The sequence below is a fragment of the Malaclemys terrapin genome, chromosome 4 (genome assembly GCF_027887155.1).
Source record: "Malaclemys terrapin pileata isolate rMalTer1 chromosome 4, rMalTer1.hap1, whole genome shotgun sequence".
NCBI lineage: Eukaryota > Metazoa > Chordata > Testudines > Emydidae > Malaclemys > Malaclemys terrapin.
In genome coordinates, this window is record NC_071508.1 from 28676379 (window position 1) to 28748058 (window position 71680).

Genomic DNA, 71680 nt, shown 5'->3' on the forward strand with positions numbered 1-71680 from the left:
TCACCACCAAATCTTGGGCTTTGGATGATTTTTGTTAGTTGCTTGAAAAAAGCCTCATCCACCTCTTCCACCTGGTTAGGTGGCCTGTAGTAGACTCCTAGCATGACATCTCCCTTGTTTTTTGCCCCTTTTAGCCTAACCCAGAGACTCTCAACACTTCCGTCTCCTATGTCCATCTCTACCTCAGTCCAAGTGTGTACATTTTTAATATATAAGGCAACACCTCCTCCCTTTTTCCCCTGTCTATCCTTCCTGAGCAAGCTGTACCCATCCACACCAACATTCCAATCAAGTGTATATCCCACCAAGTTTCAGTGATGCCAACAATGTCATAGTTGTATTTATTTATTAGCACTTCCAGTTCTTCCTGCTTATTCCCCATACTTCTCGCATTTGTATATAGGCATCTAAGATACTGGTTTGATCTTTCCTCCCAGTTTTGTCCTGACCCTCCTTTCTCTCTGCCAATATAGCCCACACTCCCTCTCGTTTCCGACCCATCTCCCCGGTCTCCATGTTCCCCACTTACCTGTGGGCTTTGCTCACCTGTCCCCGTCGAACCTAGTTTAAAGCCCTCCTCACTAGGTTAGCCAGTCTGTGTCCGAATAGGGTCTTTCCTCTCCTCGAAAGGTGAACGCCATCTCTGCCTAGCAGTCCTTCCTCGAATAGCATCCCGTGGTCTAGGAAGCCAAAGCCCTCCTGGCGACACCATCTTCGCAGCCAGGCATTCACCTCCATGATGCATCTGTCTCTGCCCGGGCCCCTACCTTTGACAGGAAGAATCGAAGAGAATACCACCTGCGCTCCAAACTCCTTCACCCGTACTCCCAGAGCCCTGTAGTCACTCTTGATCCGCTCAGTGTCACACCGCGCAGTATCATTTGTGCCCACATGGATGAGTAGCATGGGGTAGTAGTCAGAGGGCTGGATAATCCTCGACAATGCCTCCGTAACGTCTCGGATACGGGCCCCCGGCAGGCAGCATACCTCCCGAGATGAAATGTCAGGGCGACAGATGGGCGCCTCCGTCCCCCTCAGCAGAGAGTCTCCGACCACCACTACCCTACGTTTCCTATTCGCAGTGGTGGCAGCAGACTCTCCAGCCTTAGGGGTACGAGGCTTCTCCTCCTTTACTGTAGGGAGTGATTCCTTCTTTCCTGTATCAAGAAGAGCATAACGGTTACCTATAACCACGGCAGGAGGGTTCGGAGCAAGGGTGGAGCACTGCCTGCTGCCAGAAGTAACCAGCTGCCAGTGTCCACCCTGAGCCATCTCCTCCTCCACTAGTGGTGTATCAGCAGTCCTGTGTACTGGGACAGCTACCTCAGCTGTCTCCACATGGACACTGTCGAGGAATTGCTCGTGGATTCGGATGCTCCTCAACCTAGCCACCTCCTCCTGTAGCTCTCCCACCTGCTGCCTGAGAGATTCCACCAGCAGGCACCTCTGACATTGGATGGTCCCCGCAGCCTGGATATCAGTAAGTGGAAATTGCAAGTTACAGTCTTTGCAAAACCACACCAGGATCTGGGTAGAGGCATCCATGCTCAGGCGCTCTGTCTGGCTACAGGCACAGGTGGAGGAGACAGTAGCAGTGCTGGCACAGGTGTTGCGGGTCTTCCTAACCATCGTAAGCCTCCCTCTGGCAAACTCCCGTCTGCAGCCCCCTGTCAGCTGAAAGGGTTGTTTAAGCAAAAAGTTATGAATGTAGTTGCTTTATAGGTATTAAGGGGACTCAATGCGAGTCAACATCGTTGGACTCCTCACTGTCAGTTTGTTGCTTAAGGAGTAACTCGACTGCAATTCGTGACATGCCTGCGAGACCCATCAGCATATTCCTCACAAGTTCAGGATCCATTCCCACAGACCGAAAGGGAAGACAGAGTGCGCAGTACAAAAAAACGTTGAAAGATGGCGCCAAATGTGGATGGAAACGCAGGGATTGCTGGGATGCGAAGCAATGCATCATGGGGCATTGGGACAGGACCCAGAATGCCCTGCACCTCCCTGCCCCCTTCCCACAAGCCACAGCGCCAGAATGGGAAGAGGTGCTCTGTGAGATAGCTGCCCATAATGCACCTCTCCCAATGCTGCTGCAAGTGCCGCAAATGTGGCCACGCCACTGCGCTTGAAGTCGACAGTTTGAACACATGGCTGTGCTTTCCCTGCTGTGCTCTACGAAGGCTGGTTTAACTCAAAGCGCTCTACATCTGCAAGTGTAGCCACGCCCTTACAAAAAGCAATGGAGAGGCAGTGAGACACACACCTAAACCCCTGGGATAAGGATGACAGGATTAAGGAAACATTTGCATCGAAGATGGGACAAGGAAGCATCTCTATTAGCATACAGAATGGAGAACAGAGATTCCAAGGCAAGAACCACATGGAACTCTGGGACCAGAAAAGCAGGGAAGCACTGCATCATGGGGGATCTCTGCTCCAGATGTTAATAAATCCATGCCTGCACACACCCAGCTCAGTAGTTATCAGACCAATTCTAGCAATAAATTCTTTATTGGTATCCAAAACAGTGAAGCTCCCTCATTGCATTGTGAGCTCCCTCCAAGGAACACCACCCATAGCCAGGAATGATCAGCTCCCATTGTCTAGCCTGAACAAAACAACTTTGGTATACTCCCTTGAGCCATCAGTTTACCCATAAACAAATCTACAAAAACAACAAGGAGTCTGGTGGCACCTTAAAGACTAACAGATTTATTTGGGCATGAGCTTTCGTGAGTAAAAACCTCGCCAAATAAATCTGTTAGTCTTTAAGGTGCCACCAGACTCCTTGTTGTTTTTGTAGATACAGACTAACACGGCTACCCCCTGATAATAAACAAATCTAGTGTTCTCCCTTGAACCATTGTTCTTTCTCTACAAAAACCCCTACCCATGCTCAAGTAAGTGCTCTGATACCTGGATCTAAAAATCTGCGTCAGTTCCACTGGGACTTCATCTTCTCCTAACTGATCGTGCTGGGGGCTCTGCCTGTCTCCAGCACTCCGGACCCTCAGGTACCACCACCCTCTGGGACCCCCGCTCGATTCAAGCTTCATGGAGTGGTGAGAACCCAGCTCTCTGTCTTCCCTCCCCCCCGTGGGTGTTTTGGCTTCCCCATTCGCTCTGCAGCAACGCTCCTTGTACCTAAGCTAAAAGATCTCTGCAGCACCCAAAAATCCTGTGGGGTTTGCTCATCAAGTGGGTTACTCCCAGAACAATTGTAATGTGAAAGTGGGGATAAAGACGTGCTGAACCTGGGACATATGAGGGTAGCAGTTTGGAAGTGCTTCTCAACCCAGTCTGCTGAGTCCAGGGGCATGTGAGGGTGTCAGATTGAAAGTGCTGCTCGACCCAGCCTGCTCAGGCGTGCTTTATTCTGGTGCGGTATCCAGGGCCTATGAGGGTGACAGCTTGGAGGTGCTGTTCGACCCAGCCTGCTGCATCCAGGGACATATAAGGGGTCAGCTTGCGAGTGCTGATTGACCCGGTCCTCTCAGGCGTGTGTTTTGTGTGTGTCTGATTCTGGGGCTGGAGTAACCAAGCCCTGGGGAACTGAGGTCCTGCAGGATAGCTCCACTGGGAGGGAACTTACAGTAGGGAGAAGCAGAGCTCTGTATGAGAACACAAGTAACACATGCAGCACATTGATAGAATTACAGAACACACCCCCTCCCAGAAGAGTAACCCTAATAAATTAGCGTACCCCAAAGTAACAGGCAAAGCTGGTAACAAAACCACAAACTGGATTACAAGCCAACCTAAATTCCACATCTAACCCTAAGTCAAGCTTTGAATCAGTTTCCAAACCAATCCCTACTGCACACTCGAACCATGAGACAAACCTCTCATGAAATCCCAAACTAACTCCTACTCCACACCCAAACCATCACCAAACCTTGAACCAGATCTGAACCCAACCCCTACTCCACACAGGAATCAGCTGAACCTCAAATTAGATTCCAACCCAAATAAAACTCCACACCAGAACTATCAGCCAAACTTCAATCCAAACTGCAACCCAACCTATACTCCCCACCTGAACAGTCACCCAATCCTCAACCCAACCCTTACTCCCAGCCCAAACTCGAACTGAATCCCACCCCAACTCCTACTCCACATCTGAACCAGTAGCCAAACCTCAAACCTGACAAAACGCAACCCTACTCCACACCCAAATCATGAGCCAAATCTTGAACCAGATCCCAACCCAACACCTACTCAGCACACAAATCATCAGCTAAACCTTGAACCAGATCCAAACTGAACTCTTACTCCACGCCCACGCCATCAGCCAGACCTCAAACTGAGTCCCAACACAACCACTGCTTCTCACCCAAAACAGTAGCCAAACCTCGAAGCTGATCCCAACCAAACTTCTCCTGTACAACCAAACTGTCAGCCAAACCTCCAACTAGATTGTAACCCAATCCCTACTTGTAGTGAGCCGGTGTGGCACCCCTCCGTCTCTGACAGGGCCGAGCTCCCGCCAACCCCAGCATGGGCGGAGCCACCGGGTCCGGGGCCCACCCCTCTGAGGTCACGGCCCCAACCCGGAAGTAAAAGCCCGCCAGCAGAGCTCAGTGGGAGCCAGACCGCCAGAGAGAGCAGACGTCCCAGGCCGAGTTCCCGCTGGGGAGACAGCCGCAGGCCGCCTGCAACCCCCCGTGCCGGTCAAGCCTACCTCTCGCCAGGTATCCCAAGGAGGACTGGCCCAGCCTGCCCCGGACCCGTTACCCCGAGGAGGACTGGCCAAGCCTGCCCCGGACCCGTTACCCCAAGGAGGACTGGCCCAGCCTGCCCCGGACCCGTTACCCCAAGGAGGACTGGCCCAGCCTGCCCCGGACCCGTTACTCCAAGGAGGACTGGCCCAGCCTGCCCCGGACCCGTTACCCCGAGCAGGACTGGCCAAGCCTGCCCCGGACCCGTTACCCCGAGGAGGACTGGCCAAGCCTGCCCCGTGCCAGCTACCCTGAGGAGGACTGGCCAAGCCTGCCCCGGACCCGTTACCCCGAGGAGGACTGGCCCAGCCTGCCCCGGACCCGTTACCCCGAGGAGGAGGCAAGCCTGCCCCGTGCCAGTTACCCTGGGGGAGAGCTGCCGGACCGGCCCCCAAGCCCCGCACCCGAGGAACCGATGCTCCTGGACTGGCCCGAACCCGGCATCACCAATGAGGTAGGCCCCGAGGGGGAACATGGAAGTAGCCCAGGGGTAGCCGACCCCGGTCAGGCGGCAGAGGCCTGTGAGCCTATGTCAGTGTGTTTCGGTCAGGATACCCCACTGACCGGCAGCGGCAGTAACCGCTCCTAGGGCCCCGGGCTGGAACGCAGTGGAGTGGGTGTGTTGGGGTTACTATGCCTGCCTGAGCCAGAGTTCTTCCATGTTTAAACTCTGTCCTTCCATGTTTAACTCTAATCGACCTTAACAACCAAGGACGGGAATTGGAATGTGTAAATAGCCAGTTAGCAATTACGACCTTGCTCATGCCAGGTACCAAACAATAATGATGAGGTTTGCATGTTTCTAGCTGGGGAAGGGGTAATAAACTAAGGGTAAACAGGACCAAATAACTGTTTAGGGAGAAGTTACTAACAAGCTAGATTTATAGCCCTAGAATAATTTAGTTGCTTAAATGTATAAACCTGCCTTCGGTAGAGAGGGAAGGGGGAGTGGGAGGGGATGGTAGAGGGGGGGGAGAGAAGGGGGCTTAGTTGTAAAGTGTATAAAGAAGAGAGAAACTGTTTTTGCTGGTGTGCTCGATTTGAGACTTGCCTGTCTCCTTGCACCACTTTGAGATCTCAAATAAACTTTGATTGTTTCTCCACCCCGGTATGTTTATTGGCGTGAAGCACTCCGGGCAACGAACCTCACTGTTGCTGTCCTCGGGCCCCTGTGCCGGCAACAGTCTTGGCGTCCCTGGGTGGGCTCGAGGCTGAAATTTAGCCTTGCCCGGATCCCTCCTGGCGGCCGACGGATTACGACAACGACCGACGCCCAGCGCGCACCGGTGACTTCATCGGGGGCCTCGGCGGAGACGTGATTTGGTCGACCCCGGAGGGCACAACGGTGCAACGCACTTGATTAGTGGAGAAACAGCTGTGGGCGACGGTGCAGAACCGGACCCTTGGATAAGGTAGGAACAGTCCAGTGGGGACTTTACCTGTTTTGACCTGGGGATGCCCAGTGTCTCCCTAGAGTATGCGGCAGGGACAAAGTACTGCAGGCAGGACAAGGTGTATGCCCTTAGAATGCATTCTGGTGAACTGGAAAGTGTTTGGATCGGATCCGTTGACTAAAAGTAAATTAAAAAGATTCTGTACAGTAGACTGGCCTCAATATCAGCTAGAGGACCAGGAAAGGTGGCCACCGGAGGGATCACTTAATTATAATACGATCCTTCAATTGCTTTTGTTTTGTCAGCGTACGGGTAAATGGAATGAACATATGTATGTACAGTTGTTTATGTTGTTAAGAGATAGATCAGATCTTTTGCAAAAGTGTAATTTGACTCCGACAGGTTCAGTAGTAACTACTGTTAGTCCTCAGAACCCTCCCCCGGTTGTAATGGCAGAGTCGGTGTCCCCTTCGGCTCCAATACCCCCACCAAAGATAGGTGCCTCAGGATAGGGTGCCTCAGGTCCCAGAGATTGCCCCCTTGGTGGGATTCTATCCATTGATTACTGAGACTTGGATAGCCCGTCCTGGAACAGACAATCGCCCAGCCACTACAATTCAGGTTTATACCCGGGTGCCTTTTAACCCAGTGGACCTAGCAGCTTTTAAGGCACAGGCAGGGGAATTCTCTACGAAATCCAAGCAAGTTTCTCGGTCTTTGAAGGGTGTCTGGCTAGCCATAAGCCTGACTGGGATGACTGTAATGTCCTTATGCGGACCCTGCTGTCTGAGGTGGAGCGTAATCAGGTTGTGTCTAAGGCACAAGAGGAGGCACAGCTTAGACATGAGGCAAACGCAGCAAACGTTCCTGTTGCTGCAGTTCAGGTCCCTACAGCAGACCCCCGGTGGAATCCCAACCTGCCGGCAGATCTCACCTGTCTCACTGTATACAAGGAGCTCCTATTACATGGTCTCTGACACTCAGCTGTCCGACATAACAATTGGGCTAAGCCATATGAGCTAGTACAGGAGCCAAAAGAGAGTCCGGTTGCTTTTCTGCAGCGTATTCGGGATACCATCAGGCAAACTACTAATGCAAACCCCGATGATCAGGCTACTGAGGCAATTATAAAGGGTATCTTTACCAGCCGTGCCGCCCCTGATATTAAAAGGAAACTGCAGAAAAAGGAGGATTTGATGGGCATGACAATGGCACAGATTTTGGAAACTGCAAACAGGGCTTACAGCCTTAGGGAAGGAGAAAAGGAAAAGAGGCAAGTGAAAATGATGGTTGCCGCAGTACAGGCTGGTGGCAGGGGAAGATTTCAGGAAGGTGGAAGGGGCCGGGGAATGAGAGGACGTGGGCGTGGGCGCCCTGGCTCACAGGAAAGGCGTCTGGGTCACAACCAGTGTGCCATATGCCGAAAGGAGGGACATTGGAAAAATGAGTGCCCCGAAAGGGAAGGTACCCCTATGATGGCAGTGGAGGATCAAGAATAGGGGTGTCAGAGGAGACGGACTATCCTGCCCCCGGAACCCCGAGTAAAAATGCGGGTGGGAGATTCAGACATAGACTTTTTAATAGACTCTGAAGCTGCACGAACTGCTGTAAACCAACCCCTTCAGCTGCCTGTGGCAGATTCCCTCACTGTGGTGGGAGCCACAGGGAAAGGAACTAAGTGCCCAGTATATGCCCCAGCGGAATGTGCTTTGGGAAACAGAACTCTATCTCACAGACTGGTTTACCTCCCCGATTGTCCAACGCCACTATTAGGACGGGATCTGCTTTGTCGCTTAGGTGCCACCCTGCATTTCACTCAAGATGAAATAAGCCTCACCTTACCTCCAGAGAATGCCTGGATAATGACACTTGCAATTGAGCCCTCAGCCATGCAAGCCCCAGAGTGGAGTCAGTGGGAGAAGCGGGTTTTTCCTCTGGTATGGGCATCAGGGATCCCAGGAAAGGCAGCCCATCATACTCCTATTACTGTTCAGCTCTTGCCAGGAAAAGGTCCAGTGCGAATTAAGCAGTATCCGATCAAAAGGGAAGCCAGAGAGGGATTGCAGGAAACTATAGACCAGTTCCTAAAGTGCGGGGTACTTCGAGAATGCCGGTCAGCTTGGAACACTCCTATCTTGCCTGTACAAAAGCCCAATGGCACATACCGGCTGGTCCAGGACCTGAGAGCAGTTAATGAGCGGGTTAAGACTCTACACCCCCTTGTTCCAAATCCGTATACATTGTTGGCCTCTATAGGGGGGCAGTACACCCATTTTTCAGTCCTGGATTTAAAGGATGCTTTCTTCACGATTCCAGTTGACCTCCAGTCTCAGGAGATTTTCTCCTTCGAGTGGGAGGACAAAAGGAGGGTTAGAAAGCAGCTTTGCTGGACAGTGCTGGCACAGGGATTTAAAAATTCCCCCACCCTTTTCAGCCAGGCCCTGGCTAGAGACTTGGAGGAGTGGGACAACGAGAACAGAGCCCTCCTCCTGCAATATGTGGATGACTTGTTAATTGCTGCAGTGGGTCTAACCTCTTGCCTTAAAGCCACTGTGAGCCTCCTGAACTTTGTTGGACTCCGAGGATATTGAGTAGCACAGAGTAAGACTCAGATTGCCCTTCCAGAAGTTCACTACTTAGGGTTTTATATAAGGCAGGGGGAACGTCAGCTTTCAAACGAAAGAAAGGAAGCTATCTGCCAAATTCCTGTCCCAAGCAATCGTAAACGGCTCAGGGCATTTCTGGGTATGGCAGGCTTCTGTAGGATATGGATCCCAGAGTTTGGACTGTGGGCTAAACCCTTGTATGAATGTGTTAAGGGAGCAGATCATGACCCCTTTTACTGGTCCTCAGAAGCCGACAAGGCATTTAAGGTTTTAAAAAGGAAACTGATGGAAGCTCCAGCCCTCGGTCTGCCAGACCTCTCTAAGCCATTCCAATTGTATGTCCATGAAAGGAAAGGAGTGGCCCTAGGAGTGCTTACTCAGTTATTAGGCACCTGGAAACGTCCCGTGGCATATTTCTCTAAACAACTGGATCAAGTTGCTAAGGGATGGCCAGCATGTTTGCGAGCGGTCGCAGCAACTGCCCTAATGCTTGGGGAAGCTGAGAAATTGACACTGGGAGGAGCTGTGCAAGTGTATACTCCCCACATGGTTCAAGCCCTGCTGGATACTAAAGGTGGTCTCTGGCTTACACAGGCTCGAGTTGCTCAGTATCAGGCAAAGCTTGTAGAAAATCCTGAAGTTACCTTACAGACCTGTCCCTCCCTTAATCCGGCTACCCTGTTACCGGAGACAGAGGAGCAGGAACATGACTGTTTGGAGGTCATAGATGCCCAATTTTCTAGCTGCCCAGACTTGAAAGATCAACCTCTCCTGAATGCTGATTATGAGTGGTATACGGATGGCAGTAGTACAGTTGTAAATGGGCAAAGGAGGGCTGGCTATGCTATTGTATCTCTCCATGAAACTGTGGAAGCAGAGGGTTTACCTGCTGGGACATCAGCCCAGCTGGCTGAATTGGTAGCCTTAACTCGTGCACTTGAACTGTCAAAAGGGAAAAGAGTTAACATTTTTACTGATTCCAGATATGCCTTTGGAGAACTACATGCCCATGCTGGTCTATGGAAGCAACGAGGAATGTTGACAGCGCAAAGCTCTCCTGTCAAACATGGACCCCAGGTTCTCCGGCTTTTAGATGCGGTACAGCTCCCCACAGTGGTAGCAGTGGTACACTGCAAGGCTCATCAAAAGGGAGATCAAGATGTGGCCAGAGGTAATGCTAGGCGAGCTGCTACCCTGGAACCACTGGATAGGGTTACCATTCGTCCGGATTCCCCCGGACATGTCCAGCTTTTTTCAGTTAAAAATAGCGTCCGGGGGGAATTTGTCAATGTCCGGATTTCCCCCCATGCAGAGCACGCACGGCTTACAGGGCAGCCAGCCGGATCGTGCCACTCGCACGGGGCTCCAGCAGCCAGAGCCCCTCCTCCACTACCCCCTCCTCTCTCCTGGAACTTGACACCACTCCCCTCCTCTCTCTCCCCCTCCGTCCCTGCATTGGCAGATCACGGCCTCCGGCAGTCTGGAGCTCTGACCCTGCTCCCCTCCCCCGCTGTCGAGCGCCCCGCTCTGCAGCACAGTAAAGGGGCCAGGGGGTCAGAGAAGCGGCAGGGTTGTTCTGGGGGGGGTAGTCAAGAGACAGGGAGCAGGGGGAGGGTTGGATGGGTCAGGAGTTCGGGGGGTGCTGTCTGGGTTTTGGGGGGTGTAAGGTTTTGGGCAGAGTACAGGTGGGAGGGTCTCAGGAGGGGGCAGTCAGGGGACAAGGAGCAGGGAGGCTTAGGTAGGGGGTGGAGTCCTGGGGGGCAGTTAGGGGCAGGGGTCCCAGGAGGGGGCAGTCAGGGGATAAGGTGTGGGGGGGAGGGTTGGGGGTTCTGAGGGGGCAGGAAGTGGGAGGGAGTGGAAGGGGCAGGGGCGGGGCTAGGGCAGGACAGGGGCGGGGCTAGGGCGGGGCTCCTCCCGTCCTCTTTTTTGATTGTTGAAATATGGTAACCCTACCACTGGAAGCTGAAGATGCCCATATGCATGCCCTCATCCCATCAGTGGGGGAGCTCCCGACTCCTCAGTACTCTGGCGAAGAAAGGGATCTGGCCGACAGATTCGGTCTCCAGGAAAAAGGGGGGTGGTTTCACTCCCTGGAAGGAAAGATCCTACTACCAAAGAGCCTAATTCGGTCAGTGCTGCAGAAACTACATCAAACCACTCATGCAGGGAGAGAGGCTCTCTCTCAGCTAATGGGTAAATATTTCTTAACCTCTGGACTTAGGCCTCTGGTCTCCCAGGTGCAGGCTGAATGTTTAGTCTGCCAAAAGAACAACCCTCGACCGGGAGTGTCAGTACTGCCAGCCACTCTGGAGCCTACCCCAGGCCCGGGACTGGTGTGGCAAATAGATTTTACTGAGTTTCCCCGGACCCAAGGATTCAGATACCTCCTCATCTTGGTAGATCGATTCAGCGGATGGCCTGAAGCCTTCCCATGCCGTAATAACACTGCCAAAACAGTGGCTCTTAAATTTGTTAAAGAGATCATTCCTCGCTTCGGACTCACCCAGTGGATGGAATCGGACAATGGAACACACTTCACATCCCAAGTCGTTCAAAAGATATCGGATGCCCTACAGATCCCCTGGAAGCTTCACACGCCATGGTGACCGCAGGCCAGTGGGGTAGTGGAGCGTACAAATCAGACACTTAAGCGGCACCTCTCAAAGGTTTGCCAAGAGGCTTCCCTTAAGTGGCCTGATGCTTTGCCCCTTGTTCTGCTCCGCATTCGCGCTCTCCCTAAGGACAGGTTAGGGCTCAGTCCCTTTGAGATTATGTTTGGAAGGGCATGGCCTATGAATGGTACACCGGTTCTGGCAGGGGAGTGGGAAATGGGGTGTGGCTTCTTATCTCAGTACATGTGCTCTCTGTCTGCTGTTCTCTGTTCTCTCCACAGGTATACCAAAGATTTGCAACCTCTCCCGCTGGATGCCCCGATCCACTCCTTGCAGCCAGGCGATTCCGTACTCGTCCGGACCTGGAAGGACGAGCCTCTCCAAGAGAAGTGGAAGGGACCCTACACTGTCCTGCTGGTCTCCCATACAGCAGCAAAGGTTGAGGGACACAAAAACTGGATTAATCACTCTCGTCTGAAAGCAGTGCCTGCTCCTGAACGGTGGACCGTCCAGCCTGCAGAGAAGACTGCCAGCGACGATTTGGGACTTAAGCTGTTATTCAGACGACGAGTGTCTGCTGGGAATGCCCTGTGATCTCTTTGGACAGTCACAGCACACTCCCTGCGAGACCTCTCAGCATTGGTTGTGTTTGTTTTCACAGGACCAGCCTAACCTGGTGGCCTGGTCCCTTTTGTTTTTAATCTGCTTACTTTTGGTAATTGTTATTTTGTGGGTATTTGGGGAATTGTGATTGTTAGGCCCTAGGATCACCTGCCTAATATGAGTTCAGATCCAGGGTCTGCCACAGTGGTGCTCTTTGCCATAGGGACACTCCTCTTGTTAACTCCCGTTTCCCCCCAGGCACATGCGGGATGAAAAGGAATCCCTACTAACTTTGGCCTGGTCCCCACTAAGTCCCCAAATCGGACTAAGGTACGCAAATTCAGCTACGTTAATAACGTAGCTGAATTCGAAGTACCTTAGTCCGAACTTACCGCGGTCCAGACGCGGCAGGAAGTCTCCCCCCGTCGATGCCGCGTACTCCTCTCGGCGAGCTGGAGTACCGGCGCCGACTGTGAGCACTTCCGGGATCGATCCGGGATCGATTTATCGCGTCTTAACCAGACGCGATAAATCGATCCCAGAACATCGATGGCGTGCCGCCGGACCAGCCGGTAAGTGAAGACTAGGCCTTAGAGACAAACACATATGAGTCCCTGAAGGTTTGCTTTGCCCAAGAGTTTAACCTCTCCAACTGCTGGGTATGCTCCCAAATCCCACACCATGCTGCAGGGTTACCCTGGAGGGTGGTTCCCCAGAAATCCCAGCATACTCTCTCATTGAGAACCCCAGCTCCATGGCACTCAATCGTATCTTGTCTACAGAATATGAGAAAACTCCCAAAAGCTTGTTGAGTATTCTCAAAGGAGGGAACTGTTGGGATTACTAGGACTGCCTGAGCCAAAGTTCTTCCATGTTTAAACTCTGTCCTTCCATGTTTAACTTTAATCGACCTTAACAACCAAGGACAGGAATTGGAATGTGTAAATAGCCAGTTAGCAATTACGACCTTGTTCATTTCAGGTACCAAACAATAATGATGAGGTTTGCATGTTTCTAGCTGGGGAAGGGGTAATAAACTAAGCGTAAACAGGACCAAATAACTGTTTAGGGAGAAGTTACTAACAAGCTAGATTTATAGCCCTAGAATGATTTAGTTGCTTAAATGTATAAACCTGCCTTCGGTAGAGAGGGGAGGGGGAGTAGGGGGGGCGGTAGAGAGGGGGAGAGAGGGGGGCTTAGTTGTAAAGTGTATAAAGAAGAGAGAAACTGTTTTTGCTGTTGTGCTCGATTTGAGACTTGCCTGTCTCCTTGCACCACTTTGAGATCTCAAATAAACTTTGATTGTTTCTCCACCCCGGTATGTTTATTGGCGTGAAGCACTCCGGGCAACGAACCTCACTGTTGCTGTCCTCGGGCCCCTGTGCCGGCAACAGGTGGGCCTGCGTTCCCCCCTGCCACCCCGCACAGGTGGCAGGCTTCCCCCTCACCCAACGCTCAGGTGGGAGCCTGGGCTTACTTTAACTGCTTGTTTGCTCAGCCCCTGCATCCAAGGGCCTGAGCTGTGACTGTTTGTGCCCCGCCCTGACCCAGGGCCTGGGCTCCTGAACTGCTTGTCTGCTCAGCCCCTGCACCAGAGGGCCTGAGCCCCTTAACTGCTTGTTTGCTCAAACCCTGCCCCAAAGGGCTTGAGCTGGGACTGTGTGTGCCCGCCCTGATCCAGGGCCTGGGCCTGCTTAAACTGTTAATTAGCGCTCAGCCCCTGCCTAAGGGCCTGAGCTCCTGAACTGTGGGCCACTCAGCCCCTGCGTAAAGGGAACTGAGCTTGGACTGCCTGCACTTTAGTGAGCCGGTGTGGCACCCCTCAGTCTCGGAGGGTAGAGCCCCGGCGCAACCCTACTACACTACTCCATACCCGAACTGTCCGCCAAATGTCAAACATGTTCCCAATCCCATCACTGCTCCACACCAGAATCATCAGCCAAACCTCAAACCAGATTCCTACCCAATCACTACTCCACACCTGAACTGCCAGCCAAATCCTGAATAGAATCTAAAACTAACCCCTAGTCCACACCCGACCATGAGCCAACACTTAAACTCGATCCAAACCCAACCCCTACTCCAAACAGCCAGAAAAACCTTGAACTGCATCACAACCCCAAACCCGAATCAGTGGCCAAACCTTGAACCTGATTCCCATCCAACACCTATCATACACCCAAGTCATCAGGTAAACCTTGAAAGTCATCCCAACCCAATCCCTATTCCACACCCAAACCGTCCACCAAACCTCAAACTAAATACCAAAACAATCCCTATTCTACAACTGGAACATCAGACAAACCCCAAACCACATCCCAATCCAATCCCTAAGCCACACCCAAACCATCTGCCAAAACTTAAACTGGATCTGCAACCAAACCCCTAATTCTCAACCAAAACATCAGAAAAAAATCCAATTATATCCGAATCCATGTCCTCAGTGGTGAGCTGGAACCGGTTGTTAAATTTAGAAGCCGGTGTAGAACTGGTTCCTAAAGGGGCAGGCGGGTGAGCAAACTCCGCTCCGCAGGCCACATCCAGCCCGCGGGACCGTCCTGCCCGGCCCGCCCGACCTCCCGGCTGGGGGGCCCTCCCCCGCTTCCTCCCCCTTGTGGAGACCCAGCACGCTGTGCTGCCGGCACCAGCGCTCTGAGCGGCATGGTAAGGGGGCTGGCTCTGTGAGCTCCAGCAGGCCCGTGACATCCTTACACAGCAGCACGGTAAGGGGGCCTGGGCTGGGAAGAGGGGTTGGATAAGGGGCAGGGAGCGGTTGGAGGGGGCAGAGGCTCTGGGGGGGGGTGGTCAGGGGACAGGGCACGGGGGGGGGGGGTTGGGTAGGTGTGGGAGTTCCGGGGGGGTCTGTTGGAGTGGTGGTAGATGGGGTCAGGGCAGTCAGGGGACAGGGAGCGGGGTGAGTTGGGTAGGGGATGGGGTCCTGAAGGCAGATAGGGTGGGGGGCTTCGGGAGGGGGTGGTCAGGGAACAAAGAGCGGGGGGGGGTTGATGGGTTGCGGGTTCTGAGGGGGGCAGTTGGGGGAAGGACATGGGTTGGGGTTGGATGGGGAGGGGGGAGACAGGCATGTGGGGCTTGTACTCACTGTGCGGTTCCCTACTGGGTCTTCGGCGGCACTTCAGCGGCGGGGGGGGGGGGGGGGGAAGCTTCACTCGCTCCGGGTGAAGTACCTGCTGCCGAAAACCTAGAGCGAGTGAAGACACACACACACCCCGCCGCTGCTGAAGTGCCGCCGAGGACACAGTAGGGAACCAGTTCTTAGGATTTTGGGAGCTCATCACTGCACGTCCTACTCCTCCCCAGGACCAGCAAAACTACAAGCCTGATCTCATTCCAACCCCTACTCCACAACCAAACCATCAGGCTAACCACGAATTGATCCCAACCTAAAAATTCTACTCCATAACCGAAATATCAGACAACCCTCATACCAGATCCAAACCCTACCTCTACTCCACACCCAAACCATCAGTCAAACCTCGAACCAGATCCTAACAGAAGCCCCACTCGACATATGAACCGTCAACTAAACCTTGAACTGGATTCAAACGCAACCCCTACTCCACACACAAGCTCTCAGCCAAACCTCAAACTGGATCCCACCACAGCCAATACTTCTCAACTGCACTGGTATTCAAACCTTGACACTGCCCAGCCCCTAATCCACATGAAGCCATCAGGTAAAACCTAGAACCTGATCCCAATCTACCTCCTACTGCACAAACTGACATCCCAACCTCAAATTGGATCCCAACTCAACCACAAATCCACACTTGAACAGTTAGACAAACCTTGGATCCCAATCTAGCCCCTACTTAACACCCAAATCCTCAGTCAAGACTTCAACTATATCCAAACTCAAACCCTATTCCTCACCAAAACATCAGCCAAATCTCAAACTGAATCCGAACACAACCCTACTCCAAAGCAGAAGCATCAGTCAAACCTCAAACTTCAACCCCTACTCCAACATCTGAACTGTCAGTCATACCTCCAACCAGATCCCAATCCAACAACTATTTCACACTCAAACCATTAGCCAAACATCAAATCAGATTCCAGCCCAGATCGTATTCCACAGCAGATCAGCCAAATCTCAAACTGGATCCCCAACTCAAACCCTAATCCTCAACCAAAACATCAGAATAAACTCCAATTGTATCCCAACCCAACCCCTCCTTCTCCCTAGAACTGTCAGCAAAATCACAAACCTGATCCTATTCCAAGTCCTACCCCACAACTGAACCATCAGTCAAACGACAAACTGAATCCCAACCCAACCCTTACTCCACATCTGAACTGGCACAAAAACCTAAAACTGGATCCCAAACCAAATCCTACTACACACCCAAACCATCAGACAACCCTCAAACCACATCCCAACCAAATGTCTACTTCACATCCAAACTGTCAGTGAAATCTCAAACTGGATCTCAGCCCAAACTCTACTCCACAGCTGAACTGTCAACCAAACCTCATAACAGATGTGAGCACAACTCTTACTCCACACCCAAACTATCAGCCAAACTGAGAACCAGATCCCAAGCTAATCACTACTGCACACCGAAACCATGAGCCAAACCTCAAACCTGATCCCAATTTAGCACCTACTCCACACTCGAACTTTCAGCCAAACCTCGGCCCACATCCAACCCAATCTCTATTCCACACCCAATTTGTCCACCAAACATCAAACTTCATCCCAACCCAATCACTTTTCCACACCGGAACCATCACCAAATCTTAAACCAGATTCCTACCAAAATCGCTACTCCACATCTGAACTGTCAGCGAAATCTCAAACTGGATCCCAACTGAAACCAATCTTGACACCCAAATCATTGTCCAAACCTCGAATCTTATCCACATCCAGCCCCATCATACTCCCGATGTTATCAGTCAAACCTCGAACCAGACCCCAACCCAAATCACTACTCCACACACGAACTGTCCAAATCTCAAACTAGATTCCTATCCAATTGCTACTGAACATGTGAACTGCCAGCCAAACCTCAAACTTAATCCACACCCAGATGTCAGGTAAACCTTGAACCTGATCCCAACTCTATCCATTTTCCACACCTGAACTGTCCAAACAACCTCAAACTGGATAGCAACACAAATCCTAGTCCACATCCCGTCAGCCAAGCCTCAAACTACATCCCAACCCAACCCCATTCCATTCCCAGACTGGCAGCCAAATCTCAAACTGGATTCCCAGTGCAACACAACCAAAATCTCAGAAAAAAATACAATTGTATCCCAATCCAATCCTACTACTCACCAGAACCATCTGCAAAATCTCATATCTGATCCAATTCCAACTCCTACCCCACAGCCAAACTGTCAGCCTAACCACAAACTGGATCCCAACCCAAATCCTACTCCATATCTGAACCGCCAGTCAAACTAAAACTGGATCCTAACCCAACCCCAATACCATATCCAAAAGGTCAGAATAACCTCAAAGGGAATCCCCAACCAACCTCTACTCCACACCCAACCATCAGATAACCCACAAACCAGATTCCAACCCAATATGGACTCCACACCCAAACCATCAGCGAAATTTAAAACAGTATCCCAACACAACCCCTAATCCACATCCTAACCATTAGCCAAACGTCAAACCAGAACCCAAACAAATTGCTATTCTATACCCAAACTAGCAGCCAAAGCTAAAACCAGATCCCAACCTAATCCCTAATCCACTCAAAACTGTCAGACAAACCATGAACCACATCCCCACCAAAACCCTACTCCACAACCGAACCAGTGATGGAAAGTGTTTTGTAATTACTGTAGTAAATCCACTGCCTCCAGAGAAATCTTCTGTTGACCTAGCTGCATCTACAGGTGGGGTCAGGTTGACCTAACTACATTACACGTGGTACAGAATTTTTCACAGCCCTGAGGGATTTAGCTAGGTCAACCTACATTGTAGGTTTAGAGTGTGCGAGACAGAACTTTCACAGGGGCTGGACTTGGACTGTCAGCCAAGCAGCACTACTAAAGATTCTGCTGCTTGGACTGACTGCCCCTAGAGATAAGATGATCACAGGCATCACCATGCTCATGAGCTTCGCAGCTGACTCTCATTTTGACTTAGCTTTCCCCCTTCATGAGTTGTATTCTCCCACTCACACGCACTTCAGCGCCCACTCACGCACCACAGAGCACAGGATGACCCTATAAACTAACGAGGTTGCAGGAGGGGAGACGAGAAAGGGGAAGATTGTTGCTGTTTCTTGCTGGGTGTGAGAGAAGGGCTCTGATCCTGTGGCCACGGGTGCTGGATTAGTGATTGACTGGCTGGCACAGACCTGCTCCAGCATCCGGTGTCGTTTCCTCAGCTCCTCTTCCAGATCCGTCAGAGGCCTCTGTGACTCCTGCTGCTGCTTCAGCTGCTTGAATCTCCTGGTCTCCAGAACCTTCTGGAGCTCTGGTTTGTGTTCTGGCAACAGCCCCCTGTGGAGAGGGATCAAACAGGCTTTACTGAAGTGGGGGGGCTTCCCTGTTTCTTCTGCACCTGCCCTCTCTCACTGCCTCCTTTCTCCCTCTCTCATTCAGTTGCCCACCCTGTTTCCTCCGCTCCCAGGCCCAGTCAGAGCCTGCGGGATGCCATGACAGTCCCCCCGGCAGCAGAGCTGGCCTGGTTTTCTTCAGGGCCTTGCATTTGCTCTCCTGGGGATAATTTATTCATTTTCCAAGCTCCCTGCCCCCAGGCCTGGCACCATTCTGCTCACGTCCCTGCCCCCGGAGCAACCAGTACAGGACACACGTCCCTCTCAGTGTCCCCTTCCAGCGGACTCTCGGAAGCTGCCCAGGTCTGTGAGGCATCCGTGCTGTCATGGGAGAGACTGACCTCAGGAGCATTCTCAGGGACTCCTGCTCCCGGCCCGCTGATCCAGGCCTGCCGAGGGAACCACAGCCCATAACTGGGGACACCAGCACTGTTTGGCAAATTCAGGCAGACTGCGGGAGGTGCCTGAGGATCAGGAGTGCCAAGGAGCTCCCACATAAAGTAGGAAAGGCCAAGGACCTGGCACTGCCTCATTGCTCCAGCTGGAGTAACTCTTCCCTTGGCCCCATTCCCTCTGGGCACCCAGCAGCATCACTCACCTCCTGTGGCTGAACAGCAGCTCCCGATGGAGCTCCTGGTGGGTTTTGGACTCTCTGACTGGGTTCGGCAGCTTCTTTGGCTCAATGAGGCCATTGTTGCTACCTGCTGCGAGGTAAGTGCCAGAGTCACAGCCCCTGCTGCCTGCCTCTGCAATGCAAAGATGGAGTGAGTGAGGCCAGCCATAGAGGGCAGGGACTGGGGTCCCACCATTCCTCACCGTGCTCCACTTCCACGTGGGCACCGCAAAGTGTCAGGCCCCTCCCCCTTGGAGGGGAGCACCACAGCCCCCCCCTATTGCTCTCAGATGGCTTACATGTCCAAGTGGAGGGGGATTTCCTCCAAGATCCCTGTGGAAACCAAGCAGCTCCCTGCTGAGCATGGCACCCCCTCCATGGTGGGCTTCTCTCTCGCGGGTCCATGACTGTTCCACTGCAGATAAATATTTCAGCAGTCAGTGGGCCGAGAGAGAGAGAGAATGATTCTGTAGCCCAGTGCTTGGGCACCACCAGGAGGGAGCCCCGAGGTCCAGCCCCCTGCTCCAGTCACCCTTTCATTATTTACCCACCATGGAACAGCTTCCACAGGAGAGCCTGCAGGAGCCCCTCATCTGACTGTCCCCTCACCCAGTGGTTAGAGCATGCTCCTGGTGCGGGGGAGACCACTGCACAAAGCCTCTCTCCCCTTGGGCAGAGCTGGGGGGTTGATCCTGGTCCCCATCCCCGAGACGTGTTCTATCTCCTGGGCTGCCAGTCAGCAGGCGGGCTGCACAACCCCCTCCTCCACTAGCCATTCGGTGTGGAGTGAGAAGGCCCCTAACTCAGTCCCGCCAGGGACACCTTAGCTACTTACGCCACCTGGCTCCAGTAGCAGCTTCCCATTGGCCGATTACTAGGAGAGCGAGGCACCTCCCTGCAGCCCCGACTCGGGTGCCTATCTCGGGGGGGAGGGGCTTGGCACACTCCTGGCGTTGGCATCTCCCATTGGCTAGTTCAGGGGCTCCCCATTCAGCACACTGCCTTCTGACCAGACTAGGCCAGAGACAGGGACCCAGATGACACCAGCACCTCTATTTGTTCTGACTAAATCCCAAATACCATCTGGGATGTCAATCTGCCATTGCCTGCCCCGCCCCCACCTCCCCGTGTGTGATCTTTGCCTTCCCCACCTTATTTCTTCTCTTTCCCCTAGCTAGAGACATGAAGGGTAACAAGAAAACATTCTACAAATACACTAGAAGCAAGAGGAAGACCAAGGACAGGGTGGGCCTGTTACTCAATGGGGGAGGGATAATAACAGAAAATGTGGAAATGGCAGAGCTGCTTCATGACTTTGTTTTGGTTTTCACCAAGAAGCTTGATGATGATTGGACGTTTATGTGAATGTTTACAGTGAATGCCAGTGAAAATGAGGTAGGATCAGAGGCTAAAAGAGAGAAAGAACATGTTAAAAATTACTTAGACAAGTTAGATGTCTTCAAGTCACCAGGGTCTGATGAAATGCATTCTAGAATACTCAAGGAGCCAGGGCCGGCTCCACGTTTTCTGCCGCCCCAAGCGGCGGCAAAAAAAAAAAAAAGGTGCCACAGCAGCATGATCGCACCGCTCCACTCTTCGGCGGCAGGTCCTTCACTCCGAGAGGGACTGAGGGACCCACCGCCAAATTGCCACCGAAGACCCGAACGTGCCGCCCCAATAGCGGCCGGAGTGCCGCCCATTGGTATTGGCTGCCCCAAGCACCTGCTTCTTTAGCTGGTGCCTGGAGCCGGTGCTGCAAGGAGCTGACTAGCCAATGAGGGTCTGGCTGGAGAATCTTGCCTACGTGCTCGGGGTTTTACTGATCGCCATATTTGGGGTCGGGAAGGAATTTTCCTCCAGGGTAGATTGGCAAAGGCCCTGGAGGTTTTTCGCCTTCCTCCGCAGCATGGGGCAGGGATCGCTAGCTGGAGGACTCTCTGCTAATTGAAGTCTCTAAACCACAGGATTTGGGGACTTCAACAGCAGAGTCAAGGGAAAGGGTTGGGACGGCTTTGTGGCCTGCATCATGCGGGAGGTCAGACTAGATGATCATAATGGTCCCTTCTGACCTTAAAGTCTATGAGTCTATGAGACTGAGGAGATAGCTGAGCCATTAGTGATTATCTTTGAAAAGTCATGGAAGACAGGAGAGATCCCAGAGGACTGGAAAAGGGTAAATCTAGTGCCCATCTATAAAAAGGGAAATAAGGACAACCTGGGGAATTACAGATCACTCAGCTTAACTTCTGTACCTGGATAGATAATGGAGCAAATTAAACAATCAATTTGCAAACATCTAGAAGATAATAAGGTGATAAGTAACAGTCAGCATGGATTGGTCAAGAACAAATCATGTCAAACCAACCTGACAGCTTTCTTTGACAGGGTAACAAGCCTTGTGGATAGGGGAGAATCGGTAGACATGGTATATCTTGACTTTAGTAAAGCTTTTGATACTGTCTCACATGACCTTCTCATAAACAAACTAGGGAAATGCAACCTAGATGGCGCTACTATAAGGTGGGTGCACAACTGGTTAGAAAACCATTCCCAGAGAGAACAGGAATACTTGTGGCACCTTAGAAACTAACAAATTTATTAGAGCATAAGCTCTTGAGGTCACTTCCAGTCCTATGATTCTTTCCTCTCTCTCTCCTTTTACCTTTCTATAATGAGAGTCTGGCATATGCATCCGAAGAAGTGGGCTGTAGTCCACGAAAGCTTATGCTCTAATAAATTTGTTAGTCTCTAAGGTGCCACAAGTACTCCTGTTCTTTTTGCAGATACAGACTAACACGGCTTCTACTCTGAAACATTCCCAGAGAGTAGTTATCAGTGGTTCACAGTCATGCTGGAAGGGCACATTGAGTGGGTCTGCAGGAATTGGTACTGGGTCTGGTTCTGTTCAGTATCTTTATCAGTGATTCAGATAATGGCATAGAGAGTACACTTATAAAGTTTGCAGACAATATCAAGCTGGGAGGGGTTGCAAGTGCTTTGGAGGATAGGATTCAAATTCAAAATGATCTGGACAAACTGGAGAAATGGTCTGAAGTAAATAGGATGAAATTCAATAAGGACAAATGCAAAGTACTCCATTTAGGAAGGAACAATCAGTTGCACAAAATGGGCAATGACTGCCTAGGAAGAAGTACTGCGGAAAGGGATCTGGGGGTCATAGTGGACCATAAGCTAAATATGAGTCAACAGTGTAATGCTGTTGCAAAAAAAGCGAACATCATTCTGGGATGTATAAGCAGGAGTATTGTAAGCAAGACATGAGAAATAATTCTTCTGCTCTACTCTGCTCTGACTAGGCCTCAACTGGAGTATTGTGTCCAGCTCTGGGCACTACATTTCAGAAAAGATGTGGACAAATTGGAGAAAGTCCAGAGAAGAGCAACAAAAATGATTAAAGGTCTAAAAAACATGACCTATAAGGGAAGATTGAAAAAAAATGGGTTTGTTTAGTCTGGAAAAGAGAAGACTGAGAGGGGACATGATAACAGTTTTCAAGTACATAAAAGGTTGTTACAAGGAGGTGGGAGAAGAATTGTTCTTAACCTCTGAGGATAGGACAAGAAGCAATGGGCTTAAATTGCAGCAAGGGTAGTTTAGGTTGGACATTAGGAAAAACTTCCTAACTGTCAGAATGGTTAAGCACTGGAATAAGTTGCCTAGGGAGGTGGTGGAATCTCCATCATTGGAGATTTTTAAGAGCAAAGTTAGACAAACACCTGTCAGGGATGGTCTAGATAATACTTAGTCCGGCCATGAGTGCAGGGGCCTGGACTAGATGACCTCTCGAGGTCACTTCCAGTCCTATGATTCTTTCCTCTCTCTCTCCTTTTACCTTTCTATAATGAGAGTCTGGCTCAACTGGCCAAGACGTATATTTTACACCACTGCTGTGAGCCTGTGAGCAGAAAGAGGCAATGCCCTAAACAGCCCGATGCTGGCACAAGCTGCCAGGTCTCAGTGGGTATGTCTACACTGCAATTAGACACCAGCGGCTGGCCTGTGCCAGCTGACTTGGGCTCAGGCTGAGGGCTGTTTAAGTGGAGCATAGATATTCACGCTCAGGCTGGAACCCAGGCTCTAGGACCCTGCGAGGTGGGAGGGTCCCAGAGTTCAGACTGCAGCCTAAGCCTGAATGTCTCTGGCCTTGGCTACACTGGCGCTGTACAGCGCTGCAACTTGCTGCGCGCAGGGGTGTGAAAACGCCCCCCTCCCCCGAGCGCAGTGAGTGCAGTGCTGTAAAGCGCCAGTGTAATCAGCGCCTGCAGTGCTGCACGCTCCCTCGCAGCACTGCACGCTACTCCCCTCGGAGAGGTGGAGTACATACAGCACTGCGAGAGCTCTCTCGCAGCGCTGGTGGTGCGACTACACTCGTGCTTGAAGTCCCGAGTGTAGCCAAGGCCTATGCTGCAAATAAACAGCCCCTTAACCCCAGCCCGAGTCAGCTGGCACAGGCCAGCCGCAGGTGTGTAATTGCAGTGTTCGTGTAGACGTAGCCAGAGTGGCTGATCAGAGCGTGTGCTGGGCCTGGGTTTTCCCAACACTGTTGTAGCAAGTAAGGCCTTGGCTACACTTGGGAAGCATGAGTGTAGTCGCGCCGCTGTATGTACTCCACCTCTCCAAGGGGAGTAGCGTGCAGTGCTGCGAGGGAGCGTGCAGCGCTGCAGGCACTGATTACACTGGCGCTTTACAGCGCTGCACTCACTGCGCTCGGGGGGGGGGGCGTTTTCACACCCCCGAGCGCAGCAAGTTGCAGCGCTGTACAGCGCCAGTGTCGCCAAGGCCTGAGAGTCAACCCCAGAGACAGAAGCTGCGTTTCCTCTCCTGGCGGTTCTGTTCTCCCCTCTTGTGGGTGTGTGTGGGGCTGGGTTTGTCTGCTAGGGAACAGGATCAGACTTTAACAACCACAGCAAAGACAGCTCCAGCCCAGCCCAGCTAACTTCTGCTCTTTGCCCCAAATGGATAATTAATACCAGCTCTGATACCATCTACAATTGTCAAAGGGTGGCTTCTGTCTAAGGACTCTCCAGCTAAAGGCAGTGAGGGTGGTGTTACAATACTTTACATTGCAAATGATTTATCTGTCTTCCCTGTAGCTTTATTAAAGAGTTAAAAGATGTTTAATGGTTGAATGCCACAGGTGCTGAGCAGGCTGAGGTCTCTGTATACTAAACCCCAAACCCGGCTTACCAGCCCTGTCACTGTGCAACATGTTAACACCTTCGGCTCTTTGAACTCACTGATTCCATCTAAATTAATGAAATAGCTTCCCCCCCTAAAATAGCCAATAGTCTGTTATTAGGGCACTCACCCAGGAGGGAGAAGACCAGGATGTGAGGCTCGACTCTGAATCAGGCAGAGTGGGGATTCAAACCTGGGTCTCCCACAGCCCAGGGCGTGCTCTGAGCCTGGGGTAGATGGAGACCATGTCTGCAGTGAGATTTTTTGCAAGAAAGGGCTGACCTGGGGTAGGCACTAGACAAAGGGGAGGGCTACTAAGCAAGAGACTTAGACCGAGCTGGATGAGCGACCGGCTGAAAGGGGCGATTAGGAAAAAACAGAAAGCGTACAAAGAGTGGAAGAGGGGAGGGATCAGTAAGGAAACTTACCTTAGCGAAGTCAGAGAATGTAGAGATAGAGTGAGAAAGGCCAAAGGCCGGGAAGAGTTGGACTTAGCGAGGGGAATTAAAAGTAATAGTAAGAGGTTTTACAGCCATATAAATAGGAAGAAAGCAAAGAAAGAAGAAGTGGGACCGCTGAAGACTATAGCCGGAGAGGAGATTAAAGATAATCTAGGCATGGCGCAATATCTCAATGAATATTTTGCATCGGTGTTTAATGAGGCCAATGAAGGTATTAGGGATACTAGCACCGTTACAGAGGGGCATACGGGATGGGGGATTACCGCATCCGAGGTAGAAACAAAACTAGAACGCCTTAATGGGACTAAGTCGGGTGGACCGGACGATCTTCATCCGAGAATATTGAAGGAATTGGCGCGGGAAATAGCAGGCCCATTAGCGACTATATTTAATGAATCTGTAAACTCGGGGGTAGTCCCGTTAGACTGGAGAATAGCCAATGTGGTTCCTATTTTCAAGAAAGGGAAAAAAAGTGACCCGGGTAACTATAGGCCTGTTAGTTTAACATCAGTAGTGTGCAAGGTGCTGGAGAAGATTCTGAAAGAGAAACTAGTTGAGGACCTTGAAGTTAATGGCAAATGCGATAAATTACAGCATGGTTTTACGAAGGGCAGATCGTGCCAAACGAATCTGATCTCCTTCTTTGAGAAAGTAACGGACTTATTAGATAAGGGAAATGCGGTGGAACTAATATACCTGGATTTCAGTAAAGCGTTTGATACAGTACCCCATGAGGAACTATTGGTTAAAATGAAAAACATGGGGATCGATATGAAAATCCAGAGGTGGATAGGGAATTGGTTAATGGGGAGAATGCAGCGGGTCGTATTAAAGGGTGAATTGTCGGGTTGGAGGGAGGTTACTAGTGGAGTGCCTCAAGGTTCGGTTTTGGGACCCATCTTATTTAATCTATTTATAACTGACCTCGGGACCGATTGCAAGAGTGGGCTGATAAAGTTTGCGGATGATACGAAGGTGGGAGGAGTTGCAAACTCGGAGGAGGATAGGGATACTCTGCAGGGAGACTTGAATGAGCTTGTGAATTGGAGTATCAGAAATAGGATGAAATTTAATAGTAAAAAGTGTAAGGTGATGCACTTGGGGACGAATAATAACAATTTTAGTTACAAGATGGGGACGCATTGGTTAGAAGTAACAGAAGAGGAGAAGGACCTAGGGGTCCTTGTGGACCGCAGGATGACTATGAGTCGGCAATGTGACGTGGCGGTGAAAAAAGCCAATGCGGTCTTGGGATGTATTAGGCGAGGTATATCTAGTAGAGATAGGGAGGTCCTGCTTCCGTTGTATAAGGCGCTGGTGAGACCTCATTTGGAGTACTGTGTGCAGTTCTGGTCTCCCATGTTTAAAAAAGATGAACTCAAACTGGAACGGGTGCAGAGAAGGGCGACTAAGATGATCAGAGGAATGGAAAACCTGTCGTATGAAAAGAGATTAGAGGAGCTTGGGTTGTTTAGTCTGACAAAGCGAAGGCTGAGGGGGGATATGATTGCTATGTTTAAATATATCAGAGGGGTTAATACAAGGGAGGGAGAGGAATTATTCCAGTTTAGTACTAATGTGGACACGAGAACGAATGGATACAAACTGGCCGGGGGGAAGTTTAGGCTTGAAATTAGACGAAGGTTTCTGACCATCAGAGGGGTGAAATATTGGAACGGCCTTCCGAGGGAAACGGTGGGGGCGACGGACCTGTCTGGTTTTAAGATTAAGTTGGATGAGTTTATGGAGGGAATGGTTTAATGATAAAACATAGTAGCCAAGGAAAACCAAGCAATGGTACATGAACAGCATAATGGCCAACAAGGGTCAGGCTAGAGACTCTTGCCTATATGCTCGGGGTATTACTGATCGCCATATTTGGGGTCGGGAAGGAATTTTCCTCCAGGGTAGATTGGCTGAGCCTCTGGAGGTTTTTCGCCTTCCTCCGCAGCATGGGGCAGGGATCACTAGCAGGAGGGTCTCAGCCGATTGAAGTCACTAAAACACAGGATTGGGGACTTCAACGGTAGAGTCCAGGGAAGTGTCTTGCGGCCTGCAGCATGCAGGGGGTCAGACCAGATGATCATAATGGTCCCTTCTGACCTTAATGTCTATGAGTCTATGAGTCTATGAGGTCAGTGGTTTGAGCATTGGCCTGCTAAACTCAGAGTTGTGAGTTCAATCCTTGAGGGGGGCCATTTAGGGATCTGGGGCAAAATCAGTACTTGGTCCTGCTAGTGAAGGCAGGGGACTGGACTCAATGACCTTTCAAGGTCCCTTCCAGTTCTATAAGATAGGTATATCTCCATATATTATAAGGGTCCATGTAGGGTGACCAGCTAGCAAGTGTAAAAAAATCAGGACACGGGGTGGGGAGTAATAGGAGCCTATATAAGAAAAAGCCCCCAAAAGCGGGACTGTCCCTATAAAAGCGGGACATTTGGTCACCCTAGGTTTGTGGCTGTGACTCCCAAGTGGAGCAAAGCACTTCCCTCCAGCCTGAAGTCCCTTTGAGGGGCAGGGCTTGGGTCACACCCCTGTCTTCTGCCTCTCACCATGGCTGGCTCAGGCAGCTCTCTGCTCAACACTCTGGTTTCCATGAATCCCACTCTCAGGGAATGTCCACACTAGAAACTTAAGTCAACTTATGTTAGGTCATCTTACAACCACCGTAGTAATTACTGCAGTGATGCATGTCCACTCTACCCTCCTTCTGTCGGTGGTGCACATGCTCACCAGACGCGCTTCCACTGACTGAAGAGGGGCAGTGTCAGGGGCTGAGAGCCTGGGCTCTCAGCTCTGAACACAGCCCCACCCTCTCGGCTCCCTGCGGCGATCGGGGAGCCTCCGGGCAGCAGCTGGGCTGGGAGCAGGGAGCCCAGGGGGTCTAGCTGGAGCCCCCCACCTGCCCAGGGGTGACAGCTGGAGTTGTGAGCCAGGCTTTGGGAGCCATGGGAACTGACAAGAATGACAGCCAACAGCTGATGTCAGTAACCCGCAGGATCTACACAGACCCTGTGTCACCCTAACTACATCGACATAAGCTCTACGCCCCTCATGGAGGTGGAGTTATTATGTCAGTGTAGTAGGGCATTTACTACAACCTTGCTCCTGCTATTGCATGTTTACTGCCATCACTAGTTTCTGATCCATGACAGAAGTTTACCCCTCTCTCTCTCTCTCTCTCTCTCTCTCTCTCACACACACACACACACACACACACACCCCTTCCCTCACAAGAAGCTGTGAACTGTTTTGTTGAACACTTTTTGAAAGTTCAAATGAATTACATCACCTGGCTGTCCTTTATCTCCTATTTTGTTGACATATGGTATTTTAATGGGTCAGCAAAGCATGACTTTCCTTTGTAGAAGCCGGTTGGTATCATGACCAGCTAGGTGTTTTAACATTCTATTCTTAACTTAATGTTTCGACCAGTACATGACACTGAACTAAACATTAACTGGTCTGTAATTCCCTCTGTCACCTGTAGCACCTGTTTTAAATATTAACAGCTCATAACTATTTGTGATCTCAGGGTGTTTCAGATAACTGAGGCTTGGCTAACAAGGCTGTGTAGTGTTTGGTATTCACAGGATACGTGGGACTGTACCTATGACCTATGTGCAGATATATACATTGGAAAATGTGTCCTTAAATGGTCTCTCTATTCTCCTACATCTGGCCAATATGGAGAAACCAGGACCCAGATTTCTCAGAGCGCCTTGTGATTTGGGATGCCTCGTTTTTGGTGTGCCTAGCTTGAGTCACTGATTGCCCACCCTCTGACAATCAGGCCTCTGTAGAGTGTCTCATGGGGGGAGCCCCAAATCTCTAGTCATGTTCTACAATCTCAGTCCAGAGCAGACAATAAGGCTGAGGGCAGGAGGGAAAGTAACTTAAAGGACTTACCGGTAGGCAGGGCGGCTGGGCTCCTGAGCAAGGTGCGGGGGGGCCTCTGGGCCCCTGGAAGGGGCGGGGCCTCGGGTGGAAGGGGTGGGGCTGGGGCCTGACTCCCTCAGCCAACCCTTCAGCACTGCCCAGCCCATGCCGCCTGGGACTACGGCAGCGATTTAAAGGGCCCGGGGCTCCGGCCACTGCCAGGAGCCCCGGGCCCTTTTAAATTACCGGGCCACAGGGAAGCTGCCCCTTTCCCCCCCACCCCATCAGTGGCCCTACCGGCATGGTGCTTAAAGTGCTGCCATGGCAGCGCTTTAACATCAGCTGTGTACCGGCCCGTACCAGCGGCCACTTTCTTACCGGTACGCTTTATTTTCACCTCTGGCTGGGGGGACTGCAGGGACAGGTTAGCAAGGTTGGCAGCCCTTTGAAAAGGGGAGCCCGAGGGACCGCTCTCAGCTGGGGGCCACACAGCTTCTCCATGCAGTGGGAATGAGCCCCTCATCAGTGGCCCATGAGAAAACTTGCTGGCATGGAAAGAGGCAAAACTCAATCCCATGCCCAGTCCCATCCCCAAAACAATTGGCTCTCCTGGGTTCTCATTCCCTGGGCAGCAGGGCCTCCTTGCTCTCTACTCCAGGAGAAGGGACTCATACCTGGGCTCACGCTGCTCTGCTGGGCTTTGAAGTCACCCTGGAAAATGAAAAGTTTGTGTTCAGAGACAGGACAAAAAAAAGCACATGAAATAAAAATGCATTCCTGCCCCAAGGGCAAGGCTGGGCCTGGGTCCTACGAACCTAGGCTATGCTGCTGTGGCCCAGTGCGTGGAGTCCTGCCCAGAGCCTTGGGCTATATTCCTAGCTCTGGTGCATGAGCCCCTTCCCCCTCTGTGCCCGTTGCCCCATGCGTCAGCCGAGGGTATTGACAGTGAGCTGCCTTTGTAAAACACTGAGCCCTCCCAGGGGAAAGTGCTCCAGAAAACCTGGGCATTTTATAAGTGGCAAAGGGGCTGCAGGGAAGCCAGCCATGCCATGCTCAGATGCCCAGATCTTAGCAGGGGATACAGAGAGGTCTGCAAAGACCCGAGCTGACTCTGACCTCCGAGTTTGGGGGTCTTCGGATGCAGGTTTTTAGTTCAGGCCCAATTCTGATTGGGGAACTCGGCTGCCAGCTGCGGAGTCAGTGCGCGACGTCCCCCAGCACTAACTCCAGCCCCAGCTTAGCCAGCAGGGTGAGGGAGATCAGGAATGAGCCAGGTTGTCACTGGACTTAAAGCGGCTACACTGGAGAGCTTACAGTGGCACAGAGCCTTACAGTGCAAAGCACTTCCCCTCCCCCACCAGCTGGCTTGCGGGTGTGTGTGGTGAAGAGAGAGGCGAGGGGAGCAGGTTTGGAGACGGAGTGTTCCTGTCAGCCAGCACTGCCAGGGGAGCGCTCTGGCTGCAGCCACTTTTGGGAAGCTGTAGGCCGCATGCTGGAGTGGCACTGAGAGGCTAGGCAGGGGGTGCCAGGTGTGGTACACACAGCAAGACACCCCTGCCCTATAGTGCTGAACAGAGACTTCCCAAGTCACAGCAAGGCAGTGGCAGAACCAGGGATAGAACCAAGTTTGCCGAGTCCCCAGCTGTGTCTTATCTCACAGGCTGTATTGCCCTCCACAGCATGGCTTCAGTAGGGAGACTCCAGCCCGCTCTGCTGCAGCTCAGTCAGGCATGGCCACGGAGGGGTTCTCAGTTTTTCCCGTGAATGGGGTGACTGGTGCTCCGGAGGAGGCCCACATGAGCTAGCATTAAGACAGGTGACTGCCTGCAACCCTCCTGTTTCTGTCCCCGCAATGATATGTAGGACTTGTGGCTAGTGCAGGGGACTGGGAGTCAAGACTCCTAGGTTGGGTTGCCAGGCTGAGAGGGGAATGGGGTCTCGTGGTTAGATCAGGGAGGGGCTGGAGGCCTGGCTTCCAGCCCTAGCTCTGACAGAAGGTGGTTTGTGGTAAGAGCCGGATCAGAGTTCTCAGCCCTGGGCTCTAGTGCCAGCTCTTCAGCTGGCTCAGTCCTTGGCCCCGGTCTGTAAAACGGGGATACTGACCGACCTGTGTAAAGAGCATTGAGACACACAGCGGAAAGGGGCCAGATCAATGCAGCTCACTATTATGGGCCCTGCACTGTCTGCAGCGTGACACAGCAGTGACCAGTGCTGCCCATATTAGGCCCTGGGTGCCCCATCCCACTGTAGAACTGACCCTTCTGTGCCAACTGCCAGGAGTTAGAACAGCAACCAAAGTGAGGGACATCCCCCAAGAACAAGAGGTTGTCATCATAGCCAGGTCAAGGGCAGCCAGACCTATGGGTCTACGGTGACCAGCCACCCGAATTGGGCAGGACAGTTGTGAAATGCAGACTTCAAGTCCCGTCCTGGACTGAATGACTCCAGGACAGCATTTGTCCCAGATTCCCTGAGGTGCCATTCTGCCTGCCTGAGGCTCAGGGGTGACGCCAGCCTCTTCCCATGAGGCCCTACCCCTGGTTCCTTCTCTTCCTCGCAAAGCCCCATCTCCTAGCCCTGCCAGAAACCAGAGCCTGTCTGTGGTAGGAGCCACCCAGGGAGCCTGGGCTGCTGTGCTGAGCCCCGGACCCTCCACCTGCCCTTGGCAACACACCCCCAGGACAGTAGGGACCCAGGCAGGGGTCTGCTCTCGGGCACCCAGGCCCAGGGGAGGTGGAGGGTCTGAGTCTCCCCACAGTGGCCAGGGCTCCCTGAGTGGATCTTAGCACTGCCTGCAACACAGCTCCAGCTTCCGGCCTGGCCAGGGAGTGGGGCTTCAGGGGGAAAAAGAGGAACAGGGGGTTGAGGCCACAGAATGTGGGAGGCTCCTGCATGTGTCCCACTTTTGCCTTTTGAAAAGGTGGTTGCCCTAGTCAGAGCCAGCGTCTGCAGTCATGAGCCAAAGTCAGGGCTCAGCTGGGTCAGGAGGATATCTGGAGGTCAGAAGCAGGAGACACGCTGGAGATCAGAACCACAAGTCAGGAACCAGAATCAGGCCAGGTCAGGAGACACATTGGAAATTGCAACCAAACGTCAGTTGCCAGGTCCGGAAGCCAGGGGAGCAGAGAGCACACAGTCCAGAGCATGGTGGAGCCCAGTTGTCCTGATAGCTTCCCATTCCTGGTTTAAGTAGGGCCAGCGGGCCCATCAGTTGCTCTGGGACTCCGCCAATAGGACTTCAGGGGCAGAGCCTCAAACTGGGGCTAGTCTTCATGGGTCCCAGGTAAGCAATCATCAGCAGGCTGCCAGGTGGAGGGTACACAGCCCAGTTGGCTGAGTTCTAGACTTGGATTTCACCAACCAAGTGTGACCTCCTCTACAACAGCAGCCTTATCAGGGAGTCACAGGCAGGCCCCTGGGTACTCAAACTTATCTTGCCACCCAGGTGAGCCTGCCTGTGTGATGGAAGGCCCACCCTCCACCCGTCCCGGCTGCTACTGCAAAGGATCCCAACAAACCAAACTGTCTATTCTGCCAGTGGAATTGTGCATTCATCCCATACTGCCAGTTCTCCCCTGACCCTTTGGCACACACCCAGCATGCCAATCTGATAGGGAGACTGACTGAGACACTACAAGGATAGCGTTCCCCTCTGTCCATTCCTGAGTCCACATTCTGCTTTGCTAGTTCATAAGGCATCTCAGCTGGGAAGGTTGATTCTGGCTCCCTGCCATGCTTTGGAAGATCAGATTTTCTATCTCTGAGGAGATTTCCCTTCTAATCCTTCCCAGATTAGCCTGGAATCCTGTCCCCATTACATTAATGGGAATACAAAGGATCCCAAACTGCATACACACAAGAATTGCTAAAATGCAACCACCTCTGAACAGGGTCAGCTCTAGGCACCAGCAAAACAAGCTGGTGCTTGGGGCGGCACATTTTTAGGGGCGGCATGGCCGGCGCCAGAATGCCGCCCTTAAAAATGTGCCCCGGCCGCCCTAGCTCACCTCCGCTGCTGCTGCCACGGCGCGCAAAACAGCTGATTCGCGCGCCGCTACTCACCCTCCCTCCCAGGCTCTCAAACCTGGGAGGGAGGGGGAGCAGCGGCGCGCGAATCAGCTGTTTCGCGCGCCGCGGCCACTCGGAGTCTCCCCCTCACTCCCAGGCTCTCAAACCTGGGAGGAAGGGGGAGATCCCGAGCAGCCGTTTCGCGCGCCGCTGCTCCCCTTCTGTCCCAGGCTTGAGAGCCTGGGGGGAGGAGGCAGGGCTGGGGATTTGGGGAAGGGGCAAAGTTGAGGCGGGGCCGGGGTAATTAAATAAGGGGGGGCGGCCAAAATTGTTTTTGCTTTGGGCGGCAAAAATCCTAGAGCCGGCCCTGCCTCTAAAGCAAAATATGGCAGCTGTTTAATAGTCCCAGAGACAATGGGTGATTACTCAGCACCTGTGACACACTTTGAATCATCTCAGTACATAACACACATTCACAAGTCATCCCTCCCAGCACCCCAACCCTGTGCAAAGTAGGGAAGTCACCTTCTTTTTACAGGAGGAACCTGTGGTACAGAGAGGTGACAGTGGGGTTCAGTGAACACACAGAGACAAGGTGCTTGACAGCAATCTGCTTCAGTCAGTGTCTCAGTTCCAACTGCCTCCGGGTTGCAGAACATGAACCTCTTAAAGGTACAGTTCCCCACAGTTTCCTTTCCCAGCCAAACCTAACAACAACAACAACAACATTTATCTAACACAGAATTCCAGATACCTAGGACCAACCTACTAACTCCGTTTACTCCCAATGAGAAGCCCTGCGCTGCTGCTTGGACTTGCAGGTCTCCCGTGCGATATCAGTACCACCGTTGTCAGGACAGTGAGGCCTTTGCTCCAATAATGCCACATCCTCAAGCTCATCTCACTTAACCTGCTCTGTGGCCAGACAGGTTTTTCCTCAGATTGCTCCACTGCTCTTCTGGGAAATGCTCTAGACCAGGGGTTCTCAAACGTTTGTACTGGTGACCCCTTTCACATAGCAAGCCTCTGAGTGCGACCCCCCTTATAAATTAAAAACACGTTTTTATATATTTAACACCATTATAAATGCTGGAGGTGAAGCGGGGTTTGAGGTGGAGGCTGACAGCTCGCGACACCTCCACCCCCCATGTAATAACCTCGTCACCCCTGAGGGGTCACAACCCCCAGTTTGAGAACCCCTGAACTAGACAGTGTCTCTGCGGAGTTTGGGGGATGTATGGGGGAATTGCCCCCCCAAACTGCAAGCCTTGGGCAGCCTGAATGTGCAATGTAACCAGTTCTGCAGAGGAGACAGGAGACAGCTCCCAGTTTACGCCCCTGAGGCAGGGAGTCAGAATTTTGTTTATAAAGAGTGATTAACAGGGGATTAAGATTAGAAAACATCCTACCAGCCCTTTCTTAAATTAAGTGATCTGTTCCAAGCTTCGTGAACTGCAAAAAGTGAATAACCTAAATGATAAAAAGTAATTGTAGATTTTTCTACAATCGTTTCAATTGTTGGATTCAAGAGGTAGTAAATTTTTTACTAATATCTTTCTTTGAGACGGTAGCTTATTTTTTAGACAAAGGAAATGCAGTAGATCTAATCTCCCTGGATGTCAGTAAGGCATTTGATACAGAATGCTGGGAATGGGCAAAATAAGAACGGCCATACTGGGTCAGATCAAAGGTCCATCTAGCCCAGTATCCTGTCTTCTGACAGTGGCCAATGCCAGGTGCCCCAGAGGGAATGACCAGAACAGGTTATCATCAAGTGATCCATTCCCTGTCGCCAGGGGACTCCTTTAGCAAAAATCCTCAACAGCTGGAGACAGGACACTAGATGGGGAGGGCTCTGAGGCCTGGTCTACACTACGAGTTTAGGTCGACTTTAGCAGCGTTAAATTTAATTAAGCCTGGACACGTTCACACGACGAAGCCCTTTCAACCGGTTTCTTTACTCCACCTCCGACAAGGGGATTAGCGATAAAATTGGCCTTAGCGGATCGGAATTGGGGTAGTGTGGACGGAATTCAACGTTATTGGCCTCTGGGAGCTATCCCACAGTGCTTCATTGTGACCGCTCTGGACAGCACTCTCAACTCAGATGCACTGACCAGGTAGACAGGAAAAGCCCCGCGAACGTTTGAATTTCATTTCCTGTTTGCCCAGCGTGGAGAGCACCGGTGACCACGCAGAGCTCATCAGCACAGGTAACCATGATGGAGTCCCAGGATCGCAAAAGAGCTCCAGCATGGACCGAACGGGAGGTACAGGATCTGCTCGCCATATGAGGAGATGAATCAGTGCTATCTGAACTCCGTAGCAGTAAACGAAATGGCAAAATATTAGAAAAGGTCTCAAAGGCCATGAAGGACAGAGGCCATAACAGGGATGCACAGCAATGCTGCGTGAAAATTAAGGAGCTAAGGCAAGCCTACCACAAAGCCAGAGAGACAAACAGAAGGTCCGGGGCAGAGCCGCAAACATGCCGCTTCTACACGGAGCTGCATGCCATGCTAGGGGGTGCAGCCACCACTACCCAAACCGTGTGCTATGAATCCATCACTGGAGAAACACACAGGGAAGAGGGTTCGGGGTACGAGGAAGATGAGGATGAAGATAATGTAGATAGCTCACAGCAGCAAGGAAACGGAGAAACCGGTTTCCCCAACAGCCAGGATATGTTTATCACCCTGGACCTGGAGCCAGTAACCCCCGAACTCACCCAAGGCGTGCTCCCAGACCCTGAGGGCACACAGGGGACTTCTGGTGAGTGTACCTTTGTAAATATTACACATGGTTTAAAAGCAAGCGTGTTTAATGATTAATTTGCCCTGGCAATCATGGCCAGTATAGCTACTGGAAAAGTCTGTTAACATGTATGGGGATAGAGCGGAAATCCTCCAGGGACATCTCCAGAAAGCTCTCCTTCATGTACTCCCAAAGCCTTTGCAAAAGGTTTCTGGGGAGGGCTGCCTTATCCCATCCGCCATGGTAGGACACTTTACCACGCCAGGCCAGTAGCACATAGTCTGGAATCATTGCATAACAAAGCATGGCAGCATATGGTCCTGGTGTTTGCTGGCATGCAGACAACATCCATTCCTTATCGCTCTTTGTTATCCTCAGGAGAGTGATATCATTCACGGTCACCTGGTTGAAATGGGGCAATTTTATTAAGGGGACATTAAGAGGTGCCCCTTCCTGCTCTGCTGAACAGAAATGTTCCCCGCTGTTAGCCACGCGGTGGGGGGGAGGGGTGAAGTGATCATCCCTGATAATTGGGGGAGGGGTTAGTTGGGTTTGTGCTGCATGTTAACCCGGAAACCGCAGCCCCTCCTTTTACATTGCAAACCCATTTTAAATGGCCAACCCAATAGGTGCTTGGTATGGGAAATGAGGGCGCTACTGTTTGAAACCATTCCCACATGTTATGAAGGTTAAAAAAGCCAAAAGACTGTGGCTTACCATGGCTGCCTGCAAGCCGAAATCTGTTGCCTGGCACTGTGTGAGTGATCTCTCACACCAAACCGGCAGGCCCTCAATATAAGAGGAAAAATGCGACCTTGTAACGAAAGCACATGTGCTGTATAATGTGAACAGCAAAATTTAACGTGAAAGAGTGTACCCATTGTTCTCTAAAATGTGTCTTTTTTAACCACCTCTCCCTTCTCCTCCACCAGCTGCAAATGTTTCTCCTTCACAGAGGCTAGTGAAGATTAGAAGGAGAAAATGGCGGACTCGGCATGATATGTTCATGGAGCTCCAGATGTCCTCCCATGCTGAAAGAGCACAGCAGAATGCATGGAGGCAGTCAATGTCAGACTACAGAAAAGCACAGTATGAACGAGAGGAGAGGTGGCGGGCTGAATCGCGGGATGAACAGAGCAAGTGGCAGGCTGAAGAGGATAGGTGGCGTCAGCTTGCAGACAGAAGGCAAGAGTCGATGCTCTGGCTGCTGGAGCATCAAACTGATATGCTCCAGCGTATGGTTGAGCTTCAGGAAAGGCAGCAGGAGCAGAGACCGCCGCTACAGCCCCTGTGTAACCAACAGACCTCCTCCCCAAGTTCAATAGCCTCCTCACCCAGACGCCCAAGAACACGGTGGGGGGGCCTCCGGACACCCAGTCACTTCACCCCAGATGATTGCCCGAGCATCAGAAGCCTTGCCTTCAATAAGAGTTAAAGTTTTAAACTGCAGTGTGTCCTTTTCCTTCCCTCCTCCCCCACCCATCCCGGGCTACATTGGCAATTATCCCCCTAGTTGTGTGATGAATTAATAAAGAATGCATGAATGTGAAGTAACAATGACTTTATTGCCTCTGCAAGCGGTGCTCGAAGGGGGGAGGGGAGGGTGGGGTGTCTGGTTTACAGGGAAGTAGAGTGAACCGGGTGGGGGGGGCGGAGGGTTCATCAAGGGGAAACAAACAGAAGTTTCACGCCGTAGCCTGGCCAGTCACAAAACTCGTTTTCAAAGCTTCTGATGCGCGCCGCGCCCTGCTGTGCTCTTCTAACTGCCCTTGTGTCTGGCTGCGCGTAATCAGCGGCCAGGCGATGTGCCTCAATCTCCCACCCCGCCATAAATGTCTCCCCCTTACTCTCACAGATATTGTGGAGCGCACAGCAAGCACCAATAACAATGGGGATATTCTTTTCGCTGAGGTCTGAGCAAGTCAGTAAGCTGCGCCAGCGTGCTTTTAAACGTCCAAATGCACATTCCACCACCATTCGGCACTTGCTCAGCCTATAGTTGAACAGGTCCTGACTACTGTCCAGGCTGCCTGTGTATGGCTTCATGAGCCATGGCATTAAGGGGTAGGCTGGGTCCCCAAGGATCACGATAGGCATTTCAACATCCCCAATGGTTATTTTCTGGTCCGGGAAGAAAGTCCCTTCCTCCAGCTTTCGAAACAGACCAGAGTGCCTGAAGACGCGAGCATCATGTACCTTTCCCGCTCATCCCACGTTGATGTTGGTGAAACGTACCTTGTGATCCACCAGGGCTTGCAGCAGCATTGAAAAGCACCTCTTGCGGTTTATGTACTCGGTGGCTTGGTGCTCCGGTGCCAAGATAGGGATATGGGTTCTGTTTATCGCCCCACCACAGTTTGGGAATCCCATTGCAGCAAAGCCATCCACGATGGCCTGCACGTTTCCCAGGGTCACTACCGTTGATATCACCAGGTCTTTGATTGCCCTGGCAACTTGGATCACAGCAGCCCCCACAGTAGATTTGCCCACTCCAAATTGATTCCCGACTGGCCGGTAGCTGTCTGGCGTTGCAAGCTTCCACAGGGCTATTGCCGCTCGCTTCTCAACTGTGAGGGCTGCTCTCATCCTGGTATTCTGGCGTTTCAGGGCAGGGGAAAGCAAGTCACAAAGTTCCATGAAAGTGCCCTTACGCATGCGAAAGTTTCGCAGCCACTGGGAATCGTCCCACACCTGCAGCACGATGCGGTCCCACCAGTCTGTGCTTGTTTCCCGGGCCCAGAATCGGCGTTCCACGGCATGACCCTCCCCCAGTAACACCATGATTTGCACATTGCTGAGGCCTGTGCCTTGTGAAAGGTCTATGTCCATGTCAATTTCCTCATCATTCTCGTCACCACGCTGCAATCGCCTCCTCGGCTGGTCCTGGTTTTGCTTTGGCATGTCCTGGCTCTGCATATACTCCAGGACAATGCGCGTGGTGTTCATAGTGCTCATAATTGCCGCGGTGATCTGAGCGGGCTCCATGATCCCAGTGCTATGGCGTCTGTTCTGAAAAAAGGCGCGAAACTAGTATCTGACGGACGGAGGGAGGGAGGGAGGGGCGAGTGACGACATGGCGTACAGGTACAGGGAATTAAAATCAACGAAGATGGCTGTGCATCAGGGAGAAACACAAACAACTGTCACACAGAATGGCCCCCCCCAAAGACTGAACTCAAAACCCTGGGTTTAGCAGGCCGTTGATTTCACGGAGGGAGGGGGAAGCACATGAATACAGAACAAATCTATTTTTTACATCTTAAGCTGGCAGACGACGGTGCAGCATGACTGATAGCCCTCAGCATCTTCTGGGTGCTTGGCAGAAAATACTGGGCGCTTGGCAGAAGATAGCATACTACGACTGATAGCCAAAATCGTCAAGACTGTTTGATAGAACTGAGCATGTCTGCCCAGGTGCCCATGATTGACAGCCACTGCAGTACGATGACGACGGATATCAGTCGTAATATATCATCTTCTACCAAAAGGCAAGGGGCTGCTGTTGTGTGCAATGCAGCCCCACGTCTGCCAGCACTCAGATCGCCGATGAAGGCTACCAGTCATACTGCACAGTCTACTGCCAAAAGGCAATTAGCTGCTGCTGTGTAGCAATGCAGTACCACGTCTGCCGGCACCCAGATGACATATGGTGACGCTGAGCTGAGCTGAGCTGAGCTGAGCTGAGCGGGCTCCATGCTTGGCGTGGTATGTTGTCTGCACAGGTAACCCAGGTAAAAAGGCGTGAATCGATTGTCTGCCATTGCTCTGACAGAGGGGGAGGTGCCTGACGACATGTACCCAGAACCCCCCGCTACACTGTTTTGCATCATTCAGGCATTGGGATCTCAACCCAGAATTCCAATGGGCGGCGGAGACTGCGGGAACTGTGGGATAGCTACCCACAGTGCAATGCTCCGGAAGTCGACGCTAGCCTCGATACTGTGGACGCGGTCCACCGACTAAATGCACTTAGAGCATTTTATGTGGGGACACACACAATCGGCTGTATACAACCGATTTCTATAAAACTGGCTTCTATAAATTCGACCTAATTTCGTAGTGTAGACATACCCTCAGTTACTACAGAGAATTCCTTCCCAGGTATCTGGCTGGTGGGTCTTGCCCACATGCTCAGGGTCTAGCTGATCGCCATGTTTGTGGTCAGGAAGGAATTTCCCCCCAAGTCAGATTGGCAGAGATAATGGGGGCTTTTCACCTTCTTCTGCAGCATGGGGCATAGAGTCACTTGCAGGTTTAAACTAGTGTCAATGGTGAATTCTCTGTAACTTGAACTCTTTAAGCCATGATTTGAGGACTTCAGTAACTCAACCAGAGGTGATGAGTTAGAATTTGGTACTGATGCATGTTACACATTTTTAAAGGATTTAGCATAATTTTGGGGGGAAACTTTTGAACATACTAGGAGTGATAACAAGGAAGTCCTATAAGAATACTGTAAAAAGCAACAAAGGGTATGTCTACACTACGAAATTAGTTCGAATTTATAGAAGCCGGTTTTATTGAAATCGGTTGTATACAGCCGATTGTGTATGTCCACACAATAAAATGCTCTAGGTGCTCTAGTCGGCAGACCGCGTCCACAGTACGAGGCTAGCGTCGACTTCCGGAGCATTGCACTATGGGTAGCTATCCCACAGCTATCCCACAGTTCCCGCAGTCTCCGCCGCCCCTTGGAATTCTGGGTTGAGATCCCAATGCCCGGATGATGCAAAACAGTGTCGCGGGCGGTTCTGGGTACATGTCGTCAGGCCCCTCCCTCCCCCGTCACAGCAACGGCAGACAATAGATTTGCGCCTTTTTATCTGGGTTACCTGGGTTACCTGTGCAGACAACATGGAGCCCGCTCAGCACAGCTGAGCTCACCGTCACCATATATCCTCTTGGTGCCGGCAGACGTGGGACTGCATTGCTACACAGCAGCAGCTGCTAACTGCCTTTTGGCGGTAGACGGTGCAGTAGACTGGTAGCCTTCATCGGCGATCTGGGTGCTGGCAGCCGTGGGGCTTGCCTTTTGGCAGTAAATGGTGTATTATGACTGTTAGCCGGCCTATTACAAGTCGGGTCATCGCACATTAGCAGAGTCTTCCCTGAGCAGCAGCTCGTGCAATAGGCCTGAAGACCATCGTCATACACCGCCCCGTATTTGCTGCCAAGCACCCAGAAAGATGCCGAGGGCTATCAGTCACGCTGCACCGTCGTCTTAAGATGTAAAAAATAGATTTTCTCTGTATTCATTTGCTTCCCCCTCCCTCCGTCAAATCAACGGCCTGCTAAACCCAGGGTTTTCAGTTTAATCTTTGGGGGGGACCAGTCTGTGACAGTTGTTTGTGTCTCTCCCTGATGCACAGCCACCGTTCTTTATTTTAATTCCCTGTGCCTGTACGCCATGTCGTCACTCGGCCCCCCTCCCTCCTTCCCCTAGGCCGTCAGATACTACGTTTGCGCCACAGCTCGAGCCGCGAAGCGGTTCACGCCTTTTCTTTGAATTCTGGGTTGAGATCCCAATGCCCGGATGATGCAAAACAGTGTCGCGGGCGGTTCTGGGTACATGTCGTCAGGCCCCTCCCTCCCCCGTCACAGCAATGGCAGACAATAGATTCGCGCCTTTTTACCTGGGTTACCTGGGTTACCTGTGCAGACAACATGGAGCCTGCTCAGCACAGCTGAGCTCACCGTCACCATATGTCCTCTGGGTGCCGGCAGACGTGGGACTGCATTGCTACACAGCAGCAGCTGCTAACTGCCTTTTGGCAGTAGACGGTGTAGCATGAGTGATAGCCGTGGGGCTGGCAGCCGTAGGGCTGCATTGCACCAGCCCCTTCCAGGCGATGGTATATTATGACTGGTACCCGTCGTCGTCGTACTGGAGTGGCTGTCAATCATGGCCACCTGGGCAGACATGCTACTGTCTCGATGATGACGGTTACCAGTCATAATGTACTATTTTCTGCCAATTGCCCAATATTGTCTGCTAAGCACCCAGAAGAGGCCGAGGGCGATGCTGGGTGCTGGCGGACGTGGGGCTGGCAGACATGGGGCTGCATTGCTACACAGCAGCAGCCCCTTGCCTTTTGGCAGATGATGGTATATTATGATTGGTACCCATCATCATCATACTGGTATGGCTGTCACTCATGCTGCAGCGTCGGCTGCCACCTTAAGATGTAAAAAATAGATTTATTCTGTGTTCATTTGCTTCCCCTTCCTCCGTGAAATCAACGGCCTGCTAAGCCCAGGGTTTCCAGTTTAATCTTTGGGGGGACCATTCTGTGTGACAGTTGTTTGTGTTTCTCCCTGTTCCTGTACCTGTACGCCATGTCGTCACTTGGCCCTCCCTCCCTCCCTCCCTCCCTCCCGCCCTCCTTCTCCTGGTCCATCAGATACTACTTTCGCGCCTTTTTTCTGACCAGGCGCCATAGCTAGCACTGGGATCATGGAGCCCGCTCAGATCACCGCGGCAATTATGAGCACTATGAACACCACGCGCATTGTCCTGGAGTATATGCAGAGCCAGAACATGCCAAGGCGAAACCCGGACCAGGCGAGGAGGCGATTGCAGCACGGCGACGAGAGTGATGAGGAAATTGACATGGCCATAGACCTCTCACAAGGCACAGGCCCCAGCAATGTGGAAATCATGGTGTCACTGGGGCAGGTTGATACCGTGGAACGCCGATTCTGGGCCCGGGAAACAAGCACAGACTGGTGGGATCGCATCGTGCTGCAGGTATGGGACGATTCCCAGTGGCTGCGAAACTTTCGCATGCGTAAGGCCACTTTCATGGAACTTTGTGACTTGCTTTCCCCTGCCCTGAAGCGCCAGAATACCAAGATGAGAGCAGCCCTCACAGTTGAGAAGCGAGTGGCGATAGCCCTGTGGAAGCTTGCAACGCCAGACAGCTACCGGTCAGTCGGGAATCAATTTGGAGTGGGCAAATCTACGGTGGGGGCTGCTGTGATCCAATTTGCCAGGGCAATGAAAGACCTGGTGATATCAAGGGTAGTGACTCTGGGCAACGTGCAGTCAATAGTGGATGGTTTTGCTGAAATGGGATTCCCAAACTGTGGCGGGGCCATAGACGGAACCCATATCCCTATCTTGTCACCGGAGCACCAAGCCACCGACTACGTAAACCGCAAGGGGTACTTTTCAATGCTGCTGCAAGCCCTGGTGGATCACAAGGGACGTTTCAACAACATCAACGTGGGATGGCCGGGAAAGGTACATGATGCTCGCGTCTTCAGGAACTCTGCTCTGTTTCGAAAGCTGGAGGAAGGGACTTTCTTCCCGGACCAGAAAGTGACCATTGGGGATGTTGAAATGCCTATCGTGATCCTTGGGGACCCAGCCTACCCCTTAATGCCATGGCTCATGAAGCCGTACACAGGCAGCCTGGACAGGAGTCAGGACCTGTTCAACTACAGGCTGAGCAAGTGCCGAATGGTGGTGGAATGTGCATTTGGACGTTTAAAAGCGCGCTGGCGCAGCTTACTGACTCGCTCAGACCTCAGCGAAAAGAATATCCCTATTGTTATTGCTGCTTGCTGTGCGCTCCACAATATCTGTGAGAGTAAGGGGGAGACCTTTATGGCGGGGTGGGAGGTTGAGGCAACTCGCCTGGCCGCTGATTACGCGCAGCCAGACACCAGGGCGGTTAGAGGAGCACAGCAGGGCGCGGTGCGCATCAGAGAAGCTTTGAAAACGAGTTTTGTGACTGGCCAGGCTACTGTGTGAAACTTCTGTTTGTTTCTCCTTGATGAACCCTCCAACCCCCCCCCCCGACCCGGTTCACTCTACTTCCCTGTAAACCAACCACCCCACCCCACCCTCCCCTCCCCCTTGCAGAGGCAATAAAGTCATTGTTTTTTCACATTCATGCATTCTTTATTAGTTCCTTACAGAGGTAGGGGGATAATTGCCAAGGTAGCCTGGGATGGGTGGGGGAGGAGGGATGGAAAAGGACACACTGCATTTTAAAACTTTAACTCTTATTGAAGGCCAGCCTTCTGATGCTTTGGCGATCATCTGGGGTGGAGTGACTGGGTGGACGGAGGCCCCCCCACCGTGTTCTTGGGCGTCTGGGTGAGGAGGCTATGGAACTTGGGGAGGAGGGCTGTTGGTTACACAGGGGCTGTAGCGGCGGTCTCTGCTCCTGCTGCCTTTCCTGCAACTCAACCATACGCTCGAGCATATCACTTTGATGCTCCAGCAGACGGAGCATTGCCTCTTGCCGTCTGTCTGCAAGCTGACGCCACCTATCGTCTTCAGCCCGCCACTTGCTCTGTTCTTCCCGCGATTCAGCCCGCCACCTCTCCTCTCGTTCATATTGGGCTTTTCTCATCTCCGTCATTGACTGCCTCCACGCATTCTGCTGTGCTCTATCAGCCTGGGCGGACATCTGCAGCTCCGTGAACATCTCGTCCCTCGTCTTACGTTTTCTCTTTCTAATGTTCACGAGCCTCTGTGAAGGAGATACATTTGCAGCTGGTGGAGGAGAAGGGAGAGGTGGTTAAAAAGGACACATTTTAGGGAACAATGGGTACACTCTTTCATTACAAGGTCGCATATTTCGGCTTGCAGGCAGCCATCGTAGGCCACAGTGTTTTGGCTTTTTTAACCTTCTTAACATGCGGGAAAGGTTGCAAACAGCAGCGCATTTCCCATATCAAGGATGAATTGGGTTGTCCATTTAAAATGGGGTTTCAATGTAAAAGGAGGGGGCTGCGGTTTCCCGGTTAACATGCGGCACAAACACAAGTAAACCACCCCCCCCACACACACACACACACGATTCTCTGGGATGATCACTTCACCCCTCCCCCCCACCGCGTGGTTAACAGCGGGGAACATTTCTGGTCAGAAGAGCAGGAACGGGCGCCTCTGAATGTCCCCTTAATAAAATCACCCCATTTCAACCAGGAGAGCTTTCTGGAGATGTCCCTGGAGGATTTCCGCCCCATCCCCATACACGTTAACAGACTTGCTTGCTTTTTTTTTGTAATGTTTACAAATATTTACAAAGTTACACTCACCAGAGGTCTCCTGTGTGCCCTGAGGGTCTTGGGTGAGTTCGGGGGTTACTGGTTCCAGGTCCAGGGTCACAAACATATCCTGGCTGTTGGGGAAACCGGTTTCTCCGCTTCCTTGCTGCTGTGAGCTACCTACAGTACCTCCATCGTCATCTTCCTCGTTCCCCGAACCGTCTTCCCTGTGTGTTTCTCCAGTGAGAGAGTCATAGCACACGGTTGGGGTAGTGGTGGCTGCACCCCCTAGGATCGCATGCAGCTCCGCGTAGTAGCGGCAAGTTTGCGGCTCTGCCCCGGACCTTCCGTTTGCTTCTCTGGCTTTGTGGTAGGCTTGCCTTAGCTCCTTAATTTTCACGCGGCACTGCTGTGTGTCCCTGTTATGGCCTCGGTCCTTCATGGCCTTGGAGATCTTTTCTAATACTTTTCCATTTCTTTTACTGCTACGGAGTTCAGCTATCACTGCTTCATCTCCCCATATGGCGAGCAGATCTCGTACCTCCCGTTCGGTCCATGCTGGAGCTCTTTTGCGATCCTGGGAGGACTCCATGACGGTTACCTGTGCTGATGAGCTCTGCGTGGTCACCTGTGCTCTCCACGCTGGGCAAACAGGAAATGAAATTCAAACCTTCGCGGGTCTTTTCTTGTCTACCTGGTCAGTGCATCTGAGTTGAGAGCGCTGTCCAGAGCGGTCACAATGAAGCACTGTGGGATAGCTCCCGGAGGCCAATAACATCGAATTCCGTCCACACTACCCCAATTCCGACCCGCAAAGGCCGGTTTTATCGCTAATCCCCTCGTCGGAGGTGGTGTAAAGAAACCGGTTTAAAGGGCCCTTTAATTCGAAAGAAAGGGCCTCGTTGTGTGGACGTGTCCAGGCTTAATTCGGTTTAACGCTGCTAAAGTCGACCTAAACCCGTAGTGTAGACCAGGCCAAAGAGTCCTGTGGCACCTTATAGACTAACAGAAGTATTGGAACATAAGCTTTCGTGGGTGAATACCCACTTCGTCAGATGCATGTGGTGGAAATTTCCAGAGGCAGGTATAAATATGCAGGCAAGAATCAGTCTAGAGATAACGAGGTTAGCTCAATCAGGGAGGATGAGGCCCTCTTCTAGCAGTTGAGATGTGAACACCAAGGGAGGAGAAACTGCTTTTGGAGTTGGCTAGCCATTCACAGTCTTTATTTAATCCAGAGCTGATGGTGTCAAATTTGCAAATGAACTGAAGCTCAGCGGTTTCTCTTTGGAGTCTGGTCCTGAAGTTTTTTTGCTGCAGGATGGCTACCTTTAAATCTGCTATTGTGCGTCCAGGGAGGTTGAAGTGTTCTCCTACAGGTTTTTGCATATTGCCATTCCTAATATCTGACTTGTGTCCATTTATCCTTTTACATAGGGATTGTCCAGTTTGGCTGACGTACATAGCAGAGGGGCATTGCTAGCACATGATGGCATATATTACATTGGTGGACATGCAAGTGAATGAACCGGTGATGTTGTGGCTGATCTGGTTAGATCCTGTGATGGTGTCGCTGGTGTAAATATGTGGGCAGAGTTGGCATCAAGGTTTGTTGCATGGATTGGTTCCTGAGTTAGAGTTACTATGGTGCAGTGTGTGGTTGCTGGTGAGAATATGCTTAAGGTTGGTGGGTTGTCTGTGGGTGAGCTAACACGGCTATCCCTCTGATACTATAAGAATACTGCTTCTCAGCTAATACCTGTAAACAGGCTTAGAGCTTGGCACAGCAGAAAAAGCATAACAAACCTAGACTTCTGCGTGGAAGGGGAAACTGAAGCACACCATCTCATGGCATTGGTGGCTAAATGACAAGACACCTACACTCTAAAAGATATTGATATCTGCATTATGTTAACAATGCTGCACACTAGAATGCTTTCACGCAACCTGGAAAGAGAAACCCAGAACTTTGTAAAAATACCTATGGGTAACACTACAATGTTTGGTAACACTTGGAAGTTGTATAACCAAGACCTAAGGAGGACATTAGGCACACTGCCTTCGCATTAGTCAGTGACTAACTCTCTGGCAGTAATCTAATAGGGGGGGGTGTGGCATTATGCCCCATATTCTTCATAGAGATATTGTTATGATGTAATTATGGCATAACTAAGATGTATTTTATGTAAGATGGGTTATGTGAGATATCATTGGAAAGGTTATGATTTACTGAATATGATTATCCTATTTGTATGCATGTATCATCTTTGTATCTGAAGTTAGAAATATGGTCCGTGCAGCTATTACAAATGTGTTTACACCTGGGAAACGCCCACTAGACAGAATGCAAACAGTCTAGATTGCTGGCCATTAGGAAAAATAATAGGTCTTAGAAGATGCTAATCTTTCACCATGAAAGCCTTCCTGGGGATGCAGCAAACAGACCCGGAGTTATGGCTGCAGGGTCATGTGATCAAGTCACCAGATATTGGACACCATGATAATATTAGTATTTTTCCACTGACTGGGGTGGGGGTGGGAATCACACAGGAAGACAAAGGATTCTCACCTGTAGTGAAGTGAAACTCACCGGTACGGCGCCTCCTGCTGGTGCTCCTGGGAATTAGCTCAACTTCAGCCTGGAACACCCTCTGCAGGCCGGTGGCTCACCTATCTCAGGCCCCATGTCCGACCAAGACCCCAGTGCCCTTTACTTCATGGTTCTGCCCCTGCAGTACCCCCACTCTGGGTCTCCCCTCCCAGGGGAACCCCCAAGCCCCTATCCCCACCTGGCCTCAGTGGCTACTGCCAGTCATCACCTAGCCCCTGCTCACTGAGGCTGACTGCAGTCTGTAAACCACTCATCATTGGCAAAGGGGGTTTGGACCATCTGCCTCTGCCTAACCCCTGTACCTCTCTTTAGGCCTTGCATAAGGCCTGCAGCCTGGGTGTTTACCAGCCTGGAGCTCCCCAGCACTGCTCCAGTTCAAGTACCCTTTTCTCCCAGACAGCCAAATCCTTCTCTCTCCACACCTAGAGAGAGACTGACTTAGCTCCGGGCTCACAGCCCTTTTATCGGGCCAGCTGTAGCCTGATTGGGGCATGGCCCCAGCTCTGGCTGCTTCCCCAATCAGCCTAGCCTTTTTCAGGAGCGGGGCAATTGCCTCGCTACACCACCATATGTAAAATCTATTTAAGGCAGGGTTGTGACATAATCACAGTTCGTTCTTCACTGAATCTCCGCCCAAGATGACTGCTGTAAACATCTAAGAAGCAAAGACTGAACGAGGGGAGAAGACTGAGCCCAGGCTGGAAGGCTATCTAGTCTGAGATAACTGGCCCTGTGGATGAGGGGAAAGCAGGGGATGTTATTCTTTGACTTTAGCAAAGCTTTTGATACGGTCTCCCACAGTATTCTTGCCAGCAAGTTAAAGAAGTATGGGCTGGATGAATGGACTATAAGGTGGATAGAAAGCTGGCTAGATCATTGGGCTCAACAGGTAGTGATCAATGGCTCCATGTCTAGTTGGCAGCTGGTATCAAGCGGAGTGCCCCAAGGGTCGGTCCTGGGGCCCGTTCAGTTCAATATCTTCATTAATGATCTGGAGGATGGTGTGGACTGCACTCTCAGCAAGTTTGCAGATGACACTAAACTGGGAGGAGTGGTAGATATGCTGGAGGGTAGGGATAGGATACAGAGTGACCTAGACAAATTAGAGGATTGGGCCAAAAGAAATCTGATGAGGTTCAACAAGGACAAGTGCAGAGTCCTGCACTTAGGATGGAAGAATCCCATGCACTGCTACAGACTAGGGACCGAGTGGCTAGGCTGCAGTTCTGCAGAAAAGGACCTAGGGGTTATAGTGGATGAGAAGCTGGATATGAGTCAACAGTGTGCCCTTGTTGCCAAGAAGGCTAACGGCATTTTGCTCTGTATAAGTAGGAGCATTACCAACAGATCGAGGGATGTGATCATTCCCCTGTATTCGGCATTGGTGAGGCCTCATCTGGAGTACTATGTCCAGTTTTGGGTCCCACACTACAAGAAGGATGTGGAAAAATTTGAAAGAGTCCAGCGGAGGTCAACAAAAATGATTAGGGGGCTGGAGCACATGATTTATGAGGAGAGGCTGAGGGAACTGGGATTATTTAGTCTGCAGAAGAGAAGAATGAGGGGAGACTTGATAGCAGCTTTCAACTACCTGAAAGGGGGTTCCAAAGAGGATGGATCTAGGCTGTTCTCAGTGGTGGCAGATGACAGAACAAGGATCAATGGTCTCAAGTTGCAGTGGGGGAGGTTTAGGTTGGATATTAGGAAAAACTTTTTCACTAGGAGGGTGGTGAAGCACTGGAATGGGTTATCTAGGGAAGTGGTGGAATCTCCTTCCTTAGCAGTTTTTAAGGTCAGGCTTGACAAAGCCTGGCTGGGATGATTTAGTTGGGGATTGGTCCTGCTTTGAGCAGGGGGTGGGACTAGATGACCTCCTGAGGTCCCTTCCAACCCTGATATTCTATGATTCTATGATTCTAGTCTGTGAATGAAATATCTGAAGGTGCAAACTGCCGGAAAGTGCAGCTGGCCTTCAAGAATCTCTGCAATCTGCCTAATACAATATTTAGGGTGAGAACTTACTACTTGTAATCAGTTTCTTTCGTATCTTAATCTTAGATTGTGTTTTGTTTTATTTGCTGGGTAATCTGCTTTGATGTTTGCTATCCCTTATGATCACTTAAAATCTATCTGTTGTAGTTAAACTTGTTTTTGTTTTGTATAAAACTCAGTTTTTGGAATTCATAACTGGGGGGCAAAAAGCTGTTGCATATCTCTCTCCACATTGAGGGAAGGGCAAATTTCATGAGTTTACACTGTACAGTTCTCTGTGCAGCGCAAGATGGTATAACTTTGGGTTTACACTCCAGAGCGGGGTATCTGGGCAGTTCCTTAGCTGAAGCCTTCCCATGCAAGGGCTAGTCAGAAAGTCTGTTTGCATGTTACCACAGCTGGATGTGTCCCTACCTGTATGTGTGCTGGTGAAAGTGTGTGACCGAGAGCGTGTCTGCAGCTTGTCACAGCAGTAAAGTTAAAGGAAGCCCAGACTTGTGGGTCAGGCGGGCTCAGTAGTACCCCAGTTCCAGGTGGCACCCTGGGGGGAACCCATCACACTGCCTCAGCAAGTCTTTGCCAGTAAGGGGTCAGGTGCACAAGCCAGTGCTCTGTTTTTCTAAGGGCACCTTCCAGACCCCTGCTGATGCATCCAGCGGAGAAAAATGTTTGGCATTCGCCATCTCCTCAATATTTCTTCTCTTGTAGGGTAATGCTCCCTTTTTACACATTGCTTTAATTCGTTGGAGTCTAGACACAAGCGAAGAGATCCATCCTTTTTTCTACAGTGACCAATGAATGCACCCACTCTGTTGACTCTTCTACTTGCCCTACGATTTCCTGAGCAATGAGTCCATCCAGCTCCTCTCATAGCCTCTGTCTCAGAGCAAGGGGAATGAATTGTGGGACAGCTTGGGCTCTTTCAGCTCTATTCTGTGCTCTGTTGACAGTTTCCCTCTCATCTGGGAGATGTCCTCAAACGTTGCCTCAGTTGTTTGGTTCCCTGTCCCTCCAATGAGTGCACCCTTTGGCTGAGACCAAGGGCCTAACATACTTCTGCCCCAATAACAGCGCTCTTTTCCTTGTACGATTACAAATCAGGTCTCTGCCAATTTTTATTGTTCACATAGAATCATAGAATCATAGAATATCAGAGTTGGAAGGGACCTCATGAGGTCATCTAGTCCAACCCCCTGCTCAAAGCAGGACCAATTCCCAGCTAAATCATCCCAGCCAGGGCTTTGTCAAGCCGGGCCTTAAAAACCTCCAAGGAAGGAGACTCCACCACCTCCCTAGGTAACGCATTCCAGTGTTTCACCACCCTCCTAGTGAAATAGTTTTTCCTGATATCCAACCTGGACCTCCCCCACTGCAGCTTGAGACCATTGCTCCTTGTTCTGTCATCTGCCACCACTGAGAACAGCCGAGCTCCATCCTCTTTGGAACCCCCCTTCAGGTAGTTGAAGGCTGCTATCAAATCCCCCCTCATTCTTCTCTTCTGGAGACTAAACAATCCCAGTTCTCTCAGCCTCTCCTCATAAGTCATGTGCTCCAGACCCCTAATCATTTTTGTTGCCCTCCGCTGGACTCTTTCCAATTTTTCCACATCCTTCTTGTAGTGTGGGGACCAAAACTGGACACAGTATTCCAGATGAGGCCTCACCAATGTCGAATAAAGGGGAACGATCACGTTCCTCGATCTGCTGGCAATGCCCCTACTTATACAGCCCAAAATGCCGTTAGCCTTCTTGGCAACAAGAGCACACTGTTGACTCATATCCAGCTTCTCGTCCACTGTGACCCCTAGGTCCTTTTCAGCAGAACTGCTACCTAGCCATTCGGTCCCTAGTCTGTAGCAGTGCATGGGATTCTTCCGTCCTAAGTGCAGGACTCTGCACTTGTCCTTGTTGAACCTCATCAGGTTTTTTTCTGCCCAATCCTCTAATTTGTCTAGGTCCCTCTGTATCCGATCCCTACCCTCTAGTGTATCTACCACGCCTCCTAGTTTAGTGTCATCTGCAAACTTGCTGAGAGTGCAGTCCACACCATCCTCCAGATCATTAATAAAGATATTAAACAAAACCGGCCCCAGGACCGACCCTTGGGGCACTCCACTTGAAACCGGCTGCCAACTAGACATGGAGCCATTGATCACTACCCGTTGAGCCCGACGATCTAGCCAGCTTTCTATCCACCTTACAGTCCATTCATCCAGCCCATACTTCTTTAACTTGGTGGCAAGAATACTGTGGGAGACAGTATCAAAAGCTTTGCTAAAGTCAAGAAATAACACATCCACTGCTTTCCCCTCATCCACAGAGCCAGTTATCTCATCATAGAAGGCAATTAGGTTAGTCAGGCACGACTTCCCCTTCGTGAATCCATGCTGACTGTTCCTGATCACTTTCCTCTCCTCTAAATGTTTCATAATTGATTCCTTGAGGACCTGCTCCATGATTTTTCCAGGGACTGAGGTGAGGCTGACTGGCCTGTAGTTCCCCGGATCCTCCTTCTTCCCTTTTTTAAAGATGGGCACTACATTAGCCTTTTTCCAGTCGTCTGGGACCTCCCCCGATCGCCATGAGTTTTCAAAAATAATGGCTAATGGCTCTGCAATCTCACCCGCCAACTCCTTTAGCACCCTCGGATGCAGCGCATCCGGCCCCATGGACTTGTGCACGTCCAGTTTTTCTAAATAGTCCCGAACCACTTCTTTCTCCACAGAGGGTTGGCCACCTTCTCCCCATGCTGTACTGCCCAGTGCAGCAATCTGGGAGCTGACCTTGTGCGTGAAGACAGAGGCAAAAAAATCATTGAGTACATTAGCTTTTTCCACATCCTTGGTCACTAGGTTGCCTCCCTCATTCAGTAAGGGGCCCACACTTTCCTTGATTTTCTTCTTGTTGCTAACATACCTGAAGAAACCCTTCTTGTTACTCTTAACATCTCTTGCTAACTGCAACTCCAAGTGTGATTTGGCCTTCCTGATTTCACTCCTGCACGCCTGAGCAATATTTTTATACTCCTCCCTGGTCATTTGTCCAATCTTCCACTCCTTATAAGCCTCTTTTTTGCGTTTAAGATCAGCAAGGATTACACTGTTTAGCCAAGCTGGTCGCCTGCCATATTTACTATTCTTTCTACACATCGGGATGGTTTGTTCCTGCAACCTCAATAAGGATTCTTTAAAATACAGCCAGCTCTCCTGGACCCCTTTGCCCTTCATGTTATTCTCCCAGGGGATCCTGCCCATCTGTTCCCTGAGGGAGTCAAAGTCTGCTTTTCTGAAGTCCAGGGTCCGTATTCTGCTGCTCTCCTTTCTTCCTTGTGTCAGGATCCTGAACTCGACCATCTCATGGTCACTGCCTCCCAGGTTCCCATCCACTTTTGCTTCCCCTACTAGTTCTTCCCTGTTTGTGAGCAGCAGGTCAAGAAAAGCTTTGCCCCTAGTTGGTTCCTCCAGCACTTGCACCAGGAAATTGTCCCCTACACTTTCCAAAAATTTCCTGGATTGCCTGTGCACCGCTGTATTGCTCTCCCAGCAGATATCAGGGTGATTAAAGTCTCCCATGAGAACCAGGGCCTGTGATCTAGCAACTTCTGCTAGTTGCCAGAAGAAAGCCTCGTCCACCTCGTCCCCCTGGTCTGGTGGTCTATAGCAGACTCCAACCACAACATCACCCTTGTTGCTCACACTTCTCAACTTTATCCAGAGACATCCTCCTTTAGTGGGGACCAGCTCACCACTGCAAGCCGAGTGTGACCTGTTCACCCTCTACTATCCGTGGCTTTTCTTTTAGCATTACCAACAGTGTTTCTGGGACACCGGTGCACAACTTCAATCCATAAATGTGCCATTTGCCTTCAGGGTGACAGTTCAATCATCTGGTGCCGCTGTGGTGAGCCAGGCCTCGGCTATGCTATGCTTACTGTGAGGAGAGGCAGAGACAAACCAGTACAATGGCGATAACCTCACATTTTAACCTTTATAAAGGAAAAACCCAGAACTTGGGCAGGAACAATAGAAATAATTGAATAACGATATAATGGAGTAACAGCAAATACCTGGTTAGGAAAATAATAAACTGTAAATCACCTGCCCAATAAAAGACGTTTTTTAACCCCACGCTCTATCACCCTGAGGGAACCAAACAGCTCCTTCTCTTCCTGCCCGCAAAATCCAGCTTCACCCTGCTGTCCCGCCATCACCTCTCCGGCCTGGTGATGCAGGCAAAGCAAAGGAGCAATGACTGAACATTCCTAGCAGGTCCACCTGTGAATGACAGCTCCACACCCAGAGGGCCACTTCCCTTCCCCCAGGTGTCCGCTCTGTATTCCTGTCAATGTCCCAGTGGGCAGCCTCACCGGTCACATGTTCTGTGCCCCTTGCGTCTGGGCTCCTTGCACACGGCCCTGTTTCCTTTAACACTGCATCCTCGGCAAATCCCCTTGTCACCCTGGCGCAGGCTCCACCTCCCTCTTCTCTAACTGCCTTCCAACTGCCCCCTCCAGCTGCCCTCTCACTGGCCGTCTCTTTCTCCGGCACAGCGTTCTGGGCAGGGCCAGGGTCACTGCACTACAGCGTTGGCCATTGCCCTGATGAAGAATTCCTCTGGACTAGTCATCCTGTCTGTCCAGGAGCTGCTCCATGGTTATTACAGTGTTGGGGACGACAGACTCTACGTAAATATACCACAGTAAGAGACCAGCAGCAGGTCAGAGCCAGTGCTTTGGGCAGAAAGTGAAGGAGCGCCACAGGGGAAATGAGGTCAGCAGCTTATAGTAAATTACTCACTCCGATTATACTAATTACAAGCACTAAGGTCCTTTCTGCACTATGACTCCACCCACCCCAGGGCCCTGAGTACAGCCCAGTGAAGTCAGCGTGCAGGGAGGAGCTAGCCAGGGGCAGCCCATGCGAATGGAAGACCCTGTACGGGACCAGCACGGCTGTGATTCCACAGCATGGACCCTGCATGGAGGAGTTGGACAGCAGCGGGCAGGGCTATGAAGAGGATTGACTGGTATATCCACCAATGCGTGGCTCCACAGGCCTAAATTGATACCTAGGGAACATGCGAGGGTCCAAGGAGCCATTTGCCGGTAGCAGTGGGACTGGGCTGGGACAGCTCAGCAAAGCACTGGAATGGGAGGAGGATTCTTTACCTCCAGCCCCTCTGCACAAAGCCCATTTACTGGGACTTGCAGCACCTGCTCCTAAGAGAGGCACTACGGCCTCCTTCACATGGAGCAGGTGTTAACACTGAAGCCCAGTGATGGGGATTGAAAGTCAGTGTGGTTAACTCTTTCACTGCTGACCATCCAACTGCTCCAGGCTGTGGCAGAGTCTGGTGATGGGGTGCAGAGTTGGATTGTGGGGAGAGCTGGAGCAGAATATCACCTCTTTCTCCTCCCCAGGCAGCCCCCTCTTGCTGAGTATTATTATTTATTCATATTATTGGACTGCTAAGGAAAACCAACTAGGAAGGGTCAGAGCCAAAGGCTCCTGGCCCCTCCTTCACCTTCTGCCCCCACATCAGACAGGGAACTCCCCTGGCACCACCGCAGGGATGAGGGCAAATGTGACAGGTCCATGGACCCCAGGGCAGAGTGAAACTACACAAACCCAGCAGCGGATTAATCTTAATCCGTGGATCTATCCTGGCAGGAGGCTGTTATGTGGGGGCAGGGCAGTGCCTGAAGCACTCACCTTCCACCGTGGGAGACCTTGGCTCCAATTCCAGCCAGCATCCTGTGCAGGCCCCATGGGCACCAGCTTAAAGGTCAACATCTAGCACCCTTTAGAAATGGCTGCCCAGTGCGTGGTCCTCAGTGAACACTCCTGGCCATCACAGCATGGTACGACAGGCAGAATCTCAGCTCAGGAGGATGCCCAGATTGGACCACAGAGCAGAGGGGCTGTGAGGGGAGACTGAGAGCGAGTTGCTGTATGTCGAGACTAAGATGCATTGGCAGAGCGGGGCAGGAATGGGGAGGACTAAAATAATGCGGGGGGGGGGGGGGGTGAGGTGTGGGTCAGGATTGAGGGGCATCAGCAAAGCCAGACAGGGAGAAAGCTGCCTGTCCTGTAACTGACCAGCCTGCCAGGTTCAGGTTCACCACATTCAACTCCCCTAACCCCTCAAATATTTTAAAGCCATCAAACTTCATTTCCAAATGAATGGAAAGCCTGAGTCTGTGTGTGGTGTCCCCAGAGCGATGGGGTACCTCCCTGCGTACGCAGGCACTGACACTAGAGGTGCTGGGGGCGGGCTGCCGCACCCCCTGTCTGGAAGAGGTTTCCATCCTATCCAGGGTTTGCAGTTTGGGTCAATGGCTCTCAGCATCTGCCCTGTACACGCTGTTCCAGCCCCCTCCGCCTGTGTGGCTCTGGGCAGCATGGGTGGGGGCTGCTTTGCTCTGTCTTGCTCCTCACAGGTAGTCACCCCACAAGGCCCCTGGGCGGTCGATATGCACTGTTCTCCCCAGAGGGCCAAGGAGGCACTTTAGGCGGTTCCCATGGGGGAGCTGAACTCTCCACCCTGCCTGGCAGTTCTTTGCATGGAAATACCAACTTGTGAACACGAGCTTAGCGAGAACGGCTGCCAGGGCCACTCAGTCTTGTGCGCCCCCCAGTGCTCAGCCAGCCAAGCACCTGAGCCCCCCCACACCCATGGCACTCCTTGCGCCCTCTCTGAGCTCTCCAGCCCAGTCAGGACTTCGTGGTTTGAGAGCATCATTTTGGCAAACACTAGGGAGCAGCTTTAGATTCGTAGCAGAGCTGAGGAAAGGGGGCAGGGCAGGGGGTAGTGGTGGAGGAGCGAGAAGAGCGAGAGATGGAGGGGCAGAAAGAGGGGGTGAGAGCCCCCTCCAGGGCATGGCCCACCCGGCAGCATGGACGCATGATCCTTTACCGATCTCTGCCCCACAGTCCAGCCCTGTCCAGGGAGCCCCCGTCCAAACACACTGATAGGAGATCTACTCACCCGCTTGGCCTGAGACAGGCCCATGCCTCCACGGGGGACTGTCTCCTTTTCTCTCTCTCTTTCACGCCTTTTTTCTCTCTTTCTCACACGTTTCTTTCTTTTGCTCTTTAACGTCTTTCTTTTTTCCTCTTGCTTTTTCTTCTCTCTCTCCCTCCTTCCCGCTGCCTGTCACTGAAGCCTCTTACCAGACCTGCTTGCTGGGCCTGGAGAACCTAGCAGTGGGTTCCAGAAAGGCTGCAGGACTCTCGCCAGGGCAGGGCAAGCCCCTTGTGCACCAGCACCACGCTGGCCTTGTTTGTTTTCCTTCTCTGAAGAGACAGAGGATGACTCCTACTCCTATTAGCAAGCTCTTCGCAAAACCCATTAAGCCCTGGTGCTAATCCTGGGGAGGAGGGCGGGGGTGGGGGAGGGTGCGGAGTCATGTGACCACCCCTCTAAGTGCCTTGGGCCATTTAAGCCAGAGGATCTAAAATGATAGTGTTTACCTGGAGAGCTGAAATGCTGCTCAGGGAGATGCAGGTTGACCAGGCCGTGGCATGTGTTACAAACACTAGGGCTGGGACACTAGATGGGGAGGGCTCTGCGTTACTACAGCAAATTCTTTCCCAGGTGTCTGGCTGATGGGTCTTTCCCACATGCTGAGAGTCTAACTCATAAGTGGTGGGTATTGTAGACTTGGGGATGCTTTGCTTCCCCAAACAGCCTGGCGTGGCCCTACCCACGCTCCTCCAATAGGGCTTCTCCTGCCATTCCCGGAATTCTGCCCAGCCACCTGGCGCACCGGGCCTGGGGAGCTGTGGTCATGCTGCCCGGCCACCTGGCACTGGGGCCGGGGGCCGCAGTGGAGGTGCTCTGGGCTCCTGTGGGGGAGGGTGCCGGAGGGGAAGGGGAGGGGCAGGTTCACCAGCTGCCCATGGTCTAACTGATCGCCATATTTGGGGTCAGGAAGGAATTTTCCTGCGGATCAGATTGGCAGAGACGCTGGGGGGTTTTCACCTTCCTCTGCAGCATGGGGCACGGGTCATTTGCAGGTTTAAACTACTATCAGTGGTGGATTCTCTGTAACTTGAAGTCTTTAAACCCTGATTTGAGGATGTCCGTAACTCAGCCAGAGGTTATGGGTCTATTATAGGAGACGGTGGGTGACGTTCTATGGCCTGTGTTGTGTAGGAGGTCAGACTAGATGATCATGATGGTCCCTTCTGACCTTAAAGTCTATGAGTCTATGGGTCTATAACAGGGGTGGGCAAACTTTTTGGCCTGAGGGCCACATCGGAGTTCCGAAATTGTATGGAGGGCCGGGTAGGGAAGGCTGAGCCTCCCCAACAGCCTGGCCACCGCCCCCTACCACCTCCTCCCACTTCCTGCCCTCTGACTGCCCCCCTCAGGACCCCCGACCCATCCAACCCCCCCTCCTCCCACTCCTTGTCCCCTGGAATATCAATTAGTATATTTAAGACCTGAAAGTAGAGCTTTTTGGTAAAGTAGGTATAACTGTTATTTCTGAATAGTAATGTTCTGCATATAGTTTAATAGAAACATGTATAATGTTATTGCTTTCTGGTGAAATTGCATGGCACTTGCTATGTAAGGCAGATTAACAGGTGTTGTTATGATGGTGCTGTTGCAAAAGGATTTTCTGTTGCATTTAATATTTTCAAAGTGCTTGTGAAAAATGAGTATTTATTTTAGGTCAGAGTCACGGTTGTTTTGTGGTGATGAACAGCCCATTTCTACTTAAGTTGATGGAGATAATATGCTTTATTTATAATGTGGGCAATTAAATATTTAAAATGTCCTTAACTGTTAAATTCCTGGCTTTTAAAATGTGTGGGTTTTGTAAATTATGTGATAGGTGGCGAGTGTTGTCACTTAGCCCCCTTGCCTGGTTTTCTTAAATGGTTCACAGGTTGAAAATGAAAATAGCCCCCCATCACTGTGATTTTTTCTCTGTTGGTTGCAGTGATGGGGGAATGTGTCTGGTTTTCACATAATAGGGCCATTTCTTTAATATTTTATTATTTCACCCCATGGAAAACTATCCATGAACCATTGGGGTGGGGGATTCAGGAAATTCAGAGTTCAAGTAACACTTCAAACCAGTCTAAACCTATTAAAGTGAGAAAGGACCAGTTACGGCATCCAGAGACTCTTAACTCTGCCCAGTGGTGGCACCCTGCAGTCCCCACAACTGGGATTTGGGGTGGTAGCGTTTGGACCTCAAAAGAAGAGTAGCTTCAGCATTGGGGCAGCCCTGAAAATTGTGGGAATGGAGAAGTGTCATCACAAAATTGTCCCCAGCCCCCGGGTCTGGTGCCAAAATCCCAAGACTTGCCATTAATTCGCAAGAGTTCGCCATGATTGGGGGATAAATGGAGCAGCCTTAGGCCAGCCTAAAAGTGATTTCTCCTGATCAGATCTGATAAGCAATAAAACCTATGTAACCTATAGAACTGAACAGCAAGGTTCTCTGTCATGCCATGGGTCCTAGCCCATTGTGATTTCAGAGGTAACTCAACCAAACACCACCTGCACGCTACAGTTAATTTGCATGCAACAATTTAATTGATGGTAATGAGTCAGTGACAGGCGGGAGACTGCACGGATGGTGGATTACTTGGCCCAACTACCACATTTCTTCAAAGGCTGATTCTCCCCACACACACACACACACACACACACACACACACACACACTATTGCCAGCTCTTGCAATTTTATTGCAACTCTAGGGATTTGGGGGTGGTTTTTACCTGTCTCATGAAAACATGCTGAAAGGCACCACCTCACAAACTTCCCCTTATTCAGAGTGGCCACCATCTCCCATTACTGTCCGTGGGGCTGAATCCAGCATGCTGGGCTCTGTTTCCCTGCTGTCTATTTACAGTGGGCAGCCACCTCCTCCAGTTTTCAGTGAGATGGAAGCCATGTCCACTCTACAGCTCAGGGGCTAGAGGAGAGGGGGCAGCAGAGACCCTGTGGCTGGTGATGGGGAGAGTGAGGGGGAGCAGGGCACTGAGAACAGAAGGCAGATTTAGGGGGTGCAGGGGATGGGATGTAGGAAGATGCAGAGGGCAGGAGGAAGGGGATGTCCAGAGCAGAGGGAGGCAGATCAGGTGTAGCTAGCAGGGGGAGGGGAGGTGTCTAGAGTAACCAGTTGGAGGTGGGATCAAACCCGCATTTTTTTTCCTGTGACACTAGTAGCTGAAAGCCGGTGTTACCACAGGGGTGTAATGTCAGCTAATTTGCATTCAACAATTTCATTGGTTGTACTGGGGGATTGGCTTTGATTTCTGCAGGTGGCGAATGAGGGCTCTGTGTGTGCTGGTTGTGTTGGTGTGTGGGTGGTTTTAAAGAAATGTGATAGTTGGGCCAATTTATCTACCATCTGAGCCATCTCCCTCATCTGACCAATGAAACTGTTGCATGCAAATTAGCTGTACAGTAAGGTTGGTGATTGGTTGAGTTACCCGTGATATCACAATAGTCTACGGCTCTTGGCATGGCATAGTTACCTGCCTTGCTGTAGCTGTACACTGCATTGGCGTATTTCCTAAAGTCAAAATGGCTGAGACCATAAAAAGGTGGATGCTAAGAAACCACAAAACCGAGTGATAATTCAACCTGGTGATATTCTGAACAAAAAGGGCCTTCAGCCATGCTTGTAGCCATGTCCACTGCTTCACGCTGACATTTTAGGCTTCCGAGTAATGTTCTTGGAGTCTCATTATATAAATTATCGCTGATATGAATAATTGATATAAGTGTGACATTGCAGTCTATATGGTTTTATAAAAATATGATAGTGAGTGAATATAATGTAACTGAAATATGCTTCATGCAAAAGGTCTCTTGTAAGGCATCATTACAAAGCTTATAATCTACTGAGTGTGATCATCCTATTTGTATAAATGTACCACTCTTGTATCTAAAACTAGAAATATGAAATATAACTCTGAGGGCCTATTGTAATTATGCAAAGTGTGGGCCATTAATGGTGATTTGGAATCTTGATGACTCCCATTAACCAGGACAATTGTCTGCAGATGGCTGTGTTTTACCTGTAAGTCTTCCTGTATACGTGTGTGCTGGCAAGTGAGTAATGAAGTCTTGCAGTGACATGTGATCATGTCACCTGAACTGGAATCCATCTTTAACCTGGTGTCTTTCCATTGAGAAGGAGGGGGTGGGAACCCATAGAGGGCCAAAGGATTCCCGCCTTATGCAAAAGATATATAAAGGGGTGGAACAGAACAAAGGGGAGGGAGAAGCAATCATGAAGAATCCCCTAGCTACCACCTGAGCTGGAACAAGAGCTGTACCAGGGGAAAGAATTGTGCCCAGGCCTGGAAGGTGTCCAGTCTGAGGAAAAAAATTACTGAAGCATCTCTGAGGATGAGATTATCTGTATTCAGTCTGATTAGACATAGATTTGCACGTTTTATTTTATTTTGCTTGGTGACTTACTTTGTTCTGTCTGTTATTATTTGGAACCACTTAAATCCTACTTTCTGTATTTAATAAAATCACTTTTTACTTATTAATTGACCCAGAGTATGTATTAATACCTGGGGGAGTAAACAGCCATGCATATCTCTCTATCAGTGTTATAGAGGGCGAACAATTTATGAGTTTACCCTGCATAAGCTTTATACAGGGTAAAATAGATTTATTTGGGTTTAGACCCCATTGGGAGTTGGGCATCTGAGTGTTAAAGACGAGACCACTTCTGTTAGCTGCTTTCAGGTAAACCTGCAGCTTTGGGGCAAGTAATTCAGACCTGGGTCTTTGTTGGAGCCAGAGGCGGCTCCAGGCACCAGCGCAGCAAGTGCGTGCCTGGGGCAGCAAGCCGTGGGGGGTGGCATGTTGGTCGCCATAAGGGTGGCAGTCAAGCAGCCTTTGGCGGCATGCCTGTGGCAGGTCCGCCGGTCCCACGGCTTTGGCGGCAATTTGGCAACGGGTAAGGCGAATCCGCAGGACCGGCAGATCACCCGCAGAAACGCCGCCGAATCCGTGTGACCAGCGGACTGCCCGCAGGCATGCCGCCGAAGGCCGCCTGACTGCCATGCTTGGGGCGGCAAAAAACATAGAGCCGCCCCTGGTTGGAGCAGACGGGAGTAGCTGGCTCAGCAAGACAGGGTGCTGGAGTCCTGAGCTGGCAGGGAAAGCAGGGGTAGAAGTAGTCTGGGCACATCAGGTGGCAGCTCCCAGGGGGTTTCTGTGATCCAACCAGTCACAATAAGTGTAACACTTTTCCACTCTAATATATCTTTTTGAACTAGGGCTACCAGATCTGCACGCAGTATTTAGGTGTGGGCGTACCATTAATTTCTATAGTGGCATTATGATATCCACTGTATTGTTATCTATCCCTTTTGTAATGGTTCCCAACATTCTGTTAACCTTTTTGACGGCCACTGCACATGGAGTAGATGTTTTCAGAGAACTATCCAGAGGAGTACTCTTTCTTGAGTACTAAGAGCTAATATAGACGCCATCTTTTTGCATGTATAGTTCGGATTATGTTTTCCAATGTGCATTACTTTGCACTTATCAATATTGAATTCCATTTGCCATTTTCTTGCCCCCAGGTTTGTGACATTCCTTTGTAACTCCTTGCAGTCTGCTTTGGACTTAATGATCTTGAATAATTTTGTATCATCTGCAAACTTTGCAACCTCACTGTTCAAACCCTTTTCCAGATCATTTATGAATATGCTGAACAGCACTGGTCCTAGGACAGATCCTTGGGGAACCCTGCCATTCTCAAAAATGTCCATTTATTCCTACCCTTTGTTTCCTATCTTTTAACCAGTTACTGATCCATGAGAGGACTTTCCCTCTTATCCCAAGACTGCTTGCTTTGCTTACGAGCCTTTGGTGAGGGACCTTGTCAAAGACTTTCTGAAAGTCCAAGTACATTATATCAGCTGTATCACCCTTGTCCACACCTTTGTTGACACACTCAAAGAATTTTAATAGATTGCTGAGGCATGAGGAAGAGGTGGATGAGGCTTTTTTTAAACAACTAACAAAATCATCCAAAGCCCAAGATCTGGTGGTGATGGGGGACTTCAACTATCCAGATATATGTTGGGAAAATAACACAACGGGGCACAGACTATCCAATAAGTTCTTGGACTGCATTGCAGACAACTTTTTATTTCAGAAGGTTGATAAAGCTACTAGGGGGGAAGCTGTTCTAGATTTGATTTTAACAAATAGGGAAGAACTCGCTGAGAATTTGAAAGTGGAAGGTAGCTTGGGTGAAAGTGATCATGAAATCATAGAGTTCACAATTCTAAGAAACGGTAGAAGGGAGTATAGCAAAATAGAGACAATGGATTTCAGGAAGGCGGATTTTGGTAAGCTCAGAGAGCTGATAGGTAAGGTCCCATGGGAATCAAGACTGAGGGGAAAAACGACTGAGGAGAGTTGGCTGTTTTTCAAAGGGACACTATTAAGGGACCAAAAGCAAACTATTCCGCTGGGTAGGAAATATAGAAAATGTGGCAAAAGACCACCTTGGCTTAACCATGAGATCTTGCATGATCTAAAAAATAAAAAGGAGTTATATAAAAATGGAAACTAGGACAAATTACAAAGGATGAATATAGGCAAACAGCACAGGAATGCAGGGGCAAGATTAGAAAGGCAAAGGCACAAAATGAGCTCAAACTAGCTACAGGAATAAAGGGAAACAAGAAGACTTTTTATCAATACATTAGAAGCAAGAGGAAGACCAAAGACAAGGTAGGCCCACTGCTCAGTGAGGAGGGAGACTTGGAAATGGCAGAGGTGCTTAATGACTTCTTTGTTTCGGTCTTCACCGAGAAGTCTGAAGGAATGCCTAACATAGTGAATGCTAATGGGAAGGGGGTAGGTTTAGAAGAGAAAATAAAAAAAGAACAAGTTCAAAATCTCTTAGAAAAGTTAGATGCCTGCAAGTCACCAGGGCCTGATGAAATGCATCCTAGAATACTCAAGGAGCTAACAGAGGAGGTATCTGAGCCTCTAGCTATTATCTTTGGAAAATCATGGGAGACAGGAGAGATTCCAGAAGACTGGAAAAGGGCAAACATAGTGCCCATCTACAAAAAGGGAAATAAAAACAACCCAGGAAACTACAGACCAGTTAGTTTAACTTCCGTGCCAGGGAAGATAATGGAGCAAGTAATTAAGGAAATCATGGAAATCATCTGCAAACACTTGGAAGGTGGTAAGGTGATAGGGAATAGCCAGCATGGATTTGTAAAGAACAAATCATGTCAAACTAATCTGATAGCTTTCTTTGCTAGAATAACGAGTCTTGTGGATAAGGGAGAAGCGGTGGATGTGGTATACCTAGACTTTAGTAAGGCATTAGATACGGTCTCGCATGATATTCTTATTGATAAACTAGGCAAATACAACTTAGATGGGGCTACTATAAGGTGGGTGCATAACTGGCTAGATAACTGTACTCAGAGAGTAGTTATTAATGGTTCCCAATCCTGCTGGAAAGGTATAACGAGTAGGGTTCCGCAGGGGTCTGTTTTGGGACCGGCTCTGTTCAATATCTTCATCAATGACTTAGATATTGGCATAGAAAGTATGCTTATTAAGTTTGCAGACCAAACTGGGAGGGATTGCAACTGTTTTGGAGGATAGGGTCAAAATTCAAAATGATCTGGACAAATTGGAGAAATCATCTGAGGTAAACAGGATGAAGTTTAATAAAGACAAATGCAAAGTGCTTGTGGTGGGGCGACTGCCCCACACCCAGAGAGAGTGCGCTGCAGCAGGCCTAGGCGCCTGCGTAGACGCGCAGCCAATCAGGAAAGGGCTTACTGGGAGCCAATCGGAAGGCAGATTGGGGCCAGCCAATCAGGGCCCGGCTTAGCCATATAAAAGATTGCCCAGAGCAGGAGCAGTCAGTCTGACCCAGGCCTTCAGAGGGGAAGGTCTGTCTCCAGAGGTGGGAGACCAGCACCACGAACAGCGCAGTGCAGGCCAGCCTGAGAGAGTGGGAGAAGGCCCTACTCCGTAGCCTGCCAGGCGGCAGGCCTGGGAGGAGGAGGCCTAGAGTAGAGAAGGGCTGTTGGGGAAGCAGTCCAGAGGGATAGACAGAGGAGGAAGGAGAAAGAAGACAGCGAGACTGTCACCCGAGGGCCTCTGGACCGGGACTCAGAGTAGTGGGCGGGCCTGAGTCCCCCCGCCTCTTCCCCGCTTTGGTTTGCTGTGGTGCTCTACGCACAGCCACAGGCCGCAGGGAGCGGCCAGCCAGAACCATGCCAGGTCCTAGACTGTGAGGATCAGGCTCGAAGGTGTGGGGCTGTTGTTTACCCCCCCAACCCCCGGAAGGGGGTGTGAGTGGACAAAGGGACACTGTCGGAGGACAGTGTTCCAGAAGAGGACGCCGAACGTTGGGAGCAACGCAAGTCTGTGCACCCCACAAAGGCAAGACGACAGGTGGGACGCCACCCAAAGAGGGCGCTCTACTGGCTCAAACTAATTCCCCGAGACGACCAGGAGGAGGCCCCGCAGCGGTGAGCTACCGACCCTGTCACACGTGGTGGAGAATGCGGGCATAGCAGTCCACCCCTGATACGAGGGGCCAGCGCCAAGACTGCAGACTATTGCCCAGAGCAGTGCCTTGCGCAGCCAGATGGTCGACCCAAATTGTGGGTGCAGACCCGGACCCATCAAAGGGGTCCAGAGTGTGGGGGTTGAATCGGGAGTAACCCGCTGAACCCCAACATGGAGGCTGAGAAGCTGTTAAAATGGATGCCAGAAAAGCAGCAGAAGCAGTTGGCCCAGCAGCACCAGCAGCAGGTGCAAATGTTGCAGCAAATGACTACTCAACAGCAACTGCTGATGACGCAGCACCAAGAACATCAGCAGCAGCTCCTCCGGGAGCTGGCCACCCAGCAGCGGGTGCAGCAGGAACATTTGGTGCAACAGATGGCCACACTATTACGCCCGGCAGGAGGCACCCCTGCCGCCCCCATGGGAACCGGACTGGGGGATACCTCGGGGGCACTACCGATACACCACATCAAGATGGGGCCTGAGGACGACCCAGAGGCCTATCTGGTGACGTTTGAACGGGTGGCGACTGCTGCCCGGTGGCCCTCAGAACATTGAGCCACGTTACTAGCCCCTTATTTGACGGGGCAGGCTCAGGCCGCATATCGGAGCCTCGACCCCCGGGAAGCGCTTGAGTACGCCCGAGTGAAGGCGGCCATCCTAGACCATACCGGCATTAGCCCAGAGACCTACTGACAACGTCTCTGTAAGGAACAATATCCTCCGGGGGCCCAACCCCGCGCCGTGGCCCAACGCATCTGGGACCACTGCTGGAGGTGGTTGAACCCAGAGGGACTGACGGGACCCCAGGTGGCGGAGATGGTGGCCTTAGAGCAGTTCACCCAGATCCTACCCCCGGGAGGGAGGGCCTGGGTGCGACGGCATCGACCGGCCACCCTCTCCACAGCAGTGGCCTTAATGGAGGATTACTTATCGGCCGAGGGGGCAGAGGCGCCACCCCGAGCGGCCGGGAGCCTTGGTCGCAAGGGTGGTGCAGAGAAGGGGAACTCTCGTGGGGCGGGAGCCTCCGAATCACTGGCAGGCAACAGCCATGGGCATCCAAGGCCTCCCAACCCTGAACCCCGACCTAAGTTACTACCGATGAGGGAGCGACAGCCCCCGGAGCGAACAGGCCCCCCCGGAGGAGGCACAAGCCCGGCCGAGACCCGAGAGAGGTGCTGGGGCTGCGGTCAAGAAGGACATTTCCGGCGAGATTGCCCTTTTATGGACTGCAGCTACGGGCAGGCCTGGATGGCCGGACAAAGGGCACGGAAGAGAGGAGTAGGAAAGTTGATAGTCCCGGTCCGGGTTGAGGGGAACCCCATCAACGCCCTCGTAGATTCGGGGTGTAGTCAGACCCTCATACGAGAGGGGCTGGTCCCGAATCTCAATCTTTCGGGGCCCCCGATCTACCTACAGTGTGTGCATGGAGACATCCACCAGTATCCCACAGCCTGGGTCAAGATGGGAGTAGGCTGCCAAGAGGAGGGTCTCCGGGTAGGAGTGGCCCCTAGGCTGGCCTACCCCGGTGGTGTTGGGACGAGATTGGCCCGGCTTCGGAGAGGTCCTCCTGAGATATCAGCCACCCAAGCCCCGACCAGACAGGACTATAGCACCGGGAACGGGGCTGCTTGGGCGCAGGCCAAGGGGTGACCCCGGCGAGGGGACCTCCTCGATGGCGGAGACCCCTGTGAATTGTCGTGGAGACAGGCCCCATTCGGTGGAGGACGCCCAGGTCGAGTTAGAGCGTGACGGGGACTTCTTACGGGAGCAACAAGAAGACCCAACCCTAGGCCGAGCCTGGGAACAAGCCAGCAACCCTGCTATTGAGGGGGACGGGACGCTACGGACTCCGCAGGGCCCCCGTTTTGAGGTACGGTGGGACCGCCTGTACCGAATAGCACAGGAACCCCAGACCCGGGAGACGTTCCGCCAGCTGTTGGTCCCCCGGAGACTGCGAGCCGGCCTCCTCCACTTAGCCCATGCGAACCCTTGGGCTGGACACCTGGGACGCGAGAAGACCCTACAGAGGGTGGCCCGCCGGTTTTTCTGGCCAGGCATCCACCGGGAAGTGGCAGACTTTTGCGCCTCGTGCCCAGAATGCCAGCGAGCCGGACTGAAAGGGGTAGCCCCTGCACCCCTGGTACCCATGCCAGTCGTGGGGGTACCTTTTGAGCGGATTGGGATGGACCTCGTCGGCCCCCTCGAACGAAGTAAGACAGGGAACCGCTTCATACTGGTAGTCGTGGACAACGCAACGCGCTATCCTGAAGCCGTTCCCCTAAAGACAGCGACGGCACCGACCATCGCGGGTGAATTGGTAAAGATTTTCGCCCGGGTTGGGATACCCGGGGAAACATTGACGGATCAGGGCACCAATGTGTCCTCCAAGTTAATAGCCGAGCTATGTCGCCTCCTCCATATCCGGACCCTCCGGACATCGGTGTACCACCCGCAGACCGATGGCCTGGTAGAGCGGTTCAATGGTACGCTGAAAGCCATGTTGCGGAAGTTTGTGGAGGAGGACCCCTTGCATTGGGACACCTTGTTGCCGGCCCTGCTGTTTGCAATAAGAGAGGTACCACAGGCCTCGACGGGGTTCTCGCCTTTCGAGCTCTTATATGGCAGGCAGCCCAGGGGAATACTGGACCTCCTGAAGGAGGAGTGGGAAACACAGGAAACACGGGTCCTTGGGACCACACAATACGTGCTACAACTCCAGGAGCGACTCCAAACGTTAGGGGCCTTCACCCGTGAAAACCTGGAACGGGCCCAGGCATGCCAGGAGCGCCTCTATAATCGAGGGACTAGAGGGAGGAAGTTCACCCCAAGCGATCGGGTGCTGCTTTTACTGCCCTCTGCTGAGTCGAAGCTCCTAGCCAAATGGCAGGGTCCCTATGAAGTGATCCGACGAGTGAGGCCAGTCGATTACGAGGTCAGACTACCTGGTCGACGCAAAGAGGCGCGTATTTATCACATTAATCTTCTAAAGGCCTGGAAAACCCGGGAAGCCCTGTTCATTGGCCCGTCCACCCCAGATTCGGAACTTGGACCCCTAGCAGGGGACCTTCCCGACCCCGGACTGGCCACGTTGGGGTCAGGCCTCAACCCCAGACAAAGGGGGCAACTACAACAGGCGATAGAGAAGTTTCCAGACATTTTATCGGCCCGCCCGGGCCGGACGACTTTAATGAGTCATCATATCGCCACCACCCCGGGAAGAGGGTGACGGATAACCACCGGCCGTTGCCCAAGAAAATGTGGGATACAGTTCGACGGGAGGTAGAGAGGATGTTAGAGATGGGAGTGGTAGAGGAGTCGACGAGCGAGTGGCGAAGCCCTATCGTCCTAGTTCCGAAACCAGACGGGACGACTCGGATTTGCATCGATTTCAGGAAGGTCAACGCTATCTCCCGTTTTATGCCTATCCAATGCCGAGAGTGGATGAACTGTTAGAGCGCCTCGGGGGAGCCAGGTATCTGTCAACCTTAGATTTAACTAAAGGATATTGGCAGATCCCACTGACGCCAAACTCCTGGGCGAAGACAGCCTTCCCCACGCCTTTCGGCCTCTTCCAGTTCGTAACCATGCCGTTCGGGTTACACGGAGTGGCGGCCACGTTTCAACGCTTGATGAACAAGGTCCTCCAACCCCACGACCAATACGCGGCGGCGTACATAGATGATATTGTGATTTACAGCCTCGACTGGGAGAGCCATCTACACCACCTGGCAGCAGTGTTACAAGCCCTCAGAACGGCCGGCCTAACGGCTATCCCGGCGAAATGCCACTTAGGCCAAGAAGAAGTGACCTATCTGGGATACACGGTAGGAGGGGGGAAACTAACACCCCTGGTTAGCAAGGTACAAGCCCTCAGAGACGTACCCGTCCCCATGACGAAGAAACAAGTACGTCAGTTTTTAGGACTAGCTGGGTACTATCGTCGTTTTGTACCCGATTTCGCATCTATAGCCGCCCCCTTGTCAGACCTAACTAAGAACTCCCAACCTCAACAGGTACAGTGGACTATACAATGTGAGCGAGCCTTTAACACACTCAAGGAACGGCTCACTCAAGAACCAGTACTACGACACCCCAACTTCGCGAAGGAGTTTCTACTACAAACAGACGCTTCTGAAGTCGGCCTGGGCGCGGTACTCTCCCAGGAAGTAGACGGGGAGGAACATCCCGTACTGTATCTAAGTCGAAAGCTGTTCCCCCGGGAAAGACATTTCTCAACAATAGAGAAAGAGGCCCTGGCGGTACGGTGGGCATCGACGCCCTACGTTACTACCTGCTAGGGAATAGTTTTAAATTAATCACAGACCACGCCCCTTTGCGATGGATCCACAGCATGAAAGACGCGAACGCTAGAATTATGCGGTGGTACCTCGCCCTCCAGCCTTACGACTTTCAGGTGCTCCACCGTCCGGGTAAGGCCGATACTAATGCCGATTTCTTCTCCAGGCTAGGGGAGGAGGGCGAAGAAACGGACGAAGAAGGGGGATCCTTAGCGCAGGGGGTGGTTTGCGAGGGGGCAGCCAAGCCCCAATCCAACTGCCGAGGCCCTAGACAGTTAGCCCTGACGGCAGAGGATCCGTCACGCTCGTACGGGGTGTGTCCCAAATGCACAGAGAGTGCGAGAGGAGGGAGCATACCCCAGCCTAGGCAGGCCGCCGTGGGAGAAGAACCCATGCGGGAAGCCCCGGTGGAGGACCAGCCCGCACTCCTGGAACCGCCGAGGACTGTGACTTCTCCAGGTCGAGAGGGAGCCTCACTGTGGGAGGGACCAACAGAGGCAGTGGACCACGAGACCCGTGGGGGATCAGGAGACCCGTGGGACACTCCAGCAGCTGAGTGGATAGGAGGCAGTTTAAGGGAATCGACGGACTGGTACGTCGGACCCGGTAAGCCTCAGCGTGTTTCGGTGGGACCCCCCCGCTGAGACGGTGGATAGGCCGGGTTGCCCGGTGGCAAAGACTAATTTCCGGGACTTTGGGGCCAGTAGGCCATAGGGCCCAGTGACAAGGGCTAAGTTCCTAGACTTTGAGCCGGTAAGCCGAGCCACTGTGGGACAAAGGCTGCTTTCCGAGCTCTAGGCCATTAGGCCGGTTAGGATACCCCCCCGCCCCCCGGGAGTGTTCTTAAGGGGGAGGGTGCGTGGTGGGGCGACTGCCCCACACCCAGAGAGAGTGGGCTGCGGCAGGCCTAGGCGCCTGCATAGACGCGCGGCCAATCAGGAAAGGGCTTACTGGGAGCCAATCGGAAGGCAGATTGGGGCCAGCCAATCAGGGCCCGGCTTAGCCATATACAAGATTGCCCAGAGCAGGAGCAGTCAGTCTGTCCCAGGCCTTCAGAGGGGAAGGTCTGTCTCCAGAGCTGGGAGACCAGCACCACGGACAGCGCAGTGCAGGCCAGCCCAGCCTGAGAGAGTGGGAGAAGGCCCTACTCCATAGCCTGCCAGGCGGCAGGCCTGGGAGAAGGAGGCCTAGCGTAGAGAAGGGCTGTTGGGGAAGCGGTCCAGAGGGATAGACAGAGGAGGAAGGAGAAGGAAGACAGCGAGACTGTCACCCGAGGGCCTCTGGACCGGGACTCAGAGTAGTGGGCGGGCCTGAGTCCCCCCCCACCTTCCCCCCTTTGGTTTGCTGTGGTGCCCTACGCACAGCCACAGGCCGCAGGAAGCGGCCAGCCAGAACCACGCCAGGTCCTAGACTGTGAGGATCAGGCTCGAAGATGTGGGGCTGTTGTTTACCCCCCCCCTGGAAGGGGGTGTGAATGGACAAAGGGACACTGTCGGAGGACAGTGTTCCAGAAGAGGACACCGAACGTTGGGAGCAACGCAAGTCCGTGCACCCCACAAAGGCAAGACGACAGGCGGGACGCCACCTAAAGAGGGCGCTCTACTGGCTCAAACTAATTCCCCGAGACGACCAGGAGGAGGCCCCGCAGCAGTGAGCTACCGACCCTGTCACAGTGCTCCACAATCAGTTTCACACATACAGAATGGGAAGAGACTGTCTAGGAAGGAGTATGGCAGAAAGGGATCTAGGGGTGTGACGAACTGGGACTGTTCTTGCTGGGGTGTGTGAATGCTGACAGGGGAGTGTGACTAGGATGGTCTGCATCGGGGGATGGGAGTCTGCCCGAGGGAACATACCTGAGCTTGTAACATGAGAACCCAGGAAGGGGTTGGAGGCCAGGTGACTCCGGGCCCGGGAAACTGAACAAAGGCTGTGGGAGGGTCGCTGAAGGAGAGTGCTGGAAGCAGGCTGGAGAGATGGCTGGGAGGCAGAGATGGCTCTGACCTCCCAAGGGGGGCTGGGCTGGGATGCCCTGGGACCCCAAGATGGACCTAACGGAGGGGGTCCCTGTTGTCTGTGCCTGCAAGACCTGTCTTGGACTGTATTCCTGTCATCCAAATAAACCTTCTGCTTTACTGGCTGGCTGAGAGTCATGGTGAATCGCAGGAAGCCGGGGGTGCAGGGCCCTGAGTCCCCCAATACTCCGTGACAAGGGGTTACAGTGGACCACAAGCTAAATATGAGTCAACATTGTGATGCTGTTGCAAAAAAGCAAACGTGATTCTGGGATGCATTAACAGGTGTGTTGTGAGCAAGACACGAGAAGTCATTCTTCTGCTCTACTCTGCGCTGGTTAGGCCTCAACTGGAGTATTGTGTCCAGTTCTGGGCACCGCATTTCAAGAAAGATGTGGAGAAATTGGAGAGGGTCCAGAGAAGAGCAACAAGAATGATTAAAGGTCTAGAGAACATGACCTATGAAGGAAGGCTGAAAGAATTGGGTTTGTTTAGTTTGGAAAAGAGAAGACTGAGAGGGGACATGATAGCAGTTTTCAGGTACCTAAAAGGGTGTCATAATGAGGTGGGAGAAAACTTGTTCAGCTTTGCCTCTAAGGACAGAACAAGAAGCAATGGGTTTAAACGGCAGCAAGGGAGGTTTAGGTTGGACATTAGGAAAAAGTTCCTAACTGTTAGGGTGGTTAAACACTGGAATAGAGTGCCTAGGGAGGTTGTGGAATCTCCATCTCTGGAGATATTTAAGAGTAGGTTAAATAAATGTCTATTAGGGATGGTCTAGACAGTATTTGGGGGCAGGGGACTGGACTCAAT

General features: G+C 51.7%; 1 protein-coding gene across 1 annotated transcript; it reads right to left on the reverse strand.

Moving 5' to 3' along the window:
* Positions 1-17747: 17747 nt before the first annotated feature.
* On the reverse strand, positions 17748-47081 carry LOC128836073 (protein FAM107B-like). Its single transcript, XM_054026095.1, has 4 exons — positions 47066-47081; positions 19074-19221; positions 18275-18419; positions 17748-17801 (listed from the first exon to the last, which is right to left on the reverse strand). Exons 1-4 carry the CDS (start codon positions 47079-47081, stop codon positions 17748-17750), a joined length of 363 nt encoding a protein of 120 aa, XP_053882070.1.
* Between the last annotated feature and the right edge of the window lie 24599 nt (positions 47082-71680).

Bases quoted from the DNA above. Each gene is read 5' to 3' on its own strand.
- LOC128836073 (XM_054026095.1), bottom strand. The intron at 18,420-19,073 runs GTGAGTGATGCT...CCCTCTCCACAG, and splicing joins CTGCTGTTCAGCCACAGGAG to GGGGCTGTTGCCAGAACACA. The intron at 17,802-18,274 runs GTCTGTGCCAGC...CCCCACCTGTAG, and splicing joins GACACCGGATGCTGGAGCAG to ATGCAGCTAGGTCAACAGAA.